General features: G+C 34.2%; 5 protein-coding genes and 1 pseudogene across 6 annotated transcripts; 5 read left to right on the plus strand and 1 right to left on the minus strand.

Moving 5' to 3' along the window:
- Positions 1-720: 720 nt before the first annotated feature.
- On the plus strand, positions 721-1,872 carry LOC114719290 (TMV resistance protein N-like). Its single transcript, XM_028904768.1, has one exon. It carries the CDS (start codon positions 721-723, stop codon positions 1,870-1,872), a length of 1,152 nt encoding a protein of 383 aa, XP_028760601.1.
- Positions 1,873-31,903: 30,031 nt separating this feature from the next.
- On the plus strand, positions 31,904-38,541 carry LOC114719291 (putative disease resistance protein At4g11170). The gene is made up of 7 exons (XM_028904770.1): positions 31,904-32,391; positions 32,834-33,944; positions 34,044-34,316; positions 34,400-35,242; positions 35,334-35,913; positions 37,517-38,005; positions 38,510-38,541. The coding sequence occupies exons 1-7, from the start codon at positions 31,904-31,906 to the stop codon at positions 38,539-38,541; spliced, it is 3,816 nt and encodes a 1,271-aa protein (XP_028760603.1).
- Positions 38,542-39,421: 880 nt separating this feature from the next.
- On the plus strand, positions 39,422-39,533 carry LOC114719315 (uncharacterized; annotated as a pseudogene).
- Positions 39,534-46,024: 6,491 nt separating this feature from the next.
- Positions 46,025-47,822, plus strand: LOC114719292 (putative disease resistance RPP13-like protein 1). The gene is made up of 2 exons (XM_028904771.1): positions 46,025-47,733; positions 47,817-47,822. Exons 1-2 carry the CDS (start codon positions 46,045-46,047, stop codon positions 47,820-47,822), a joined length of 1,695 nt encoding a protein of 564 aa, XP_028760604.1. The 5' UTR covers positions 46,025-46,044.
- On the plus strand, positions 47,803-50,890 carry LOC114719299 (putative disease resistance protein At3g14460). Of its 2 annotated transcripts, none has more exons than XM_028904781.1 (3): positions 47,803-49,499; positions 49,671-50,023; positions 50,510-50,890. In XM_028904781.1, exon 1 carries the CDS (start codon positions 47,848-47,850, stop codon positions 49,477-49,479), a length of 1,632 nt encoding a protein of 543 aa, XP_028760614.1. In that variant the 5' UTR covers positions 47,803-47,847; the 3' UTR covers positions 49,480-49,499; positions 49,671-50,023; positions 50,510-50,890. The 2 variants fall into 2 exon arrangements, with proteins under 2 accessions (XP_028760614.1, XP_028760615.1); XM_028904782.1 differs by having other exon boundaries at positions 49,671-49,763.
- Positions 50,891-54,345: 3,455 nt separating this feature from the next.
- LOC114719294 (DNA-directed RNA polymerase V subunit 5C-like) lies at positions 54,346-57,881 on the minus strand. Its single transcript, XM_028904772.1, has 4 exons — positions 57,585-57,881; positions 55,923-56,099; positions 55,117-55,230; positions 54,346-54,471 (listed from the first exon to the last, which is right to left on the minus strand). The coding sequence occupies exons 1-4, from the start codon at positions 57,879-57,881 to the stop codon at positions 54,346-54,348; spliced, it is 714 nt and encodes a 237-aa protein (XP_028760605.1).
- Positions 57,882-72,089: the final 14,208 nt, after the last annotated feature.

Here is a 72,089-nt window from a genome sequence, read left to right on the forward strand (position 1 = left end):
AGCCTTATATATATATATATATATATATATATATATATATATTTTGAATTAAAAAAACAAATATATTTAAGTATTTTATGTATATAATTTAACATGTTACTATATATTTTAATTTAATTTCCGTATTGTATTAAAATATTTTTATTCAAAAAATTAATAAAATAAAAGATATATTATATGATTTATTATTTATTTGTTTTCATAATATTTTTATTTTTTATGTAATATATTACTCAAAAATATATTTTAATTTTAACAAAAAGATACGGTGATATTGGGTACTCTTCTAGAGGATTTGAAAGAATTCGCTTTATTTCCATTCCATGGGATCTGCAGTTCTGCCGTGTTCACCAAGACCCATTGATGTCCGCAAAATGATTAGGGAGTTTCAATTTCTTTAAGCATCTACTTAGGAATTGCCAACTAACTCTCTAACAAGCTTTTTGGAGATCAATCTTGATTGTCACGAATCAAAACGTTTTAATTTGTATAATGAATATCAACAGAAAATATGGAATATGTATGTGTTTTTAAAATTGTTATTTATAACTCCTCTAAAAAAAATATTGTTATTTATAATTGTAAATTTGTGATTCCGAGGCATGCAGAGATATTTCTCATTTGGAAAATTGTTTGTCCATTTTATCTTCTTTCTCATTCCATTTCATTCTATAACTAGCCTATCAACATGTTTTTGGTTTGAATAAAGGCTAACCTTTTATGGGCAGAATTACAAAAGAACAGGAGCATATTAAGAAGATTACTCGCAAAGTCTCTGCCGAGATTAAACCCAATCATTTAAATGTTGCCGATTATCCAGTTGGTCTTGGGTTACGGGTGCAAGAAATAATCTCACTTTTAAATCTTTCATCCAATAAAGAATCGGAGATGGTTGGAATTTGTGGCATTGGTGGAATAGGTAAATCAACAATTGCAAGGGCTGTGTATAATTCAGTTGCTGATAATTTTGATGGTTTATGTTTTCTTCCTAATGTTAGAGAAATTTCTAACAAGCATGGCTTGCCCCAACTTCAAGAGTTGTTACTCTATAAATTGGTGGGGGAGAAGAAACTCAGATTGGGTGATTTCAATGAAGGAATTCCAATAATAAAAAATAGGCTCCAAAACAAGAAGATTCTTTTAATTCTTGATGACGTTGATGAAGTGGAGCAATTATGGGCATTAGCTGCAAGCTGTGAGTGGTTTGGCCTTGGAAGTAGAATTATTATCACGACAAGGGATAAACAATTACTAGCAAGTCTTGGAATTCAAAAAATTTATTATGTCGAGATACTAAATGCTGATGACTCTCTTCAGTTAATTGAAAGGCATGCCTTTAAAAACCTTACGGGGTATATAGATCATTACAAGGATGTTTTGAATCGTGCCACAAAATATTCAGGTGGCCTTCCATTAGCCTTGATAATGATTGGCTCTCACTTATGTGATAAAAAAGCTGATGATTGGACTTCTGCATTAAATGATTATGATGGAATACGTCATGAACGCGTTTTTGAAGTCCTTAAAGTAAGCTATGATGCTTTAAGCAGAGAACAGCACAAGGAAATTTTTCTTGACCTGGCCTGTTTTTTTAACGGTGAGAAGTTGGGAGACGTCATAAATATGTTGACGAGTTTTCGCGGTGTTGATCCAACACATGCTATTAATGTGTTGACGGATAAATCTCTAATAAAGATAGAAAAAGATTGTGTGACAATGCATGACTTGATTGAAGATATGGGTAAAGAAATTGTTCGCCGACAATCACCGAAAGAGCCCGGTAAACGTAACAGGTTATGGCGTTATGAAGACATTCTTCATGTCTTGCAAAATAACACGGTTAGAGCACAACATACATGCCTCTTTATTTAATTCTTACATTTATATGACTTTTTTATGCCTAAAATTTGGCATTTATAGTGTGCTTTTCATTTTAAAGGGCACGGATGAAATTGAAGTCATAATTCTTGACTTACCCAAAGATAAAGAAATCCAATGGAATGGCAAGGCATTTGCGAAGATGAAGAAGCTCAAAGTGCTTGTCATAAAGAATGCAAGATTTTCTAAAAGCATCAAATATCTTCCAAATAGTCTCTGCGTGTTGGAATGGAAGGGGTACCCTTTTAAGTCCTTGCCACCTAATTTTCATCCACCAGAACTCGTCCATCTTGATTTGTCCAATAGTTGTGTAGTGCTCCAACCTTTTAATAAGGTATGCTTATGTGAACTCTTAAAATTACGCCTTCCCCCCCCCCCCTTTATCTAACTTTTTCTATGTTTTGTTTTGTAGAAATTAGAGAGTTTAAGTCACATGAATTTCAGCAACTGTAAATCCCTGAGCCAAATACCAGACTTGTCGGGAGTTTCTAATTTAACAGAATTGCGGCTTGATGGTTGTACAAACTTAATTGATATCCATGATTCCCTTGGATTCTTGAATAATCTTAGAGTATTGAGTGCCATGCGATGCAAAAACTTGAGGACTTTGCCGCCTACTTTTAAGCTATCCTGCCTTGAACATCTGAATCTATTTGGCTGTTCAACTCTTCAGTGTTTTCCTGAAATATCAGACAAGATGAAGAAGTTGAAGACACTTGATTTGGAGAGTACGGCCATTGAAAGACTGCCATCTTCAATTTGCAACCTCATTGAGCTTGAAACCTTAAACATGGAGGCGTGCCCTAATCTTAAGCAGTTACCAGCTAGTATTTGTATGTTGCCAAAACTATTGGAACTATCAACAAATTTTTGTGAAGGGATGAAGCATTTCAGGAAATGTGAAGGTGAAAAAGAAGCAGGCTTAGACTGCATGACCATTTCGATCAAAGAAAAAGAAAAAGAAGACAATTCAGCCATGTCTTCAAAAAAAATTTTCCGTTTCTCAAATTGCAACTTAACAAATGACTCTCTTGCTCTCTGTGTCTCTTGTATTCCTGACGTTGTGCATTTAGATCTAAGGTTTAATAGTTTCATTACTCTTCCAGCATGCATAGAAGAATGTGAGAATTTAAGGTATCTTTTGCTGGATCATTGTGTGCAATTGCAAAAAATTGTGAGGATGCCACCAAAATTGGAAACATTCAGCGCCATAGGTTGCACGTCTTTGTCAAAGTCATCCAAAAAAAGAGTATTGGATCAGGTCTCTGCCCCCTCCCTAATCTTTTCTTAATCATCTTCCTTAGGTACTTACAATTTATTTATCATTTTATGGTATTATATGTAATTTGCAGGCATTCTACTTTGGAAATGGGAAAAGAAACTTTATTTTGCCTGGAAAAAGATTCCCTCAATGGCTTGACTATTATAGTCGAGGAAGCTCCATGTCTTTTTGGATTCGTGATAAGTTCCCAAAAATTGCTCTTTGGTTTCTTGTTCAAAATGACCAAGTTGATCCTTACAAATGTGCATTCTCAGTGCACATCAATGACACCAAGTTAGATATTTCTTTTGAATGGCTTTCACTATCAATTATACTGGCCAATCATATATACATATGTGATATGGAAAGCATAATTAAGAAGGTTGGACTCCCTCTTGCAAATAGATGGAATCATGTGAGGGTTTCAATCAAGAGCAATGCACGAGAAATAAAATTGGAAAAGGAAATTTCTATGGCAGTTCATGTATACAGGCAACAAAATGACTTGGAAGATATCCGATTCAGGGACCCGAGAACACATCTCGATTGCAACTCATGGCAAAAAGTACAACAACCACCTCAAGATTGGGAAGAGCTTGAAGATGAAATGAATGAGGATTCAAATTCAACCGAAGTAGTAGAGTCAGTCCAAAAAATCACACGTTATCAAGGTATGCCCCAGTTTTCTTGCATTTTGTGTCAGCATAATACTACCTACGGTCTTTAATATATGACTCATTTGACTAATTTGGAGAGAGATTAAGAAAATTATTAAATTACTTAATTATAATATATATTACGTGGTCTATCTAAAATACTTATGTATATTATTAGGTTATATATCAATTTATAAGTAAGTTAAATTAGTTTTGAAAAAAAAATAAATATAAATACTTTAAAAACTAATTTAGTAATTTTCTTAATCTCTCCAAATTAGTCAACTGGGTCTTTTATTAAGAACCAGGAGTAATATATTCTTTTTAGTATAAATACATAACTTATTTTCCATGACTTGTGTGCTCTGGCCAACTTTAGTTAAAGGCGTGGGTACATGAAGTCTCCAGAGACTTGAGAAGAGTATTCAACAAATTCACAGGACTCACTTACAAATAAATCTTTTATTCAGGACTTATATGTAATTTTTCATGAATTCTTTGGAGCTAAACAGGTGGTTTATAAAAAGCGTTAATGTTTGCCACTAGAACAGCCACTATTTTGACACTATCAACGAGTTGGTCCAGATTTTGAACTAGTTGTCCGCTATGGTAAAACAGTGATGAATCTGTGGCCAATGATTTCTTAATTTTCTCAAAATAATTTTTTTTTCACTTGTAAAAATATTTGAGCATTTTGCTGCCCCCCATGAATTTCCCCCCCCCCCCCCAAATTCTTGCTCCTTGCGTATCCAATCTTAAATTCGTCCGTGCTAGGAAACCATAAAAAATCAAATTTATATCAGTTTTTATAATAGCAGACTTTCTTGCCAAACGCACCTTGGATAGTGCACCAAGCTTTCGAGTGTTTGAACCTGACAATCTAAGCGGGGATCTTGACTTCGCTTGAGGATGTTAATCCTCAATCGTACAGTAATCTTGCCTTTCCTTTCCGTTGTATCCAAAATATGTGTGTGTGTGTCTAAGTGTATATGACCATATGTGTGTGTTTGGGTATCGGTCAACTTCTTCCTACTACTAACATTAATTGATTATAATTAATTAATTAATTAATTAATAGTCGGTTCTCTCTAGTTTCTCCTTACTTTTCCTCTGGTATGTTAGATTATATTCGAACAAAGAAATTTGAACAAAGAAAAAGCCATAAAAAATAACATGAAAATTATTAAATCTCAAATTAAGATTTTGACATGTGTTATTTACACTTAATTTGCAAATAACAATTTATTTTTGTAAGAATTCTTAATTTAGAATGTAATAATTTTTAGTTTTTTTTTGTAGGATTTTCTCTTTAAAACAATTTAGATTTAGCACTTTATAAAATAATGTTATTTTTTTTTACTTTTACTTACTTTCAATTTATTTCCTTTGGTTTCTAGCAGAAGCAGAACCCATGGCTACTAAGCTTATGGGTGGAACATTTGATTGGCTGGTGCAAGGAGCAAAAACCTCTTCTGTCGCCCGCATGTGGACTTTTGATGTGTATGTTAGCTTTCGAGGTGCAGATACTCGCTTGGTTTCATTGCTCATCTTTACGAATCTCTTCGTCAAAGCGGGATTCGTCCCTTCATTGATGACAAATACCTCCCCGCAAGTGAAGAAATCCAACCATCTCTTTCCAAAGCCATCAAGGAATCTAGGATGGCCATAATAGTTTTCTCCAAAACCTATGCAGCCTCAACCTTCTGTCTGGATGAACTTGCCCAGATTATTGAGTATTTCAAAGAAGAAAATCGGCGGGTATATTCAGTGTTTTATGATGTGGATCCATCAGAGGTGCGGCATCAGACACGGCGCTATGGACAAGATCTTGCTAATTTGCAAAACAGATTGGGAATAAATGATGAGAGGTTACAGAAATGGAGGAGGGCTTTGTCTCAAGCAGCTGACTTATCAGGCTGGCGTTATCAACCTGGGTACGTCTTCTCTTTTTCTTATTGTTATTTTCCATCTAATTTTTGGGTTTTTTTAAATAAGTAAAATACAGGCACTTTCTTTTGCTTTTATATTCATCCTTTATTATATGAATAATTTAATATACTCCCTTGGATCCCTGTCACAAAGAATAATGGGGCGGTCCTAAATATAAGCAGGAGATACTTTTGGTCTAAAATTTTAAACTGGTCTTTATATTTTCTCCCCTATTAAATATATGCCTCTATATTAGTTATCACAAGAATTATATATGAGAGAGAGTGTGAGTACTATTATTGCACTCTTTTTTTTTTTAAATTACTCTTATTTTTACTTATTATCTCTTTGTGATAAATTTTCACTCATGATCTTTTATTTATTGTTTTTATAAACAAAGGTATAATTTTGGGGGGAGGGGAAATACCGACAGCAACCTAACCTAATATGCCTTGGGCCTGAGAAACCCTAGTCCATTATTTTAATAACTCTGTTTAAATTGTAGAATTAAAACAAATTCTATTTGACAAAGGTATAATTTGGTAGGTAGGAGGATCAAATTCTGATTGTATTCTATTTGACTTTCAATTCTGTATCTCTTGATTTTTAAAATCACGGCCTGATTACTAGGATTTTGGCCATCAGGTCTCTTTAACTAATATTCTAAACTCCTTACCTTCATTGAACTACAAGAGTTTCAAGATAGATTTGTTTAACTACATACCTTAACTTTAACTAATATTCTGAAATGTGTGATTTTGGTACTTCTTTCTTATAAAAACATGAGGGAGTAATATTTTTTTAATAACTATGATCCAAGTTAAAATTATACTCACCACGAAATAAGCATATTTAATTATTTATAATAGAAATGAGCTTGTGTCTTACAAATACAAGAGAGGATGGCGAAAAACTTTTAATTTCTAGACAATATGGAATATGGGTTATATCTTTAAAATTGTTATTCATAATTGTAAATTTGTGATTTAGAGGTCTGCAAGATAAAATTGTTTGTTTATTTTGTTTGTCTTTCTCACTCCATTTCATTGTATAACTGGCCCATCAATATATTTTTGGTTTGGATAAAGGATAATTTTTTATGGGCAGGATTACAAAACAACAAGAGCATATTAAACGAATTACTTGTGAAGTCTCTGCCAAGATTAATCCCACTTGATAAAGCTTAATTTTTTTATATATTTTATCGTACGACATCAATTCTAATGAAAATGATAATTTTGTGTTTAAATGGGTTGTTTATGCATTATTAGATTAATTGATTGATTTTGAAAATTTTCATAAAAATTGAGATTTTTGGAGTGAAAATATAAATATTTTATAGTCTCTAAATTTCTGGTTTGTAGTTAATCTTTTCTATTTCTTCAAAATCAATTTTCATATTTCTGAAAAGTTGATCCTTGAAAAGTTTTGTAATTTTTTATCTTATTTTAATTTGGTGCATATATAATATTTAATTTTGATATGGATTATATTATATTAGAATATAATGAATATAATCTACATTAATAGATTTAATTCTTGTAGGTCAAGAAAGAGTACAATAGAAAATCCTATGCTGGAGAATTAATCCTGGGAGTTCAAAGACAATCCAATAATAGCCAAGGAAATTCTCTTCTTTCCGGACTTAAATCGGCAACTCCACAAGACCATTCACCATTCACCATTCACCTTCAATCATCTCGATTCTCCATCCACTCACGGGACCCACCATTCTCTCTTACAAGAGTATGCCAATATTTTGCATTCCTCTTCCTTGGACGTGACCATTATTTCTATTCATCATTCCAAGCGAGCCGTGAAGTGTTTAATGTTTGGAGGAGGAGGCGTTCTGATGGCTTGTTGAGTTAGTTTGAAAAACAACTTGAGAGGAGTGCAGCGGAGGTTGGAGTCTTGGGTAAGTAGTTGAAGACTATAAAAAACTGACGTACCACAGTTTAATTCTAGATTGTCATCATTTTTATTATTGGATTGAATTGGTATTTGAATTTATTTTGTGCTTGATATTTGTTGGAATTTATGTTTGAAACCCTTTTACTGTTAATTAAATTCATAGCTGAGTTCTCATTATGATTTAATTATCAATGTGACTTGAATTACAAATTTGGATTATCAATGTGACTTGAATTATAAATTTGGGTTTTTGTTTCTTGATTGTTTCATTGAGTTGACAAGTTGTCTAATTGTTTCATTAGATGACTCTAAGCATAATTTCAGAATTGATTTGAATTAATAGTAATTGGTTTTAATTGACTAACATTACATCATTATGACTTCTCTAATAGTTGAATAGTATAAGTGTTGTTGTGCTGGGCTTCTCTTATGTATCGACTAGTGAATTCCACTCTTTTCTCATTTCCCTTTGATGTAATTAATAGATTTGGGCCAAAAAAGTTAACTCCATATAAATCATGAGTTGTTCCCTTCCTCACACTTGAATAAAACCTTTTTTTTTTCTCTTTATTAATTTATTTTATTACCTAGTTAATTTCCTTTACTTAGCAATTTAATTTTTCTTTCTTAAAAAACCCCACAACTAACATTGTATTTGTGTATTGCATCTTAGTTTCACTCGTTTAAATCAACACAACTGTAGGAGCAGTTGCTAATAATTTCGATGGTTAATGTTTTTCTTAATTTCTAACAAGCACGGCTTGTCCCGTCTTCAATAGACATTACTTCGTAAATTGGTGAGGGAGAAGGAATACAAATTGGGTGATTTCCACCAAGCAATTTCAATATCAAAAAATGGGCTCCAAACAAAGAAGATTCTTTTAATTCTTAATGATGTTGAGAAAGTGGACCAATTATTGGCATTCACCGGAAGAAGTGGGTGGTTTGGCTTAGGAAGTACTGTTTTTGGTATTTAATATTATGTCATGTACTTAATATAAGAGTTAGTTGACTAATTTAAATAAATTAAGAATGCTTGTTAATTTAGTTATTTATAATAAATAAGTGTTGTTTTTACTAAAATATTTTTGTTAATAAAGTATATTACAAGAATTATCTTAAAAAAATAAATAAATATGAGAGACAAAGTAGATTAGGGCCTTATTACCAAAAAAAAATGGTAGATTAGGGTCTCATATTTAAAACCAAAATAAAAGTCAAACAAACTCTTATATAAGGACTGGAGGTAATAAGAGTTTGTTTGACGTTCAATTTGATCCTAAATATAAGATTTTAATTTACTTTGCCTCTCATATTAATATGTCTTTTTTAAAGTAGTCCTTATAATAATTGCATGTATTAATTGTTTCATCAAAATGGTAATTTTAGCTAATACACATTATTATCAAGGGTATTTTAGAAAAAAACAATACATATTTATTACAAATAACTAACTTAACTAATTTTTTTAATATACTAAAATTAGTTAAATATCTCTTATATTAAGAACCAGGGATAATAGAGTCATTATCATGACAAGGGATAAACATTTGTTGACAATTCATGGAGTTCTAAGAATCTATATATATACATAATAAATAAAGAATTTAATTACTTTAAATTCTATTAACAAGTAAAAAATAAACAATAACAAGTTTTAGAATAGGAAATGACAACAAGTTCAGGCTGGTCACTCATTACTGGGACTTTTTGGTAATTAAATTTTTTTTAGTCCTCTTAATAATTTTTCTGTTAAAGCCAAGCTTAGCCATGTTCTTATCATAATGGCTCTTCTCTGTTTTATTGTTCTTTGAACAATAACTGACCTATGAACAGTGCCAACTCCTATGGCGTTTCGTGCATTTATTTTTTATGTTGGTGATTGGTGATGGTGATGCAAGGCCTTTTATTTCTATCCATGGATTTTGAGTTTCACATTTTAAAAAGTTTGAGTTTCATTAATCTCCATCTATCTTAGAAGGGGTGGATCTTGATGAAGGTGGATAATAGCTTTTTTTGACCAGCAACGAGAAATTCATTGAATCAAAATAACAGGGAGATTCAACGCGGAAAAAGAGCAGATACATAACCAACAATAACAAGGGGACATAATTAAGCCAAAAAAGTTAGCCTATTCCCTCCCTTTCGGCCTCTAAAGTCTGCTGGTCAGGATTCACATCATCATTAACCTGTGCTTCACGAAGAATGATAGTAGCTAGAGAAGGTGGAGATTGAGTGATCAGACCGTTAGATCCCAGAAGGTGGATAATAGCTATAATGCTCTATTTTGACTTTTCAAATAGTATGATATCCAGTTTCTCATTAAAAAAAAAAAAAAGGGGTTTTGAACTTTGAAATTCCCTCCATCCCCATTCTTTTATCACCGTTCTCTCTCTCTCTCTCTTTCATTATGCAATTTTTTTTCCCCTGTATACCCTCTGTTGCTGGAATCTGCATGCCATGCTTAGCAAACCTCTGAGCACGGCGTGGTAATCCCCCAAAGGTTTGGGGATGAGATAAGATACCTTTTTTGTTAAAATAATTTCTATTAATTTTATTTATTTATTTAGGTTAATTTGTATTTAGTATTTTAAATTTTTTTTTAATAGTATTCAGTATTCTAAATTAATTAATTTTCAGGATACTAGGTGTTACTGAAAAAATATTTCAAACTACTGAATGCATTAAAATTAGTTAATTCAGAATATTGGGTATCAGTATTTTTATATTTGTTGTTTTCCTCTTCTTTTTTTTTTTTTAATTTACTGTTGCCAATGTTGTTTATAATCAGAAGTTTGCCTCTCATTAATTATACTCTCACTAATTTTAACCTACCTTCATTGAAGGTTAATATTGATATTATACGAGGAATCCTTTTTTTTTTTGGTGGGGGGCGGGAGTTTTTGTTGTTTGGTGTTTAATTCTTTTCGATGGTAAAAGACAAAACGCTAATAATCAGCAACCAGCTCTTATAAATTTCAATTTTGGCTCTATTCATAAAACATTGTTAGAGTTGAATCAAAATTTATGATTCTGAATAGTTCAGTTCGATATAGTCACTTCTATGATAATTTGGATATTACTAATTGTACATGAATTTTATGTATTTTTGTTTTGCTAGAATTGATTTAAATTTATTCAGAATTATGGATTTTGCCAGAGTTGCTTTAAATTTGCTTAGAATTATTGATTTTAGTAAAGTTAATGTATCCATGCGATGTGCGGGGTAAATGCCAGTTTATGTCATAAAGGAATTAAGTGCTGATGAATCTCTTCAGTGAATTAAAAAGAATGTCCTTTACCCTTACAAAGGTCAGTGGGGATTCAAAAATTATTATGAGGATGTTTTATTCCTTGCAGTACAATATTCAGGTGGCCTTCCATTGGCCATGGAAGTTATTGGCTCTAACTTGCATGATAAAAAACAGTTGGCGAATGGAGTTCCGCATTATATCGACATATCTTTTAATACTTTTCCACCGAAGCCACAGCTTAAATGGCTTTTTTTTTTCCCTGGCTTTAAACTCATTTTACTGTTCATAAGGGATATGTGGCTTCATAACAATTTTATTAGGCTTTGTGTCACGTGCCTCACACAGATCGAGTTGTGTGATGCAGATGCATTTTTTAAAGTTTGAATTTGAGTTTTGAATTGCATGTCATTTTTTAGTAGGTGTTTGGGAATTAGGAGAAGTGTTTTTTAAAAACACTTTTATGTAAATTAAGATAAACTTCTTTGCATATTTATTTCATATACCGCAAAATTATTTTTAAAACCATGATTTTGGTTTTTATCTAAATACCCCCTTAGTCCAAGGCACTCTTCTAATATTTCAGATTCAAATTTTAAATTAATTATTTATTACTCATTTTTTTACGTTAAAAAAAAATTCTTCTCCAGCTTTTTCAGCACTTTTATGCCGATCCCTTCTTTTCCCCTCCTCCCAAGACTGTCATGTTCCCCCTATATCTCAATCATCCTCATTTTTAAATTGAAAATTTAAAATCTCCCTCCCCCAAGCATCAGACAGTAGTATAAATCCTCATGTTCTTCCCATCATTCGCTGCTGGAGGTGAACGGTTGAGGTCATCGATGGTGGTTGTCGTGATGTGGGTGAGTGAAGTAGATGGAGATGGTAAAAGAAACAGGGGTAGACAATGATGTTGATAGAAGAATATGGTCTACCATTGCCTCTTCCTCTGTTGGCACATTTTCTTGTGAAATCTCTTTTTTCATTGTAGTGATTCGGTTCGATGTATATTGGTCATTAAGCTAATTAGACAAACACAGTATCAATCTTGGGAAGTTCATCTTCTCCTTTGAAATGGCTACCAATTTGGTTCAGTTAGGTGCAAATTCATAGTGATATGGCTTGTAATGCTAAAATACCCAATCTGCTGTTCTTGCTTAAGTTCTTTCTAGGCAAACAACAATTGATAATATTAGTATTTAAATGATTCCCCCATCCCAAAAATTACGAAGGCGAATAGTTTACCTTCTTTTTCTTTTTGTGAGAAGAAGATGCAGCCACAATCACAGAGCTTAGGTCTCGACCCCAAGGGTACACGAGAATGGAGAAGGATGAAGGTCTATGTAACAAAGTTAGACTACCTACAATGAAACGTTCACTTCGAGAAGACAGGAAACATAGAACGGCCATAGATGTTGTGCGTATCGACGAAGAAATCGTAGAAGCCATCACTTCTTCGAGCTTACCTCCCAAAGAGACCCTTAGAATTATTTTCCATACCAAGTTTGCTGTGTACATCTTTTTCTTTTAACCCTTTATGATTCATCGTTAATTTGTCCCCTATTGTCTCTCTAGCCATGCTATGACTAACAGATAATAACAATGGAAGGAGCAGGCTTGGAGGTGACGGGAATCTTGAGGGCAAGATTAGTGACGATGAGCCGCACCGTAGGGCAAGGATCCATGGAAAGGGAAGGGAGAAAGAAGAGATCCAGCGAAGAAAGTTGATGTATGCTTTTGCATGGAACTAAAATTTATAGTACCCAGTGTCCTTTAATGCATACTTTGTCATTAAAAATACATCTTAAAACTAACTTTGTGGGTTCAACTGACAATAAACTCATGGATGTTAATGGCATGGTGTTAGATGTTCTCTTTTGACAACTTTATATATATTTTTGCACCCAAGTAAGTTTTATAGTATGTACCCGGTGTCCCTTGGGATAAACTATGTTGTTAAAAACTTAAAATTGCACCTTAGTCCTTATTTAATTCTTACATTTGTATGACTTTTGCATATATAAAATTTAGCATTTATTGTGTGCTTTTCATTTTTAAAGGGTACTAATGAAATGAAATTATAGGGCCCATCGAGTTCAAAGAATTGATTGGAATGAAAAAGGAAAAGAAAATAATTGAAAGTAAGAGAACGAAAATTTTTGAATGAGAGCCTATTTGGCATGAACTGGAAGTAAAAATAGGCTGATGAAAAATATTATGTTTGGTTGAATGAAAATAAGCTGAAAAATAGAGCTATTTTACCATATTACTCTTAATGAAAGAATATAATATTGTTAAATAAAAAATGCCTTTTATTGACAAAAGACAAAATAATATAAATATAAAAAAAATGCTTTTTAAGCTTACAAAATAATAATATTATTAAAAAATTCAATAAATTATAATTTAAATAAATAAACAAATGAATATTCAATATTCTAAGGCTAGTTTGCACAATGCGAGTTTTAATACAAAGGCTCATTAACATGTTAGGGAGTTAGAGTTGGCACGTTCAATTAAAAAAAAAAAAAATTAATGAGCACCACAAATACTCACCTCTATTGAAGCACTTATTGTTTGCCCAACAAAATGATATACTCAAACCTCAGAATTTCCACTCACCCACAAAAAAGGCTGAATAATTTCCAATTTTTTGGATAGGAGAATAATCTCCATGAGTAAAAGAGTTGGATACACTTTCCTTGTATTTCCCAGTTTTGATATGAGAGTTCTATCATTGTAACTGAAAGCTTAGCTCTATCAATGATTGGACATTAATGAACAATTTCAAGTGATTGTTTAATTAAAAAAGACACTAATAGATTCACCTCCCCCCCCAAAAAAAAAGACACTAATACAACACTTCATACTGGAGAAAAAGAAATTTAGCAGCCAAAGAAAAGCAACTAATGTGGTGCTCAAAGCTTCATCTTGTGCTTGAGAAAGTCGTTGCTAACAAGCATCTCATAGTATTCTATATTCCTCTGCAGCCAGTCACCAGACACATTCCATAATCAAGTTTTTAAGGGTAACTAAGTCAAGTAGCCTCTAACGAGGGTGACTAAAAATCTGTCCCCACCGCTTTTGGTGGGAATCTATTCCATAATCAAGTTTTTAGGGACAAATAGGTCAATCAGCCTTTAACGAGGGTGACTAAAAATTAGTTGTGGGAACCCATTTTCATCTCTTTAGAGAAAAATGAGTGTCTTGTCAGAATTTCTTTTCTTACCTCTCTTTCAGACAAACAACCGCTGCCACTTGAAAACTGTCATTTTCCATGAGTACTTATATTTTCCTCCAACTAAACGGGCCCATAATTCTTGACTTGCCCAAAGATGAGGAAATCCAATGGAGTGACCAGGCATTCATGAAGATGAAGAAGCTTAGAGTAGTGCTTCTAAATAAAGAATGCAAGCTTTTCTAAAGGCATCACATATCTCCCAAGTGGTCTCTGTGTGTTGGAAAGGAAGGGGTACCTTTATGAGTTTTTGCCATCCAACTTTTATCCAACCCAACTTGTCCATCTTGATTTGTCCAATAGTTGTTAGAACTAAGCACTCTTTTCATTTTCTTGATCTAACTGCTTTTTCTTTTTTTTTTTTTTTTTTTTGCATATATTAGAGAGTTTTAGTGGCACAAATTTCAGCAACTGTATATTCCTAATGAAAATACCAAATTTATCGGAAGTTCCTAATTTAACAGAATTGTGGCTTGATGCTCATACCAACTTAATTGACATCCATGATTCACTTGGATTCCACTCAGAGAATTGAGTGCCATGCAAAAAAAACTTGAGGCAAAAACTTGAGGAATTTGCCGCCTGGCATTAGGCTAACATCCCTTGAATATCTGAATCTCTTTGGCAGTACAAGTTTTCAAAGTTTTCCTGAAATATTAGACAATAATATGGAAAAGTTGGAAAAGGGAACAGCCATTACAAGATTGTCATCTTCAATCTGCAATCTCATTAGGCTTGCTCGGTTTAACATTTGAAGCCTACTTTCTGCATTTGCTTTCCCTTCTTTATGGAAATTGGCCGTTACTGAAATGGTAGTGGGGCCAAGAAAGAAGAGAATGGACAAGAATGGACAAGAACTTTAGTATTATCTGATTATCTAGTAGACTTTTTGAGTTTCATCTAATAATGACAAATGCTCATAATGCTCATCTGTAATTTCACGTGCTTTCAGAAAGGCATTTTTTGTTTACTTGTTTAATTATGATGCTATCTCATTGAGCAAAAGCATTTTGTTTTGCTCCTTGGGCAGAAATGCTAAATCAAATCCCCACACCCGCTGTGATGTTGCTTTCAGTTCAATGGCTATCCTTATATGGATGCATCAGTGAGGTTCTCCTTTGGCTCTTGAAAACGAGAGGAATATAGAAAATTTGATCGTCAATGTCAAAAAGCTATATGCCGTATGTATTTCTTTTCACTTGTTACAATATAGAAAACGCGGAATGGTGTGATTTTAGATGGCATCCAAGGTGGCGTCCAACTTGGCATGCCACCTAGGATCACATAATTGAAAATGCGATACAGATCTTTATGACTAATTGTAAATATATGATAGTAGATGCTGCTACATGTTTTGGCAAGATCAGAACTTTTTCTGCCTCATTGAAGACTTTGATTCATGCTTGAAAATTGAATCATGATCCATCACCACAGAAAAACTTCCTCTCTGCCTCTATGCACTTTTTTCTGTTGGAAGTGGAAGTATTTTTCTGGACATATTAATTATAATTAATGCTTATTTTCTTCAATGCCCTTGCACGTGCTTTTGAAAATGTGTGAATTGATAAACTAATCGGCCTCAAGGTTTTGCTGGTTTGAGGCCCGCAGTTTATGATGCCCTTCCTGTCGCAGACTTTGGTTGGTTTTATTGAAGTGAGAACACAGGGCATTCATTCCATTTGAGGTCACCTTTTATGTGATGAGAATCAAGTGAATGATCAACTGCCTTCAAAATTTTCTCTTCTTTTAGCCTAAGGTTTCTTCCCTCGGGAAAAATTGGCAAACCTTCTGATTTTTTCCCCCATAAAAGGCATTAAACATCTGAAGCCTACTCTGTCCTGCGTCTACTTCTCCTTCTGTATCATATATTCACCTTTAAGATTGAGAAATGTCCTACAACATTGCAAAGAGAAACGGATAACTAATACACGACTATGGAGTTACTCTCAATAGGATTGCTTGGAAGTATGGAACTAAACTGGTTACACTTTTGGATTCATTCATATTCATTATGCCTGCATAATTTGTTGCCATAGTCTCGGCTCAGCAGGGGAAAATCGGATCTTTTGATGCCAAACATACAAATTAAATTCTCAATTCTGTTAATGTATGTTCACCACCATCGTGGATGGCTTTTATCTTGGTGTATTTAATTTTGAAGCATATACAGTTGAGCATGTTGATGTGCCAGAATAAGCGAAGTAGTGCCAATTTTCCAACCAGATTTTATTTTTCTGAAGATGCAGGAAAGCTGGAGTTCTTGTTAAAGCTATGAGAAAGGCTTTTATAGCGAAAATCCCAAAGTTCAACCTCATACAGGCATGGTGAGCTAGTAGATCTGAGCTTCATGCAATTCTTGATACTTACATCCAACAAGAAGTTTCGTGCCAGAATAAGCCTTTCTTGTTGACTGGATCCATGCAAGGATTGAGTGGCACACATGAAAAATCTCTAAATTCAAAGCTTGTAAATTGCTGTTTAATTTGCTTCGACTTTTATAGCACCAAATGGGACGCAAGGACCTACTTGGCGAGTGTATGTCACAGATTATGACACGTTTATATGTGAAATAGTCGTTTAGAAATTAGAACTTTTCATGTGGCAACAACATTCAATAGAATATTTCACCAAGAAAAAAGAAAAAAGAAAAAAAAAAGCAATATTACAGAGAACTTTTATGCATTCTCAAAAATTTTTGGAAGTGTAAAATACAGAGCTAAGGGTTGTTGAGGTTGCCACAACTAAGCAAATTGTTAGTTTTGATTTTAAACAACCATTCCATATGAATTTGATTTATCCTCTGATGATTCAAAGTTAACTGAATTTTATTCTCAAGGCTCGATGGCCTTCATCTTGAAGTCTACAATTTGGAAGATAGACGAGCATGTTGATAACCTTTATCAGGAAGCGATGGCGGAGTAGGCATCAGGGGAGGGGAGGGGAGGGGAGGAAGGGCAGGGCACAGTCACAATCAGCGAGGGTCATGAGCGAATATTTGAATAGAAACCAAATCATAATTTTTTTTTTTGATACTAAAAAGAAACCTCCTCAGCGTACTACATCTTTGTGTATATCAAGATTGCACTTCGAGCTTAGAATGTTAGCCAAATCTAAAGGCGGTGCAGAAACAAAATGATAACCTCTAACAGCCTCCAGACCTTTCTTGGCTAGGAAGTCAGCAGCCTTGTTGTACTCTCGACTCACATGGTTGATTCTGACATTCCAATCTCGGTTAATAAGAACGCGCACTTCCTTTAGAATATTATAATCAGCATGTCTTTCATCTGGTTCCGCGTTGAGCATCTCAATAGCATTGCTTGCATCAGACTCTAGAATAACTCGACGATGCCCGTTATCCCACGCTGTTTTGAGTCCTTGTAGGCAAGCCCACAACTCTGCAGTCAAAGCATCTCCATCGTCACCAAGTTTCTGTATGAAGCCTTGGAGAAATTCGCCAGCTTCATTTCTGATGAGTCCGCCACAAGCACTTGACGTCGTATATGGGGAATAAGCACCGTCAACGTTGAGCTTTACCCACCCATCATCTGGTGGGTGCCACTTGCCTTCATCATTGCAGCGACGAACCCCTTGGAGCTTAACCCCAGCAAGTTGTTGCTGCATTTTATCTATATTTGCTATTATTGCATTAGCATTAGCGATGATCGCTTCATTGCTCACCCGCTTACGCTCAAAGATGAAAAGATTTCTTCTCCTCCAAAGCCACCAGCAGATGACGGCAAAAAGAGCCTTCCACTTCTCTATGGAAGTATTCCACCAAAACCACTCATCAAAATTCAAGGAGCAGAAACGTCTCCAGGCATCAGACGGAACGAGCCTTTTCCAAAGACGCCTTGACTCATGACAGTCACGGAAGACATGAATTGTATCTTCTACTGCTTGGTTGCATATCGGACAGCAGTCTTCTTCACTTAGTCCTCTTCAGCGTCGTGTCGCATTAGTAAGGAGGCATTTTCTAGCCGCTAGCCACATCAGAGTCCTACATCTTTGTGGCACTTTCAATTTCCATATCTTCTCCCATGAAGAGTCACTTCCCGTATCAGCATGGGATAAGAGATTGTAAGCTGATTTTACTGAGAAGTTGCCACTCCGATCGTGCTTCCACTTGATACTAGAACCATCAGCAAGCTTGTCTATACCTGATTCAACTTCCCTCCACACCGCTTTGATGCCTGACCACACGTTTGATCCACTTCGTTTTGTATCAACCCGAGGCATGAGGTCATTTCCACAGCAGTACTTGTCTCTAACAATCCGGACCCAAAGATCATCCCGACAATTGACAAGTTTCCACCCCAGTTTCATGAGGTGGGCCCGATTTTGTAGCTTAGCATGTCTCAAACCAAGACCTCCTCTATTCTTTGGTTGACATACGAAGTCCCATGCAACTAGAGGTATCTTCTGGGTATCACTCGTGCTTCCCCACAGGAAGCTTCGGTTTAGTTTATCAAGCGTCTCACAAGTGTTGGTAGTAAGAAGAGAGGTTTGCATAGTGTAGCTCGGGATGGCTGAAGTAACTGAAGTAATAAGCGTAGATCTACCAACGAGTGAGAGAGAGTTTGTCTTCCATTTTGCCAATCGAGTTTTGACCTTACCAATGATTTCTTCGAAAGAGTCCTTCCTTACTCTCTTGTGGTGCAAAGGGACACCAAGATATTTACCCAAATCCGCTGTTTGAGTGAAGCCCAAGTGATTACTTATTTCTGAGCACCTGTTATGGTTCATATTTGGAGAGAAGAACACACGGGTCTTTGAAAAATTTACCTTTAATCCCGAGCAGAGGCAAAAAGTGTTCAAACAATTCTTGATTAACTCCGCTTGTTGTATTGAGGCTTCTGCAAACAAGATAATGTCATCCGCAAAGAAGAGGTGAGAGATAGGAGGGCCATTCTTTGTTAGTCGTATTGGTTTCCATTCTGCCGCTGCCATTTTTTCTTGGATAAGATGAGCCAGTTTTTCCATGCAAATCACAAACAGATAAGGAGAGATCGGGTCCCCTTGCCTCACTCCCCTAGAAGAATTAAAAGAATCAGCTTTGTTCCCGTTCCAGAGAAGTTGCAAACTGGCGGTGCTAATACAGCAGGAAATAATGTCAATAAAATGAGTAGGCAGAGCTAACTCTTTCAAGCACCGGATCAAGAATTGCCAATTGACTCTATCATAAGCCTTTTCAAGATCTATTTTGATAGCCATAAAGCCTTTCTTCCTTTTCATGTTGCGCATAGAATGAATAACTTCTTGGGCAATAATGATATTATCAGAGCTGTGTCGGCCAGGTACAAAACCGCACTGGTTTGGAGATATGATTTGCGGCATGAAGTTTTTCATCCTGCTTGCCACAATTTTAGTAACCACTTTGTACACCACATTGCATAGACTGATGGGCCTTAGATCTTTAAAGGTCTCTGGGGAGTCCTTCTTAGGAATTAGAACAAGCAAGGTATCATTGATCTTCCGTATCTCATGAGGATTGTCAAAGAGATGTTTAATGTAATTCACAAGCGACCTTCCAACTGTATGCCATTGATTTTGATAAAACAAAGCATTGAAGCCATCTGGACCTGGGGACTTTAAGGGACCCATGCTAAACACAGCATCTTTAATTTCCTGTTCATCAACAATATATATAAAGTGAAAACCAAATCATAATTTTAAAAGTGCTTTTAAAAGTAACTTTCTCACTATTTGCACATCAATGATTAATTCAATGAAAATTATAGATTCCACAGTCATATAATATTTCACACACACACATATATATAAAGTGAAGATTCAGAGACATATTAATTGATTCTTGAAGCTATGGGAGATTCATTACAAAAAAAATATGCTTTTAGCAATGAAATTTAATGACGGAATTAGCGACGGATTAGCGACACAATCGAATTAGCAATAGAATTTCAATTCTGTCACTAATTAGTCACGGATTAATAACGAAATTTTCCGTCGCTAACTATTGATAGAAATTTTCGGTCGCTAGTCTATCGCTAATTTTTGGCAAAAATTTTCATCGCAAATTAGCAACGAAACTTATGAGATAGCAAGCGAATAGCAAGGGCGCATTTGTGCTTCCTAGCGGGCAATTTAATTAAAACACACACAGGTAGATATAAATCATACCTGCTTCACTTCCATTCTGTACTACTCAAGCAATCTATCCTTCTCATCTGTAGTCAACACCTAATACTTAGGTTGTAATATATGCTTTGAGATATTCGCCGGCAAGTCATGGCTCTATAAAAAAATATCATTTCTTTAAAAGAATATAAATATTAGAATGAGGATAAACAATATTCGAGACAAAAAAAAACAAAAACAAAAGCAGAATAATAAAACAGAAGGCCTAGGACGTTAACTAAGTGCATGAATGCTGTTCAATCCATGTATATGAGAAATGAAAATTCCTTTGAGAAAATCAGACGAGCATTGAAGTGCAACCAAGTGGAGAATTCTCCAAGACTGAGGAGGATACTTCAATTTTCTCCAAAAACACCAAAATGCTTATTGCAGTGATCACTCATTGCTGGAAGAAATGAATGGGGCAAAATTTTTTGTCGGATCTGCACATTGGATCTCAGAAAGTAGTTTATTAATTGTCCTAAAAAAAAAAAATCTAAGTAAATGAAAGCGAGGGGAAAACCTATATGTAGCCAAAATAGCACATCACATTAAAACTTTGGAAATCTATTTAAATTTATTCTAGCCAGTAGCCATACTTCTCAAAGTCAAGTTAATCTTCATGCCTGAAATTTTCACACTCTTGCAACGTTAGAAAGCAAAGCATCCAACTCAAAACGTTCATTACTGAAATGCACAAAATGGACAAAGAGAATCTCCTTGCCTCTCTCACCTCGAAACCAACATTGAGATTCACCATTAAATTAGAATTCACATAAACCTTGACAACATTTGAATATTACAACACCCTCCAAGATAACTGGTTAGCATAATTTCGAATTGTGACTTACTTTAAAAATCTCAACCCCAAATGACCTTGCATATGTGGTTATTTTGCTTTCCAGTATCAGTATATGAGCCGATTCAATTAATCTTTCTTGATCCACAATCTTGCCATACAGAAGACGAATAGTTTCAACTTTGACATTAGTAGTTCCTAGAAAGATAATCAGCACCTGCACAAAAGGTATTAAGCCAAAGTACATTGATAACAAGGAGAATCTTAAAAGCATCACTATATATATTTAAAAAAAAACAGTTGATTAGCGACGGAATTTATAACGGAAACAAATTCTGTCACTAATTTCTAACAGAATTGCGATGGAAATTCCGTCGCTAATTTTTCCGACGGATTAGCGACGGAATTTTTCCATCACTAATATTAGCTTCGGAATTTCTATCCAAAGAAGTTCATCCGCAAAGGTATTTTATAATGCTGGAAAAATGCATAGTACAAATAATGAGGCATGGCAAAGTTTTCTTTATCCCTCAAAACAAGTACAATCATCTAATAAATATCTCTTTTTAAAATGTGCGATTCACCATAAATGTGTATAATACATATTGAAAATATTTCAGGACAACAGCTCAAATGCAGGATAGTTAAAGGTTAAATATACAGCAGCATAACCTGTAAGGGACATTTCTCTCTTTCGATATGTTAAACGAACAAATTACCGTTCTTGCTACATTTTCAGTAATGGATCCAAAGGATAACTCTTTTGTTTCTATAATTTTTTCCAGAAAAAAAGAACAAAATTTACAAATAAATCTGTATCATATGGGGGGGGGGGAGGCAACCCGGCATGCTCCCCTAGATCCGTCATGGTACATTTTCAGTTTGAATTTCCAGCACAAATTTACTTAAATCCCAACTTTCACAGCAATGTCGAAGCTGATTCTATATCCTGCTGTAAATATTTCTCCATCACTAAGTACAAAAGAAAGAAATATATTTAAGGTTAAAGAATATAAATTACAAAAAAAAAACTCTGCAAATTGCAGGCAACTCGTTTAAATATGGCGAAATGTTAGATTTCTTCGAAGATGCGAAAGGTTTTGCTGTAATCATTATATTAAAAACTCAGGATAACAAAAAGAAGCAATTTTATGAATGTGAACTTCCAGCAGGATGGCAGCGGAGAAAACGGATAAATACCCCTGATTCCCGACTTTACTTAATCAAGAAAATCAATTGCATAACATAAAAAGACAACCAACCAGAAGGATTAAAAGATTAACAAGTCCATCGTGTTCATTGCTGGTTCAAGAGGGATGACACAGTAATTGGCAGAATTTAGGGAAAATTACATACAGGTCTCACAGAAGAGATTTTATTCATCTAAGGTTCCACAAAATGTTAAAATTATTGACAGGTCCCAAAGGACCTCAGAGTAATATATTCTACTTGTAAACTAACATTACTGCCCCTCACATTCCAAATTCACATTTGCTCTGTCATTGCGATTTACAACCTCAGCAGCGACTATTAACAACCCAATGAGAAGGTGTTAACAACCTAAACAGTACCTGTTAACAATTTACTTTATAGAATCATATAACCTCTACATAAGAGTAAATTATAACCAAATAGTATAATATAACAACTTTAACACTAAAATGAGAAGCTTTTTAATATCATTGAGAATTTTAACTAAATCCAATAGGATTATAGCAAAATTTTAATGCGGAGATCCATTAACAACCTCAGCGATGAGTATTAATAATCCAAAGAGAGCTGTTGACAATCTAGGCAGTGTCTGTTAACAACTGACTTTATAGGATAATATAACTTCTAACAACTATATAAGATTAACTTTAATACTATTTAGTTATAATTTAGTTAGTTATAGTTAGAGGTTATATTATCTGATTAAGTCAGTTGTTAACAAACAATGCTAAGGTTATTAATAGTTTTCCTTAGGTTATTAATACTCACCGTTGAGGTTGTCAATAAATCTTCACATTAAAATTTTGCTATAATCCTATTGGGTTTAGTTAAAATTCTTAATGATATCAAAAAGCTTCCCATTTTAGTATTAAAGTTATTGTATTATACTATTTGGTTATAATTTACTCTTATGTGGAGGTTATATGATTCTATAAAGTAAGTTGTTAACGGATATTACTTAGGTTGCTAACACCCTCTCATTGGGTTGTTAATAGTCGCTGCTGAGGTTGTAAATCGCAATGACAGAGCAAATATGAATTTGGAATGTGAAGGGCAGTAATGTCATTTTACAAATAGAATATATTACTCTGAGGTCCTTTGGGACCTGTCAGTAATTTTAACATTTTGTGGGACCTTAGATGAATAAACTCTCTTCTGTAGGACCTGTACATAATTTTCCCCAGAATTTAATCGACACAAGAAGACACCAATTTCCCTTTTTTGTACGATTTTAGTAATATGACTCAAATCCCAAGACAGATTAGCAACGATTTATTATAATCTATGAATAAATCCAAGGTTATGCCTTCCACCTCTTCCATGAAGACGAGATCATGCGTCCCCCTGCTTCGGAAAATACATACAGAACAAAAACAGACGAGCGATTGAAAATACCTTTTTCGGCTAGTAGATATATACACACAAAATAAAACAGAAATATGCGATTACTTTGATTCATTTGCAAATTCCTTTCATTTAACAGATGGAAATAAAACAGACAAGCGATTGAAAAGACCATTTTCGGACATTAAAATATATACACACGAAATAAAATCGAAATATGCGATTACTTTGATTCATTTGCAAATTCCCTTCGTTCAATATATGGAAACAAAATGTACCTGGTCATCAGGTCCTCGACTATCAATTTTAACAAAATAAATTATTATATACAATTCCCATTAACTTCTTAAAGGAAGATTTCTTTTCAGACTCTTCGTCTTCTTCAATGTATAACTGGCATTGTGGTACCCCAGAAAAAGAAAGACGATGAAGTGTGATTTGAGGTTGAGAAGACAATAACAAAACGCCATTTCGGAACAGAGTTGTTGATAGACTCTGTCATAGGAGCTTATCAAAATTTCTAGTTTGCAGAAAATATGTAGTAATTATGCAAGTCCTAGGTGGATCTCTTGAGGAGCTAAGATTCCTTGAAAATCACTTAACAGAGTGTTCAACAAATTAAGTTGAAGAAAAATTATCCTATACAAATTGGTGATTCGGAAATTCTTTTAAAGAGTAGAATAAGAAGGAAAATGATTAGAAGCAGAGTATCAAAAGAACAGAATTGAAATCAACAAATTGGAAGAACTCCTTCGGAGAGTCACCTAGCCTTCACTGCCTATCAAGATTTAATTTGTTTAGAGTAGAAGAAAAATCTGAATATGCCTTCAAAGATTAAGAAGATGAAATGCATTCAGAGCTCCTAGATGAATACTAAACAGCATCCATTAAATTTTAATCAACTCAGTCACGAATCCGATTTGAACAAATCAAAAATCACCACTGAATCTACTTTGAAACAAAGAGCATTAGACACCTAAATACATAGCAAATTCGAAATCCTGATTAAACAATCATAAAAAATGCACAAACTCAGCTAATAAGAGTGGGAATCACAAATTCTGAACAGAGACAAGAGTTTCCAACTCTAGAAAAATAATCTGAGCAAACTCCCTTTCAAGCTCCATGACTCAGGCTTCGATTGAATCTCCAAAAGAAGAAGAAGATTCAGCTCCTCATGGCCGCAGGTGTGGCTTGGGTAGATCTTTGGATTTGCTTTGCCATTGCTGAACTGATGCGAACGGGAGGTGCAGCGGAGAAGGCGAGAGAATCCGAAGTCGAGAGAGAGAAAAAGGTGCAAAGTGAAAAAATGCATATTCCCCTCATGCGTCCCCCCTTTCTTTAATAATATGTATATTCTATTCCTAGATCATTTGGTCCCCACTTCATTCTTTAACTTGCGTCCAATTTCCATTCGGCCCCCACTTGATTCTTTAACTTCAATTCTTGGTCAAAGAAGAACTACCCACGTGTCCCTCAATGCAAGTTGAATTTGTGTATAGCTGGCTGGTACAATTGCTTTCAGACTTTCTTTAAAAGCTTCACATTTTGCTATTCTGAAGTTGGTTCTGTATTTTCCCAATTTGCCCCTAAAAAATTGCAAATCTGAAACAATAATAAGGCTATCAAAATATCATTTTTTTCCTATCATTTCCAGTTAAAATTTTTCTAAACTCCCATTTATTTTATACAAGCAAAATGTAATTAGGGAGTTTCATCAGTTGTTGATCCCCCCTCGAAGTTCAGAAAAAAGAGAGATGCATGCATTTCTTCATGAGGAAAAAATAAAGCCACATCCTTTTCTTTAGTAATCGAAACAAAGAAATGTTAATATTTTAATGTTAATATGTTATTCATTTGAGTACAGACCTTGCCCAATACAGAGGTAGGAATATAGATTGGCTCGACAGGACTGGCGGGCTTAAAAGGACTGGTCTTACAAGGCTAAAATTTTAAAAATACCCTAATTTGCTAAGCTCGGCTCTTAAGCCAACAGGCTTAAGGTTGACCCGCGGGTCTTCGGTCAGTTTAAGAAAAGAAAAATACTATTTTTCACATTTCTTACATTTTTATAAACAAAAATAAAAATAAATCAATAAAATTATTAATAAAAACATAAATATGAATAAAATTAAGTCATAAATATAAAATATTATTATATATAAAACATCAAAGAACATTTAAAATATTTATTAACAAAATAACAAAATCTGAAAGTTTTATCTATAGTGTAAATGTGTAATAAACAAACATTTTTATTAATCTTTTGAAACTTCATCATTACTATAATCAATTATTCTTTTTTATAATTATGTTTTTTTTTCATAACAAAAACATCATGTTTTTCTCCTTTATAAGAATTTTACTTTTAAATTTTACAGTTTAGTTATTATTTTACTTTAGTTTGAGAAATATTTATAGAATCACAAGTTATATAAGTATAAAAATACTATCTTATCAAGTATACACATTTAAAAAATATCAATACATATAATATAGATCAAATCATTATTAAAGTCCAAATTAACCCATTTTTTAAAAAATTTAATTGGATAAATTATTGTCTAAAACTAAATAAATCAAACCATCCTATAAAATTTAATTTTAAAATGATAATAATAAATAAATATTTAAAATATCATTAACAATGTAAAAAATTAATGATATTATAATTATATAACAAAATTTAAAAAAACAAAACAAGAATGTAAAATGGTTTAAACGGGCCGGCCCTTGACCCTGCAGGACCAACCCGTTTAAACTCTCAGGCCTATATGGCTAGTCTTTTAGGGCCTGTTTTTTACTTGAGAGGAAAATTTTTAAGTCCGTTCCTCGTAATTTGAGTCTAAACGGGCGGTGTGACGGGTTCTGTTTTTCGGCTCTAGCCCTATGGATTAGAACGGAGAGAGACGTAGATACGGAGGCTATCAACGTTTGGTTGTTGACCGAAAACACGACGAAAATCATTGAGAGAGCAGTGAGTTCCGAGCTGGCCACATCATAACCACGATCTTGAAGCATTTCACACTCCGTCCGGCGAGCATGGAAGTACCTAGAGCTCTCCACGCTCCCCTGGTCAACGAAATCAGTAATGCAGTAGTTTCTGTTTCCACTGCCGTCTTCTGTGGCGGCGGTGCCGTTTCCGTTTCCGTTTTTGTCACAGGTGAAGGTTGCCATTGTCATTTGCTGTGGTAACGTTTGCAAGAGCTCAGTGAGTGAGAGAGTGCACGAGCTTCAAGGCCGTACACGCGAAGATGCAACGGGAGGGGATAACATATGGAAAGGTACAGTAAGCGACGATACTGCAGCGTAGTGCCTTTCGCGTGTCTCTCTCCATGGCACGACATGTGTCTCAGTGTTTGTTTTTAATACTTTTTTCAAAAACAAAATAACCTAGATATAAAAACTACTTAGAAATTCATTTTGATTTAAATATAAGATCTCAATTTATTTTTTTATATTTATTTATTTATTTAAAGTAGTCCCCATGATAGTTATAGATGTTAAAAGGTTTTTATTTTAATGCATATAATTAATGAGAGCATTTTAGTAAATACAACATCTATTTATTACACATAATTAATTTAATTAATTTTCTTAATATTCGTAAATTATGGAGCAAGTATAATATGAATAATTTAGGAAAAATAACACAAAAATGATACTTAAACTTGAAAATGTCAAAATAACTATTTGAATTTGTAAAATTCCAATTTACTCATAAGTGACCAATTTGATATTTGTAAATTTGCTGAAATGACCATGTTGTGCTTTATTTTCTTTATTGTTTTTTTAAAAATCAAATGCACCCACTAGCTGGCCCGTCACCAGAGATCTGACAACCACTGCCACTAGCAACAATTTTTTTTGAAAATTTTTACAAATTCAATAAAACGATTAACAAGTTTTGTAACGCTATCAATAAGTTCAGTATAGCAATTAATAATAGGTTTTTTAGAAAATTCAAAAAGTAGTATTTTTATGACTTTAGTAATTCCATTAACAAGTTCTGTAACTCTATTAACAACTACGGTATCGCATTTAATAATAGATTTTCTGAAAAATTCAAAAAAAATTTGCATTTTTACAATTTTAGTAATTACTTTTTTTGAAAATTTGTACAATCTCAATAAAAAAGTTAACAAGTTTTATAACGTAATTAACAAGTAAGTATAACAGTTAACAACAAGTTATCTAGAAAATTCAAAAAGTAGCATTTTTACAACTTCAATATTGCCATTAACAAGTTTCGTAACTCTACTAACAAGTTCGATATAACATTTAATAACAGATTTTCTGAAAAATTCAGAAAGCGACATTTTTACAACTTTGATAACACGTTTAACTAGTCATGTAATGATATTAACAATTTTGGTAATACATTGTAAAAATAAGACTTTATATTCTTCTCATAGCCCCTTCTTTTTTTTTTTTTTTTTTGTGGCTCTTATATAACTCATATCCTTCAAATCATGATGGAGGGCCTTGTTTTTTTTTCGGGAGTCGGCCAAAAAGACATATGGACTGGGAATGGAATAAATGGGCCGAAAAGGATGTTAAAAGATTGGTTAGTTTTCCCTCTGTTCGTATCTCTTCAAGGCTTATCTGACATGCATATTCTAACAGCTTGAAGCACGGCTGAGGAATCTTGAAGGCAAAGAATTAGGTCGATTTACTGGCTCTGCTACAGGCAAGCCCAAGATTGAAGCATATGACAAGGATAGGAAAAAGGGAGCCGGAGCATTGCTGACACCAGCTAAGGTCTGATAACCTTATTCATTTGATGTTTGTGTAATGTTCTGCTCTATTTTCATTAAGTTCTGACTCTACTGTATTTTGCAGACATATAATCCTGCTGCCGACTCTACTCTTGGTTGAGCAGATGTGAACACTAAGCAGGAGCCAATGAAAATTGAAGATGGAACCCAGGAGCCTTCTGCTAGTAAGAAGAAAGAAAAGAAAAAAGGGAAGGAGAAGGATGAAGAGGATGCAGATGCAGTTCAGGATCATGATAATGGAGTCGAGGGAAAGGAAAAGAAGAAGAAAAGGAAGGAATCTAGTGAGAATGGTGAGTTGAATGGAGACAATGATGCGGATATGGGAGAAAAGAAGAAAAAGAGGAAAAAGCATGCTAAGCATGCTGAGCAAGAAGAATCAGCCGACATGCCCAAGAAAAAGAAAGACAAATAGGGATTGAATTTGCAGTTATCAACTGATTCATCTGCTGGTAACAATCAGTTTTGGATATCTCAGGCAACTCGGTGCTTAATTTTATATAAATATATCCTCATGTCTAATTGTTTGTTTTCTCTTCTAATGGGGTATGTTGTGTTCAGGAAATTTTGATGCTGTGATATTTGTGCATTAAAGATGCTCCTGGTTCTAAACTTTTTTCAATTCTCGTTCATACTCACGGCGCATTCTTTTGCTAACATGTTGAGCATGTAACTTTTCATTCATTTTGATGCAATATATTACTTAGGTGATCTGTCTTCTAATCTATGCCATGCGTGCTTCGGAATGTTCATGGAAAGTTGACGTTTTTGCCCAAGTTTACGTATGAATGGTGGTTTATTTTTTGGGGACAGTTCACATAAAAGTTCACATGAACGTGTGTGTAAATGACTTGTGTTAATACAAGCGGACAAATATACTCTATTGTTAATAAATGATACTGCAACATGTGCACATATGTATGCGTATAATTATGTTTAAGTCGTGTGCGAGTGTCTATATTTGTAGCTTTACTCGTTAGCGTTGGTCTACGTACCTCAAGAACACCCACGTAAATTTTAACTCAATGGAAACTTATTCATGAATAGCAATGTGATAGAAACAAGATTGGATTGGCTACTTGGACAGGTGATTTTTTATGAACTAGCAAATCGGTGACCAATCCGTTTTGGTTGACTGCAAAACTGAGAATGTAATTCAATTGGTAAAAAATGGTCAACATGGTCTTGATAAATTCCGATGGTCCAAAAACCAAAGCTGAAAATGGAGGAAGAGGGGGTGGCTACATGTGAAAGAAGGTGATGCTAGCGTTAAAAGCGCAAAGCGTAGAAGAAGATATGATAAGGGGAGAAAAAACAAGGGAAAAGGATGGGCCTAGAATGCCAAAAAGGAAGAAGAAAATGTACTTTGAATGTGGAAAGAAAAAAAATGGAAGACCACGGCGGAGACAGGAAGCAGAGTTGGAGAAAGGAGAGAAGAGGGTGAGATAGAATGGAAATTAAAAGATGAGTTCTGATATGATTCACAGCTTATTTCTGTTTTCTCTTCTTCTTGTTTCCATATCACCAAATTCCCCCTCCTTCCCTTGACGGGGTTCTCCCTGATGCCAATTTGAGTCCCGTTCCCCGTTGCTGGAAAGGAGTTTGCCAGACGGGGCGAGTTCTACTGGTCCGTTGAACCCATCAACGGGGACTGTTTTACGAAAACAAAAATGAAAATTTCATTGTCGATCTTATCTGATGATGTGATTTACCTTTGTCCCACCCCCTTCTTTTTGGGTTTACTTTTGACTATTGTGCACTTTGTTTTTATATATACGCGTTACAGAGGGCCAGGCCATCAAATGAAAATGCGACGAACGTTCGTGGAAGCCTGCTGTTGGAAACTACACAAGACTAACGGACAGTTACATTAATACAAACCCTACAAGTTGAACTTTCATTTCGGTCTTCACAAACTTGCGAGACTGCTGTATCATGGCGAAGAGATGGAGTTATGATGTGTTTCTTAGCTTTTAAACGGAACATACTCGCTTGAATTTTATCGGTCATCTCTACGAGTCTCTTCATCAAAGCGGGATTCGTGTCTTAGCGTTAAAAGTCTAAAGTGTAGAAGAAGAAAGATATAATAAGGAAAAAACAAGGAAAAGGATGGGGCTAAAGTACCAAAAAAGAAGAAGAAAATGTACTTTGAATGTGGAAGGAAGAAAATGGAAGGAACACGGTGGAGACAAGAAGCAGAGAGTTGGAGAAAGAAGAGAAGATGAAGGAGAGATAGGATGGATATTAAAATATGAGTTCATCACAAAACCTTTCTGATATTTGCATGCTTAGATAATTAATTTCCACACAAAGTACTACTGCTATGTATATATTAAAAAAATTAGTCAAGTTAATAATTTATAAAAAAATGTGTATTGATTTTTTTAAAATACCCACATAATTATTTGCATTGAAAAATACCTCTTAATGAATAATCCTTAATATGTGTAAGGAGAATTTGGAGGAAAAAATTATAAATTTAGAAGACAAACTAAATTAAAATATTATATTTAAGACTAAAAAAAATTTCTATACTAATTTTAATTTTTATATTTAAGATTGGAGGTAATATGCAACTATTTATGTCCATGCAGTGTTCATCCCCATCTAAATTTTTTATGGTGAAATACAAATATAATGAGAGGGAGGGAGTAAAAAGATGTTAGGAAGCAAGTCCTACAAGAAAATAAGCAAATGAGTCAGGGAGGATTGCAACGAAATCCCAAGTAAAAATCATGATTCCTAAGTGTTAATCACAGTAAAATAAGTTGCAATGACAAATTTTATAAGAGTAAATGATAATTTAGTGATAATTATTTTTAAAAAAATTCATCGTACAAATGAATTATTAGCAGCCTGTAATCCACCTGTGACCTTTTTGACCCGCTAGTAACAAAATGAAGCTACCAATTAATTAATAAAAAGAAAATTTGAAATAATTGTACTGATTCTTCCCCCCTCCCCCGCCGCCGGCGGGGTGGGCCAACGAAATAATTGTACAGATATTTGTTCTTTTCTGCTTTGTTTCCTAAAGGAACTGCCGTTTGGACCGCGCTTGACTGATCAGCACCGAAAGCATAAAGAGTTGTCGTCGACCAAATCAAATAATTTCACTACTTAGCTCAACCAGTTGTATCAAGGAAGCTCTGATGTGATTCAGCTTATTTTTATTTTCTTTTTTGTGTTTGCATCTCAGCAAGTTCCCTCTCCTTCCCTTCATGGTGTTCTCCCTGATTTCAATTCGACTCCCATTCCCCGTTGCTGGAAAAGAGGTTTGCCAATGAGGGCCGAGTTCCGTTGGTCCGTTGAAATTCATAGTCGATTTTATCTGATGAGATGAATTTACCTTTCCCCTTTTTGGTTTTGCTTTTGACCATTGAGCACTCGTCTTTATATTATTTTCAGAGCGCCACCAAATGAAAAGGAAATGTGACGATCCTTCGGGGAAGCCTGCTGTTGGCAACTTACATTAATATAAACCTGCAAGTTCTCAGATCTGTGAGATTACTGTATCATGGCGCAAGGAGCAGGATCTTCTTCCGTCACCCGCAGATGGAGCTATGATGTGTTTCTTAGCTTTCGGGGGAAAGATACTCGCTTGAATTTCGTCAGTCATCTCTACGAGTCTCTTCGACAAAGCGGCATCCGTACCTTCATTGATGATGAATCCCTCGATGCAGGGAAAGAAATCCGACCGTCTCTTTTTGAAGCCATCAAGGAATCCAGGATAGCCATCATAATTTTCTCCCAAAACTATGCAACTTCAACCTTCTGTCTGGATGAACTTGTCCAGATCATTGAGTGTTTCAAAGAAGAAAGTCGTTTGGTGTGTCCAGTGTTTTATCATGTGGATCCCTCATATGTGCGACATCAGACAGGGAGCTACGGACATGCTTTGGCTGATCTGCAGAGCAGACCGGGAATAAAGGATGAGACGTTGCGGAAGTGGAGGTGGGCTTTGTCTCAGGCAGCTGACTTGTCAGGCTGGCATTTTCAACTTGGGTATCCCCTCTTTTTCTTATTGTTATTTTCCATCCAATTTTTTAGACTTTTTCTTGTAAGTAAAATACATTCACTTTCTTTTTATCTTATACTCATTATATATTATACGAATATAATATATTTTCTTATAATTGTGACCCAAGGTAAAATTATGCTCCTTACAGAATAAGCATATTTTAAATTATTTATATTAGAAATGAGCTTGTGTTTCACAACTACGAGAGGAAGGTGAAAACATTTTAATTTCTAGACAATATGGAATATCTGTTATATTTTTAAAATTCTTGTTTATAATTGTAAATTTATGATTTAGAGGCATAGACGATATTTCTCATCTTGAAAATTGTTTATTTTATCCGCATTCTCATTCCGTTTCGTTCTATAATTGGCCCATCAATATACATATCTTTGGTTTGAATAAGGGATAAACTTTTATGAGCAGGATTACAAAAGAACAAGAGCATATTAAAACGATTACTCGTGAAGTCTCTGCCAAGATTAATCGCACTCTTTTAGAAGTTGCAGATTATCCAGTTGGCCTGGAGTTTCGAGGGAAAGAAGTAATTTCACTTCTAGATCTTGGATCTAACAAAAACCCACTGATGGTTGGAATTTGTGGCATTGGTGGGATAGGTAAATCAACAATTGCAAGAGCTGTGTATAACTCAGTTGCTGATAATTTTGATGGTTTGTGTTTTCTTGCTAATGTTAGAGAAATTTCTTACAAGCATGGCTTGTCACATCTTCAAGAGACATTACTTCATAAATTGGTGAGGGAGAAGGAACTCAAATTGGGTGATTTCTATGAAGGAATTTCAATAATAAAGAATAGGCTCCAAAACAAGAAGATTCTTTTAATTCTTGATGATGTTGACAAAGCGGAGCAATTACGAGCATTAGCTGGAAGCTGTGAATGGTTTGGCCTAGGAAGTAGAATCATTATCACAACAAGGGATAAACAATTGTTAGCAAGTCGCGGAATTCAAAGAATTTATGTTGTCAAGGGATTAAGTGCTGATGAATCTCTTCAGTTAATCAAATGGCATGGCTTTAAAGAGCTTACAAGGGATTTAGATCATTACAAGGATGTTCTGAATCGTGCTGTAAAATATTCATGTGGCCTTCCATTAGCCTTGGAAGTGATTGGCTCTAATTTATGTGATAAAGAAGTTGATGTATGGAGTTCTGCATTAAATGATTATGAAGCTATACTTGATAGAGATGTTTTTGAAGTCCTTAAATTAAGCTATAATGCTTTAAGCAGAGAAGAACATAAGGAAATTTTTCTTGACTTGGCCTGTTTTTTTAATGGTGAGAAGTTGGGAGGCATCATAAATATGATGATGAGTTTTCGGGGTGTTGAACCAACACATGCCATTAATGTGTTGACAGATAAATCTCTAATAAAGATTAAAGAAGATCGTGTGATAATGCATGACTTGATTGAAGATATGGGTAAAGAAATTGTTCGGCAACAATCACGAAAAGAGCCCGGGAAACGCAACAGGTTATGGTGTTATGAAGACATTCTTGATGTCTTCCAAAATAACACGGTGCGAGCACAACAAAAATGACTCTGTTTAATTCTTACATTTATATGACTTTTGAATTACCTAAACTTTGGCATTTATTGTGTGCTTTTCATTTTAAAGGGCACTGATGAAATTGAAGTCATAATTCTTGACTTACCCAAAGATAAAGAAATCCAATGGAATGGCAAGGCATTTATGAAGACGAAGAAGCTTAAAGTGCTTGTCATAAAGAATGCAAGCTTTTCTGAAGGCATCAAATATCTCCCAAATAGTCTCTGCGTGTTAGAATGGAAGGGGTACCCTTTTAAGTTTTTGCCATCTAATTTTCATCCAAAAAAACTCATCCATCTTGATTTGTCCAATAGTTGTGTGGTGCTCCAACCTTTTAATAAGGTATGCTTATATACGTACTTGTAAAACTAAGCCCTTTTTTCATTTTCTTTATCTAACTTCTTTTCCCATTTTCAATTTTGCAGAAATTGGAGAGTTTAGGTTGCATGAATTTTAGCAACTGTAAATCCTTGAGCCAATTACCAAACCTGTCGGGAGTTCCTAATTTAACAGAATTGTGGCTTGATGGTTGTACAAACTTAATTGAAATCCATGATTCCCTTGGATTCTTGGATAAACTTAGAGTATTGAGTGCCATGCGATGCAAAAACTTGAGGACTTTGCCACCTACTTTTAAGCTATCATCCCTTGAACATCTTAGTCTATTTGGATGTTCAACTCTTCAATGTTTTCCTGAAATATTAGAAAAGATGGAGAAGTTGAAGACACTTGATTTGGAGAGTACGGCCATTGCAAAACTGCCATCTTCAATTTGCAACCTTGTTGAGCTTGAAACCTTAAACATGGAGGCATGCCCTAATCTTAAGCAATTACCAGCTAGTATTTGTATGTTGCCAAAACTATTGGAACTATCAACAAATTTTTGTGAAGGGATGAAGCATTTCAGGAAATGCGAAGGTGAAAAAGAAGCAAGCTTAGACTGCATAACCATTTCGACCAACGAAAAAGAAGGCAACTCAGCCATGTCTTCAAGAAAACATTTCCGTTTCTCAAATTGCAACTTAACAAATGACTCTCTTGCTCTATGTGTCTTCTGTATTCCTGATGTTGTACATTTAGATCTAAGGTTTAATAGTTTCACAACTCTTCCAGCATGCATAGAAGAATGTGAGAATTTAAGGTATCTTTTGCTGGATCATTGTGTGCCATTGCAAAAAATTGTGAGGATGCCACCAAAATTGGAAACATTCAGCGCCATAGGTTGCACTTCTTTGTCTAAGTCATCCAAAAAAAGAGTATTGGATCAGGTCTCTGCCCCCTCCCTAATCTTTTCTTAATCATCTTCCTTAGGTACTTACAGTTTATTTATCATTTTATGGTATTATATGTAATTTGCAGGCATTCTACTTTGGAAATGGGAAAAGAAACTTTATCTTGCCGGGAAAAAGAATCCCTCAATGGCTTGACTATTATAGTCGAGGAAGCTCCGTGTCTTTTTGGATTCGTGATAAGGTCCCAAAATTTGCTCTTTGGTTTCTTGTTGAAAATGACCAAGTTGGTCCTTACAAATGTGTATTCTCAATGCACATCAATGATACCAAGTTAGATATTTCTTCTGGATGGCTTTCAAAATCAGTTATACTGGCCAATCATATATACATATGTGATATGGAAATCATAATTGAGAAGGTTAGACCCCGTCTTGCAAATAGATGGAATCATGTGAGGGTTTCAATCAAGAGCAAAGCACGAAAGATAAAAGTGGAAAAAGAAATTTCTATAGCAGTTCATGTATACAGGCAACAAAATGACTCGGAAAATATTCGATTCAAGGACCCTAGAACACACCTTGATTGCAACTCGTGGCAAAAGAAACAACCACCACCTCAAGATTGGGAAGAGCTCGAAGATGAAATCAATGAGGATTCAAATTCAACAAAATTTGCAGAGTCAATCCAAAAAATCACGCCTTATCAAGGTATGCCCCATTTTTCTTGCATTTTGTGTTAGTGCAATACTACCTCTAGTCCTTAATAGAAGACCTAGTTGACTAATAGAGAGAGAGATTAAGGAAATTATTAAATTACCTAATTATAACATATATTACATTATCTCTCTAAAATATTTATGTATATCATTAAATTATATATCAATTTATAAGTAAGTTACATTATTTTGGAAAAGAACAATAAACATAAAAATCTCAAAGTAATTTAGTGATTTTCTTAATCTCTTCAAATTAATTAACTATATCTTATATTAAGGATCGGAGGTAATATATTCTTTTCAATATAAATGCTTAAGTTATTTTCCATGACTGGTGTACTCTGGCCAACTTTAGCTAAAGGCGCCGGGCATATGAAGTCTCCGCAGACTTGAAAAGAGTATTCAACGAATTCACCGAACTCACTTATGAATATATCTTTTATTTGGGACTTATATGTAATTTTTCATGAATTATTTGAAGCAAAACAAGAGGTTTATATAATGCATTAATGTTTGCCACTAGAACAGCTACTATTTTGATACTATCAACAAGTTGGTCTAGATTTTGAACTAGTTGTCGGTTATGTTAAAACATTGACGAATCTGTGACCAACAATTTCTTGATTTTCTCGAAGTAGTTTTTTTTTTTTTTTAACTTGTAAAAATATTTTGAGCACTTTACAGCCCCCCATGCATTTTCTTTTTCCAAATTCTTGCTCCTTACGTATCCCATCCTAAATTCGTCCGTGTTAGGAAAACCATAAAAATTCAACTTTGCGTCAATTTTTTATAATATATAGCAGACTTTCTTGCCAAACGTGCCCTGGAGAGTGCACCAAGCTTTCGAGTGTCTGAACCTGAGGATCTTGACTTCGCTTGAGGATGTAAATCCTCAATCGTATAGTAGTGTGTGCGTGTGTGTGTGTGTATGCGTCGGTCAACTTCTCCCGGCCGCCAACATTAAGTGATTATAATTAATTAATTGATGGTCGAATTCTCTCTAGTTCCTCCTCACTTTTCCTCTGGTCTGTTCATTAAATTTGAACAAAGAAAAATCCCATAAGAAATAATCTGGAAATTATTAAATCTCAAATTAAAATTTTTACATTTTGATATGTTCCCTGTGATTGATTTGCAAATAACAATTTACTACCTCCGGTCCTAATTATAAGAGTTAGTTGATTAATTTAAAGAAAATAAGCTAAGTTAGTTAGTTGTAATAAATAAGTGTTGTCTTTCCTAAAATATCCTTACTAATTAAGTGTGTTCGCTAAAACTATAATTATTAAAAGGATTATCTTGAAAAAAAATTGAGTAAATATGAGATATAAAATGGATTGGAGTCTTATATTTATGCCTGATATAAAAATCAAACAGGGTCTTATATTAAGGACTGGAGGTAGTATTTATGTAAAAATTCTTGATTTAGGATTTAATAATTTTCAGTTTTGTTTTGTAGGATTTTCTTTTCAAACAATTTTAGATTTAGCACTTTATAAAATAATGTGTTATATTTTGTGTTTTGTAGTTTTATATTGTTCAAATCAAATTTAACTTGCTTTCAATTTATTTCATTTGGTTTCTTGCAAAAGCAGAACCCATGAGTGCTGAGCTTGTGAGTGGAGCGTTTGATTGGCTGGCGCAAGGAGCAGGAACTTCTTCTATCGCCTGCATGCAAGGAGCAAGAGCCGTATTCAGGGGTGATCCCTGCGCATTTCTCAGCGGAGGCATGAGTCGTCTCTTCATTCATGACTTGCTCAACTCAAACGGAGAAACCCAACTGTTCCTTTCCAGACGCATCAAGGAAACCATGATGGCCATCATAGTTTTCTCCAAAATCTATGCAACCTCAACCATCTGTGTGGATGAAATTGTCCAGATTATGAAGTATTTTGAAAAAGAAAGTCGGCGGCTATATTCAATGTTTTATTATGTGGATCCATCAGAGTTGCCACCTCAGACAGCTCGTCACGGACGAGCTCTTCCTAATTTGCACAAAATATCGAATAAGAGTTATCATCGTTGGCTTTGGTTGCGTGAAGAAGTCAGGCGGTCGCGCGGGCTTCGACTCGTGCGTCGCTTGGGTACGTCCTCTTTTTTCTTATTGTTATTTTCCATGCAGTGTTTTGGATTTTTAATGACTGGAATGCATGCACTTTGTAACATTATATTTTTAAAAAAATAAAAAAATTGTTATTCTAAAAGATAAAATAAAATAATATTTTGTTATTATTAATTTTTTTAAAAAAACCCTAGTTTTTTTCATTGGTGAAAAAGCCGACGGTAATTAAGAGGAAGAAGAAAAAGGGATAGGGTTATTTGGATGCCTGTTTTGTCTTTTTTATTTTCACGTAGTATTTTATTGTCATTTTTCTCATGATATTTCACCACCCAAAAAACAAAATCCATATTATAGAGAACTTTTGCGCATTCTCAAAATTAATTTTTTGCAATTGTAAAATGTAGAACTTAGGGTCGTTGAGGTTGCCACGACTAAGCAAATTGTTGGTTTTGATTTTAAACAAACATTCCATTTGAATTTTATTTATACTCTAATGATTCAAAATTAACTGAATTTTATTCTCAAGCCTCGGTGCCCCCCGACTTGGAAGACATATGAGCCTGTTCATGGCTTTCATCTGGAAGCGATAGCGGAGTAGGCATCGAGGGAGGAGAGGAGAGAAAGGGCAGGGCAGTCGGAATCAGCGAGGGTCATGAGAGAATCAACGGAAAAAGGAGGCAGGATGGAGGCGAGGCCATGGATGCGAGAGCGAAACTTCGAAACGGATTCCCACCGTGAGTGCACGACCAGTGGTACGGAAATGGACTTGGAGGATTCATTACGTCCGCCATCAGACATTGATTGTGTAGGAACAGGGCAAGAGGTTGAGTTCCAGCCGGATGAAGAAAACAAGAAATCGGTTGAAGTGGAATCGTTAGGAATTTCTGTAAAGAGGTTTTTGGAATGGGTAGTGTTAGTGTCGCCTTTCTTCTTTTCGGGAATGACTACGGTGGCCATGAAGGAGGTGATTCCCAAATCTGGACCTTTCTTTATGTCTGCATTTCTTCTAATTCCTGCTGGCTTTCGTTGCTTCCCAAGGTCGACCTTTCCCATCTGGTTTTTACACTTGCCTGTCCGTTTCTCTCGTTGCTACCGTTGATGCTACTTGTTTTCAGGTGTGTGCCGTCTTGCGTGTTCCTTCGTATATTCAGTGATGTTATATCACTTGGTGCTTGCTTTTTCACTTTTCAGTGAACTTATAACTGGTATTAAGATAGTAATGGTTTGCTGTAGGGCTTTCTCACCACATCCGTGCATGATGATGTAGTTGAAGGGTGTTAAATGCGATTCTGAAGGTACCAACACTGCAGAAATCAGGTTAGAAAATTTGAATCTGAGTGGGACAATTGACGCAAAATCATTGTGTAGGCTTAAGAAGCTGTGGGTTTTGAGCTTAGCTGAGGTTGAAGGAGACATGAAAAAGCTGAAGAAATTAGAAGTCCCTTCAGGGACATCGATAAAATTGGAACAATCCACAGAGTATTAGCATGGCCCCTGCGCAAGGATGACACGCACAAATCGAGAAAACGCTGAAGAAAAAAGAGAGATTTGGTTTGAACGAAGGAGGAGTTCCGGGAAAAGATATTATTCTGCCATATCTCCGTTTACTTCAGTATTTCTAATCAAAATGTTCTTTCTAACGGTCGGCACAGTGACATTTTTGGGCCATTTTTGAATGCATTTTATTATGGTGTTCCTTTTAAGTATTAATAGGTAGAGTTACTCCTTCACCCTTAATTTTAACGTGTAAAGAATAGAGATGTTTGACAATTTATGGGATAGCTATCGTTTTGGATAGGGGTGTCCACAGGACGGGTGCAAGACACCCCATCCTGATATTTCTTCACAAAGAAAAATAATGAAGTTGGGTTGGGATGATCATAATAATTGTGATTTGCTCAACAAATAGGGCATATTTACGCAAAAACTAGATCCCAATTGACATCATCCTGCAGGGCTTTACTCAGTGTACTTGTTGGTGAAATTTTTGTACAAGCGAGCACAATTGATATTGGTGATACTGATAAAGAGGAGATTTTCTTTAGCAGGAAAGTTTACAAAATTTGGGATAATTAATAACTTAGTGGAAGGTCTCATATGCATTGGCTGTTAGCTATATGGTTTGATATACAGGCTTTTCATGATAAAAATTTATTCATATTCCTTCTTACTCTAATTGTCACTGCTAAGATAGCATTTAGGATTATTTTATGCGCTGCAAGCTCTTAAAATTTCGGATTCTTAAAACTATATTCTTATTTGCTTATTTTTCATGTTTTGCGGTCAAGAAACCACATAATGTTATACATGTGGTTGTAAAAATTTCTTTTATTTTCCGTGTTAGCCATATCGACTTGTCTAATAGGTATACTTTTCGGTATCTATATTTGTGGGATGAATCAGATTATACGCCGATCATTCAGACCAGAGCCGCAGAAATCTTGTTCGGGAACATCAAGGCTGAAAAAGTCTCTTCAAGTTATAGATGGCAAATGCTTAAATTAAATGTACCTGATGAGTGATGAGGGACGGAATTTAAGGAGTGAAGAACACCAACATGAAAAAAATAAATAAATATGTTGGAAAAAAAAAACGCAAATAAATAAATACAAGAGGCAAGTTATGGGACAGGGATAGGACACCACAAGTCCTGTTTGTTATGTAATACTTCCTCCGTTCCTTATTATAAGAGACAAATAACCACATAACGTTGATTAAAAAAACAGTTAAAATTAGTTGAGGACAATTAATATGTAAAGAGTATAATGTTTTTTCCAACAATGCCCCCATTAATAAGGAGAGAGAGTATGAGAGAGAACAATTAAATTATTAAAAAGAAGAGAAGTAGGAGGAAGAGAGAGTATGAGTTGGAGACAAAATAAATAGGGGTAAAATAGGAAATCAATACAAAAAAATAGAGACAACTTTTAAGTGTCTCTTATATATGGGAACATGCCATAAGCATCAAATGTCTCTTATAATAAGGAACGGAGGGAGTATTGAAAATTAGGGGTAAAAATTGAGATTGAGATTGAAAAAATCAACTAAAAGAGTTTTTAACATAAGTAATTGCTTACTACATAGAATTGGATAAACCCATATATGTGGGATTAAAAAATATCATGAGGGGAGGTGGTATTCCCTAATCTCACCTCTATGAGTTCATCCAATCCCATGGGACAAGTACTTGTTCATACTAAATTTTTTTTAAAATAATTTTTTTCAATTACAATTACAGTCCTTATCCCTCCTTTTCAATGCTTCATACTAAACCAAAACAAAGGTCATCTACAGTCCTGTCCCACCTGACCTCTTTCTCACTTGGTCTCTTTCTTGTCCCGACCTTAGGACTATCTCGTCCAAGTCCTACTTGAGACGGGTTCATCTAGTTCTAAAATGATTGGGACCAAGATAGGCCAGCTGGGATGCATAATTTTGAATTCACAAGTGATTTTGGCATTCATATAGGTGTTTGGTTTTTGATTCATAACTGATTTTAATGTGCACGAGGTAATCTGATCAAGAAATCCATGGATTTCACACTTAAAATTACATAGTACTTCTATCTATTAATTTCTATTCTTTTAGGATGCATTCTTTAAATTGCGGATATGCAAATTGCAAGGTGACAAGCAAAGGATCATTCCGTAAGATGATGATTGTATTTTGAAACCCAGAACTTAGCAGTACCTATTTTGTTTTGATTTCTCCTAAATCAGATTCTCATGGTTGCATAAGACATCATATGCAATGGAAATATTAAACTACACAATGATAGGTTTCAAAGGACTCAAGGCGCCCAACAGTATGGCATAACCTGTAAGGGACATTTCTCTCTTTCGATATGTTAAGCGACCGAATTACCGTTCTTGCTGTATTTTCAGCAATGGATACAGAGGATAGCTCATTTTTTCCTATTGGATGAGGGTGGCAAAATTAGTTTTATCATTTTTTTTCCAGGAAAAAAGAACAAAAATTACAAATAAATCTGTAACATGGGAGACAGGCCACCCTGCATGCTCCCCTGGATCCGCACTGTACATTTTCAGTCTTAATCTATGCATTTCATATTTTTCCAAAACAGTTTGAATTTCCAGCACAAATTTACTTAAATCCCATCTTTCACAGGAATGTCGGAGCTGATTCTATATCCTGCTATAAATATTTTTCCATCACTAAATACAAAAGAAAGAAATATATTTGAAGTTGAAGAATATAAACCTCAAAAAAATACTCTGTAAATTGTAGGCAAATCGTTTAAATATGGCGAAATTTTAGGTTTCTTCGAAGTTGCGAAAGGTTTTGCTATAATCAATGTGTTAAAAACTCAGGATGACAAAAAGAATCAATTTTATAAATGTAAACTTCCAGCGGGATGGCAGCGGAGAAAACGAATAAACACCCATGATTCCCTACTCTACTTAATCAAGAAAATCAATTGCATAACATAAAAAGACAACCAACCAGAAGGGTTAAAAGATTAACAAGTCCATCGTGTTCATTGCTGGTTCAAGAGGGATGACACAGTAATTGGCAGAATTTAATAGGCACAAAAAGACACCAAGGTCCCTTTTTTATGCGATTTTAGTAATATGACTCAAATCCCAAGACAGATTGGCAACGATTTATTATAATCTATGAATAAATCCAATGTTATGCCTTCCACCACTTCCATGAAGACGAGATCATGCGTTCCCCTGCTTCAGAAAATACATACAGAGCAAAAACGGACAAGCGATTGAAAAGACCTTTTTCGGCTAGTAAAAATATACACACACAAAATGAAACAGAAATATGCTATTACTTTGATTAATTTGCAAATTCCTTTCATTTAACATATGTAAATAAAAATTTTCCTGGTCATCAGGTCCTCGATCATCACTTTTAACAATATAAACCATTATATACGATTCCCGTTAGTTTCTTAAAGGAAGATTTCTTTTCAGGCTTTTCATCGTCTTCAATGTGTAACTGGCATGGCTGCAGCCAAAAAAAGAAAGACAATGAAGTGTGATTTGAAGTTGAGAAAACGATAACAAAACGTCATTTCGAAGCAGAGTAGTTGATTTTTTTTTAATTTTTTTTATTTTTTGCTTTTCGAAGTTCAGAAAAAGGAAAGATGCATGCGTTTCTTCATAAGGAAAAAATAAGGCCACATCCTTTTCTTCAGTGATCGAAACAAAGAAATGTTAAGATGTTATTCATTTGAGTACAGACCTTGCTCGATGGATTAGAGCGGAGAGACACGCAGACACGGAGGCTATCGACGTTCGGTTGTTGACCGAAAACACGACGGAAATCATCATGAGAGCGGGTGAGTTCCGAGCCGGGCACATCATAACCACGATTCGAAGCATTTCACACACCGTCCGGCGAGCATAGAAGTACCTAGAGCTCTCCACGCTCCCTTGGTCAACGAAATCAGTAATGCAGTAGTTTCTGTTTCCACTGCCGCCTTCTGCGGCAGCGGTGCCGCTTCCGTTTCCGTTTAGGTGAAGGTCGCCATTGTCGCTCGCTGCGGTAACGTCTGCGAGAGCTGAGCGAGTCGGTGCGCGAGCTTCCGGTTCGTACATGCAAAGGGAGGGAATAATATGTGGAAAAGCCTTTTTTGATTATGAGGTCCAACATGCGGGTTCAATCCCGCATGATGAAATTTCTGATGTTCTTATTTCTCAGTTAATTAGTTGGAATATTCTTTGTGAAGAATTTTCACTTTTTAATCTCATTATAGTCTTTGGTGGGGATTCTCACAATAGTTTACTTGTGGTTTATTAGTACTACTCGCAAGCAGTTTTGAACTTAAGGTCCACATCCTTGCATGTTAGGTCATAATAATTTGTCCAGTTATGTTCAGAAATATTTCATATATATTCCTATTTACATAGATATCTTTATATCTTAGTTCAAGATTTGAGATTGAGATTAAGCTAATATAATTTTTGATCTCTCAAGTATATCTTTATTTTGATTTTCGTTCCTTAAATTTCAAATAATAAATTTTGGTTTTTTAAGAGGTATAATGATCTAAGGTTTTGTTGGAGTATAAGAACTAATATTTTAAATAAAAAAAACTTGACAAATCAAAACCTATAGTTTATAATTTGAAAAACCAAAATCAAAATGAGAGTAAACTTGAAAGAATATAATTTGTATTAATCTTGAGATTTCATCTTTACTACATGATTTTTCTCTATATATCAGTAGTGTCATCATTGTATTTTTATTTTAAGCTCTTTTGAAATTCTATTCATATTTGAACTACTTAACTTTGAGTATATGTTATTGGCAGCTTTTACATAGATATTAACTATATTTTATTAACTATTAATAATTTTTATTTAGCAAAACGGCACTCTTTCATTTTATTTACAATTTTTGCATGGGTGTTAACTGCGTTTCGTTAGTTGTTAACAATTTTTATTTAGGCCCCGTTTGGGTGACACCCCAAACCATGGTTTGGGTGATAAGTCACCCAAACACCCATTGGTTTTGGGCAAACCGTGATTTTGGGCAAACCGTGATTTTGGGTCAAAACCATGGTTTTGACTCCAAAACCATGGTTTTGGAAAAAGCAGAAATTTTTTGTTTTTGGAGAAAAAAGGGAGAGTGTAAGAGCCTATATGATATGTATCTTATTATTTTTTTTATAAACATATTTTTTTATAAACATATTTAATCTTATATTTTATAAATATATATACATATTAATTATTTATTAATTATATTATCTTATGTATTATTAATTATGTTGGTAAAAAATATATTATTAACAATTTTATTCCTTCAAATTAAAATATATCATAAAATCTATTTTTTCTGTAATTATCATATTAACTTATGTCTTTTTTTAGTAATTTGTATATATAAAAAGTGCTTCTGATAACAACTATCCAAACACTCTCACTTCTCAGAATCACTTTTTTACAAAATCTATTTTTCACAGAATCTATTCTCCCCAGAATCTATTTTCCAGAATCACTTTTCCAAACCACGGTTTGGTTTCATCCAAACACACCCCTAGGTTACTCTTCCATTTAGTAACTTTTGTTTAGAACAACTTGTTACTTGTTAAACGAAAGTTATTAATATCTAATGAAATACAGTCAATACTTATATATATATATATATATATATTTTGACCAACCAGTTAATACTCATATAAAAGTTATGAATAAGTTGAAAGAGTAATCTTGTTACTTACTAAATAAAAATTATTAATAATTAATAAAATGCACTCAATACCTATACAAAATTTATGAATTATATGAATTCAAATTAGTTAACATATATGTTATTTTGCATCCTTTTGATAACAACTTTAATGGCTGAATCTTAATTTTAATAACAACTGCTGCCCGCTTGCCGATGGAGCTATGGACGACAGTTTCTGGGATTTAGTACTGGTCATTTTCCCGAAATTGAGAGCTTGTTTGGTTTCTTGTTTTGGAAACAATTTTTAGTTTTTTAAAACAGAAAAATCAAAAAACTTGTTTGGTAAGTTGTTTTTAGTCTATTGTTTTAAAAGACAAAAAACAGTAACAAGTTTTTAAAAACCAAAAAACCAAAACAATTTTTATATGTTTTTCTGTTTTTGTTTTGAAAAATTTTGAGAAATTTTATTTTCTTCTCATCTACTATTCATCACTTATTATCAATCACAACTATCATCTAACAAGTATGGTTTTTTATGAGTTTTTTTTTTCAAACATGATTTTTTTAAAATTATTATCCAAACAAATTCTTTTATTTTTTTGTTTTCAAAACTTGTTCTAAAAACAATTTTATAAAATTGTTTTGAAAACAATAAAACAAAGAATAAAAACAAACAAGCCCTTAATTTTGTAATTTTTTTTTTTTGCCATCTTAAATGACTGAAATATTTAGGTCAGTCTTTGAAATTTATTTGTGTACTTAATTGTTTTGAAAGCTTATGCCAACCCATCAACATCGTCCCAACCAAATCAATAAATTTTTGTTGACTTCGCTGTGCACTCGTTATTACAAGAAATGAGAATTTGTCTCTCACTCCACATCCTCTCCTCTGATCGTATACAAGAAACCATGGCTGCTGAGCTTGTGGGTGGAGCATTTCTCTCTGCTGCTCTTCAAGTTGCTTTTCAAAGGCTGGCTTCTTCTGACATCACCCACTACTTCCGATCAAGAAACCTCAAAGATAGCTTGCTTAAGAAGCTTCACATCACCCTCATTTCTGTGAATCAAGTGCTTGGTGATGCAGAAGCAAGGCAGTACACAAGCCCAAATGTGAACACGTGGCTTCACGAGCTCAAACATGTGGTGTATGTCGCGGATGACCTCTTAGATGAGATTGCTACGGAGGCAACCAGGCTGAAGATCGAAACTGAGAATCAATCTGCTACCAGTAAGGTACGAGGCATCTTTACTTCTTTCGTTAATCAATTTGAAAAACACATCGAAGAAAGAATCCAGGAAGTGCTTGATGAACTGGAGTTCCTTGCAAAACAAAAGGATGCTCTGGGATTGAAGAAAGGCTCTGGCAGTGGTAGTGAAGCTGGAGTTGGTGTTAAACTATCCACCAGACTGCCAACTACATCTTTGGTGGTTGGTGAGTCCAGTGTATATGGTAGAGATAGTGACAGAGAAAAAATAATTGAGCGTTTACTTGATCAGGATCTGAGTATGAACCCACTATCCGTGATTTCTGTAGTGGGTATGGGTGGACTGGGTAAGACCACTCTTACTCAGCTAGTGTACAACGATGTAAGGATAGAGGATCAGTTTCAACTCAAAGCTTGGGTATGTATTTCAGAAGAATTTGATGTTGTTAGAATCACAAAAACAATACTTTCCGCATTTGAATGTTTCGTAACTGGATATGAAGACCTAAATCAGCTTCAGCTGAAATTGAAGGAGAAATTGGTGGGGAGGAAATTTTTGCTAGTTCTTGATGATATTTGGAATGAGCGCCAATCTGATTGGGAAGCTTTGCAAGTTCCTTTTTTCTATGGGACATCAGGAAGTAAGATCATTGTTACAACACGTAGTGAAAAAGTAGCACTAGTTGTCTGCTCTAGTAGAGTATACCGCTTGGCCTTATTAAATGAAGAAGATGGTTGGAAATTATTTGCAGAATATGCATTTAGAAATGAGAATGACAGCAAGAGGACAGATCTTGAGTCAATAGGTAAAAAGATTGTCCACAAGTGCAAAGGGTTGCCTTTAGCTATAAAAACATTGGGTGGCCTCTTGCACACGAAATCATCAGAGAAACAATGGCATGAAATCCTTAATTGTGAGATATGGCAGTTGTCAGATGGTGAGAGTGATATAACGCGAGCTTTAAGATTAAGCTACCATTACCTTCCTTCTTATTTAAAGCGGTGTTTTGCATTTTGTTCTATATTTCCAAAAGACTATCAAATTGAGAAGGACTCTCTAATCCTCATGTGGATGGCCGAAGATTTGTTGCATTGCCATCAAGGAAATAAAAATGTGGAAGAAATGGGAAGTCAAATCTTGGCTGAACTAGAATCAAGGTCATTTCTCCAAAAGTCAACAACGCATAATAGGTATATCATGCATGATCTCGTAAATGATCTTGCTAAATCAATATCTGGAGAGTTTTGTTTAAGGATTGAGGATGGTAACGTGCAAAACATTCATAAGAATGTTCGCTACTGTTCATACTCAGCTTCATGTGATAGCAGTGAAATATTACTAGAGCCTTTTCATGAGTGTAAACAATTACGATGTTTCGTGTCATTAAAACGAGTACCATTCTCCGTTAAGGAGGGTAAGGATGAAGGTGAAATATTATCCAAATTTAAGCACTTGAGAATTTTGAGTTTGAGAAGCATTAAAACTATTACTAAATTAAGTGTTGGCATGAACAACTCAAAGCACCTCCGTTATTTAGACCTTTCTGACACCAGATTTGATCAAGTACCAGATTCAATTTGTAAAATGTACAATTTGCAAACTTTGAAATTGTGTGGGTGCACTCAGCTTGTTGAGTTACCTCCGGAATTGGACAAGTTGGTGAATCTGCATTATCTAGACCTTTCTAAAACTATGATCAGCAAGTTACCCGATTCACTCTGTAAACTGCCTAATTTGCAAACATTGAAATTGCAGGCGTGTCAATCTTTGGTTGAGTTGCCACCGGATTTGCACAACCTTATCAATCTTTGTCACCTTGATATAAGTTGGAGTAGTATAAGGGAGATGCCAAACAACATGGGAAGGTTAAAACATCTTCAAATATTGACTGGTTTTTATGTGGGAAGACACAATTGGTCTAATTTGAAGGAGTTAGGGAAACTCATTTATCTTCGAGGCAGTCTTGAGGTCTCAAAATTAGAAAATGTCAATGATCCAATAGTTGCTAGGGAGGCCTGTATGAAGGATAAGAAGTACTTATATAAACTGGGACTGCAATGGAGTGGAAACAATGAGGATTCACAGAATGAAAGGTTCACCTTGGAAGGTCTCCAGCCTCATGTGAACTTGAAAGAGCTCACTATTAGAAACTATGGTGGCACAAGATTTCCAGATTGGTTTGATGCTCCTTATTTGCCTAATTTAGTATCTCTTGTGTTGCGGGCATGTAAATATTGTTTTTGTTTGCCATCACTTGGGCAACTACCCTCTCTCAAGTCGGTTCATATTTCTAAATTAGAGGGAATAAAGAAGATTGGGTTAGAGTTTTATGGGAATAATAATTTGTCATGGGCTCCATTCCCATCTCTTGTAAATTTGTTTATTGCTGAAATGATGGAATGGGAAGAATGGATGCATTTTGAAGGTGAATGCTTCCCCTGCCTTAAAGAGATTGTTATAAGATATTGTCCCAGGTTAAGAAGGTCACTTCCTCCAGACCTGCCATGTTTAGAAAAGCTAGAGATTGAACAATGTGGAGATTTGGAGCTTGAATCATTCCCTACCAAAGCATTCTCTACTCCTAAACTTGAATCCATCCATCTTTCTGGCTTGACCCATCTGAAGTCACTTCATGAAGACATGCGTACACTCCTTCCTTATGTCCATTCTCTATCACTGTTTTGCTGCCCACAGCTGCACTTGGTTCCTCAGAAAGGATTGCCTCTGAGCATTGTCCAAATTTCAATCCATAATTGTCCCAAACTTTTTGCTTCTCGCATGAACTGGGGCTTGAGTAGACTTCATTCTCTCCAAAAGTTCTCTATTGGTGGAAGTTTTGAAAATGTGGAGTCTTTCCCAGAAGAGGGATTGCTGCCACCCAATCTCAAAGTTCTTAGATTTGAAGGGTGTTCAGATTTGGTCAAACTAAATAGCAGTGGCTTTCTCCCTCTCACATCTCTTCAATGCTTACAACTCTATAATTGCCCAAATCTCCAATGCTTGCCAGAGGAAAGTTTATCGAGGTCCCTTTCCCATTTATTTATTAATGGGAATTGTCCATTTTTGAGACAACGGTACCAAAAGAATGGACAAGAGTGGCATAAAATTTCGCACATCCCTTGGCTCTGTATTAGCTAAAACTTCGTTCCAGGAGTTCTGTATGCTTCTAAAGCCCTTATAGATACTTCTTTTACATTATACTATTATCCAGTTTCATTTATTAAGTTTTCACTTTTTTTCATGTAAAGGCATCCTTTTTTTTTCCCCCTAGTTTTTTTACATGATTAATTATGATGCGATCTCATTCTTTTATTTTTCTCCTTGTGCAGAAATGCTAAGCCAAATATAATGGATCTGATCTCATCCTCACCTAAAATCTTGTGCGCAGAACCACATGCTTGAAGCTTCCACCATCCACTCACGTATAATATTCTCTCTTAGCCCTCTGCAGCACCTTGTGTTGTTAATCTTAGTCATTGTCTTCGTCTTCCTCAGCATCTGATGGCATTTCTGTAGAAAAGTTGTCAAAAGTACAGATGAACAATATTGCTCTTACTTGGTGGTTATCTACTTCAGTTTGGTCCTTCTTCAGCTCTTCAACATGAGAGCAAGAAAGGAGGACCCATCATTTTCCATCAGAGGGGTGCGATTGCTCCTCTGTGCTCTTTCTCATTATTGTTATGTAAGAGTATTCCTTTCTTGAAAATGAAATTTTTCTCCGTTTGGTTTACTTTTCTTGAGTTCTGATTTCTGAGATAAAATTATTTCTAGTTTGAAGAATTTGATAGTAAATACTGGAAACCTATGGTTTTTGTTTTCATTTATCAGAGAATAAAAAGCTTCCAATCTGTGATAAGGATATTGTGACTATTGCAAGTATATGAATTTGCTAAATGAGAATTAAAACCTGACTAACACAGTACAGGGCTAAAATGAATAGGGAATAAACACAGTTGCCTAACATATTGAAATTTCACCTTCAATCATGCCTGCGGATTGAATCATGATCAATCACCATAGAAAATTTTCCTCTTTGATTTTTCTTTTTGTTTGGTAATCTGTTGGAGGGTGTGGAAAATTTTGCATATTTTCTTTCATTCCTTGCACTGGCTTTTGAAAACGTGTGAAAGTGATTAATCAATTGACCTTGATGTTTTGCTTATTGCAGGTAGCTTATGGTCCCCATCCTGTTTAGAATTTGGTTGGTCATATTGCACTCTGGCATTCATTCTATCTGTGAAGGAAGATGATATCATATGGCACAAATCAAGGTTTTTGTGATATCAATTAAATAAATGATCAATTACCTTCAAAAGTTTCTCTTCTTCTAGCCTCCAGTCTGTTTCTTCAAATGAAGCTTAGCTGATAAACCTTTTAGTTTAATTATAGCTGCGATTAAACCCTACTTCTTTTATATCATACGTTTGCTTCTATTTTATTTTATCTTATTTTTGTGTTTGAATCTGAGGTAAAACCACATAGCTGGTCAATCAATGTTGGAACAGGTGAAAAACTGGCTCATGGCACTCAAAATATTGAAATTTGTGAATTAGTTGCTCGTGATCGGAGGTCCTATGGTGCTTTTTGTCTCCTGTGGCTTGGTTTCTTTAACAGTGGTATATATTCCACAACATTGCGAAAAGAAATGGATAACCAATGTATGCCAATAAAGTAATTCCCAGTAGTATGGCCCAAAAGCGTGAAACTAAAATGATTATATTGTTCTATATGAATCTTTCCTGAAAAAAGTTCTATTGCTTTCCGTAATTTCTTCATGAAATGTCGTCCTGCTAAAACTGATATCTGGGCTTTTAGGATTCGTTCATTTTTCATGAGGTCTGCATTTACGGAAAAAGTCACAGTTCAATGGTGAAGACCCTGTATTTGTCTGCCAACATACAAAATTTTTTAACTTGATTCTTGAGCTTGGGTGGCTTTTATCTTAATGTCTCCAAATCCATTACAAATAAATTTTGTAGAAATTAAAAACCCAATATTTAACCGATATGTGCCTATGAAGTTTTTCCCAACCAAGCTAAATTACATTAGTCTATATGACTCATTCCTGTAAAGAATTTCGTCACTTGTCACTACTCCTCATGCTGGGCTATTGGGATTCATTCATTTTCATCATGTCTTCATTTGTTTTATTAGTCTCGGTTCAGCGGGGAAAATCAAAATTTCCATGGTTTGATACTCAATTCTGGATGGCCTTCATCATGATGTCTTCTATTTGGAAGATAGAACCTTTGTCTGGAAGCAAAAATTTTCATGTAATTCTTGACACCATATATTGTCAAACAAGAAGCTTAATTATGTAATTTATTGAACTGAAAATTCTCATTTCTGGCTTTCAAGTTCTACGCTGCGGTACTAAATCATCTCTTCATCTGCTAATCTAGCAGTTGGAAATGTTGAAGAACAATGCTACTTGTAATCAAAGCAGGATTATGTTCCATGCTGCAACGGCCAACAAATGCAGTAGTCCTGCCTTTCGTTTTAGTCCTACTTGTACTGATGCTGAGAAATTGGGCATTGTGATGTCAGATAACAGGCCCTGAAGGATTAAGAATCATGCATGGAAAACTGTGAGTAATAAATTGAAGAACTTGCAAATTTTTGCTAGAACTCCATAGTGCTTTTATCTTGCAGTTTTGTAGCATACGAACTATGTGATTCAGAGTGTGCCTTTTGTCCAATCTGAATTGAATTTTCAATGTGAGACTTATGGGAAGATTTTAGTAATGCAAAAACAGCAACACATGTTCTCTACTTCTCTCTTGCTCCTCCATTCCCTGCTCTGCTTTGCATCAACTTCCCCTATAAAGCTCACTAAGTTTGGCACACATTGAAAATTCCTGTGGTAGAAACATCAAGAGATTGTAAATTGTTGTACTCTGTCCTCTAAAAGTATCAGAATTGATTCTGCTCCTTCAGAACCAGCTGGGATTTATAATTGTTGGTCAGTTTGAAACAAGAACCAAACAACTGGTGAATTAATTGAGAATAAATGGTCTTTTGCGGCCTGCTCTGTTACGAATTCGTTAACCATTTGTTATGTTTACCGAAAAATGTAATCCAAGGCAAAGCTTATTCCTTCCTTAGCTTCTCCTATACTAAGGTGGCTTTTAATTTTGTATGCCTCTTTAAAAAATTATTTTGATTTAAATAATTGTTTACACATTTTTTAATAATTACGTTTGTATTATCGGTGATTACAAATTTTGTTTAAAAAATTATTATTTTATCAAATAATTTTTTAAGATGTTTTTATATTTTTTCCTTGTACCTTTTTTTTTAATTTGTAAATAAAGTTAATTGTTTGTTGGTATTCAAAATGGATTATTTTATTATTTTATTTTCTATCTGATAATTATAAATTATTTGTTCAGTTTGCTCGAAAGTAGTTATATTTGAATCAAGGACCTCCAAAATAAATTTTCATGACCAAAATGAAGTGACCTGTTTATTATTAATTATTATTAATTAAATTGGTCGTTTTGCTTGTTACAGTCATTTAATAAATTTTTATTTTTCCCCATTAGCTCGTTCAACTAAGAAAAAACTTTTGTCACATCAATTATATTTTTTCGATGAATCACATAAATTATAATTTTAAACTATAAAGTTTCAGGTGCTCTCATCTCTTTTTTATTTTTATCAATGTGCTCTCAATCATAAAAAACATGACTTAAACTGTTACATTGAAAAACCAGCTAACTATATGCATGAATTTGAAAATTATGTTTGCTTGATATCTAAACACCCGCAACATGAAGTTGATAATGTGAGTTGGTTAGTGTGCTTTACCACCTCTACTCATATGTAACAAAATATTTATTAACTCAAAACCAAAAAGTTCGAATATTTACTGAGAGAAATGTTCATATTTAGTATTCAATAGTATCTTAAATAGAATTCTCTCAAGTAGAAAAATACTTGCACTTCCCCAAAAAAAAAAAACACCAGATCTCAGTTGACACCATCCTGCAACTCTATCGTACTCAGTGTATTTATGGGTGAAATTTTTCTACAAGCTAGCACAGTGGATCTTGGTAATACTAAGAAAGAGAAGATTCGCCTTAGCAGGAGAGCCTATAAAACAGGGGATATATAATAACTTAGTGGAGGATCTGCAGTATGTTCAATATACAGGCTTTTAATGATAAAAATTTATTCATATTCCTTCTTGCTCTAATTGTCACTACTAAGATAGCGTTGAGGATATTATTTTATGAAACCATATTCTCGTTTGCTTATTTTTTCATGTTTTGGAGTCAAGAAACCACATAATGTCATATATCTATTTGTAAAATTTTTGTTATTTTCCTTTTAGTCATATCAACTTATCTAATAGGTATAATTTTCGGCATCTATATTTGTGTGATGAATCAGATTACTCATGCCCATCATCAAGAATAGAGCCGCAGAAATCTTGTTTGGGAACATCAAGGCTAAGAAATCTATTCAAGTTATAGATAGCAAATGCTCAAATTAAATAGGGACCTGATGAGTGATAAGTAACCTAAAGAGTGGAAAAGACCAACATGAAAAAAATAAATAAAAGGGGAAAGTTACAAGACCAAGATGAAATGTCCACAAAATAGTCTCGAGTTCTATCCCATCTTAGTCGAGCTGAATCTGTCTCACATTCAAATAATTGGGTTCGAAACAGATACTAAACTATACACTCCTGATTTTAAATTCATAATTGACTTTGGAATATATAAGGTGTTTGGTTTTGGAGTCATAAATGATTTTAAAATGTATAACTGTATTTGAATATCTTTTCAAGAAATCCATGGTTTTCACACTTATAATTATAGGGCACTTCTATCTATTAACATCTATTCTTTTAGGAGCGTTCTTAAAATCATGGACAACTATGCAAATTGCCAGGTGACAAGATAAGGATCATTTCATAGCAGTACCTAATTTGTTCAGATTTGTCCTGATGAATCTGGTTCTTATAGTAGCATAAGACATCGTAGTGCAATAGAGATATTAAACTACGCAACGATAAGTTTCAAAGGACTCAAGGCGCCCAACAGTGTGACTGATCCTGACTACTTGTCCTTTCTCCAGCCCATAGTAACGTGCCATCCCATCAGTTTCTAGCAAGCATGGGAGCTGATATACACAACCAAAATTGTAAGTTAAATGAGGTCATAAAATGACTCCACTTGTACAGGGATATCAGAAAAAATAAAAATCCCGAACAATATACTAATATAAAATCTGTTAAGAGTCACATTGTTCACGTTATGAACAAAATGTCTCATTCTTTAGATTTCATACAATGCACAAGTCTCACTTAGTTCTTAAAGTAGAAGAAGATCTATGTTCCATGCAATGCAGAACTGTATTGCCTTTGTCCATCAGCCAAGCAATATATTTAATTAAACTATATTGTCTTTGTCCATCAGAGGGGCAATTATTTATATATTTTTTCATTAAACTAGCTGTTAAGTCTGCTTATCCTTGTATTACTTTATCCTGTGCATCAAGATGATGTAACATGGGATTTATTGAATTATCAAACAGAGGACCCCTCGTTCAATGAACCAATATTACTGAAGTGCATGCCAGTTCAATGTTTTCATTAAATATATACTCCCTTAAAAATTTCAACCTTACTGCTACTTTATATTTCTACATTTTGCAGTTTATTATAGTAGTGGAACTTACAATAGAGCAAGCAAATAACAAGGGCGCACTTGTGCTTCCTAAACAGGCAATTCAATTAGTACAAACGCAGGTAGACATAGATTATACCTGCTTCGCTTCCATTTTGTACTTCTCGAGCAATTTTTCCTTCTCATCTGTAGTCAATACCTCATACTTAGGTTGTAATGTATGCTTTGAGATATTCACCAGCAAGTCATGGATCTATAAATAATGTCATTTGTTTAAAAGAATAATATGTTGAAGTGTCAAGGGTACAAAATATTCGAGACAAAAAACTTTCAAACAAAAGCAGAATAATGAAACAGAAGGCATGGGATGTTAATTAATTAAGCGTGTGAATGCTGTTCAATCCATGCATATAAAAAATGCAACCATATATGTGGAGAATTCTCCAAGACTGAGTAAATGAATGGGGCACACAATTTCTTATCGGATCTGCTCATCGGGTCTCAGAAATCAGTTTGTTAATTGCCCTCAAAAGGAACGTCTAAGTAAATGAAAGTCAGTGCCGGTCAAAAAAAGTAAATGAAAGTCAAGGTAAAACCTATAGCTAGCCAAAATAGCAGAGCACAGAAGGACTTTGGCAACCTGTAATTATTCTAGCGAGTAACCGCACTTCTCGAAGTCAAGTTAGTATCGTCAGGCCCGAAATAACCTCAAAAAAATTTGGCTATCATGCCATCACATTCTTGCAGCCCTAGAAAGCATCCAACTCAAAATATTCATCACTGAAGTGGGCAAAATGGACAAAGAGAATCTCCTTGCTTTTCTCGCCTCGAAACCAACATTAAGATTCACCACTAAATTAGAATTCACAGAAATCTTGACAACATGTAAATATTACACCACCCTTCAGAATGATTGGTTAACATAATTTGGAATCTGTAACTTACTTTAAAAATCTCAACCCTAAATGGCCATTTTTGCAGTTCTTTTCCTGCATAGGTAGTCATTTTGCTTTGCAGAACCAGTATGAGCCGACTTAATCTTTCTTGATTCATAATCTTACCATACAGAAGACGAACGGTTTCAACTTTGACATCAGCAGTTCCCAGAAAGATAACCAGCACCTGCACAAAAAGTATTAAGCTAAGGTACATCGATAACAAGGAGAATCTTAAAGGCATGTCAATTGTATACTAGTAGATAGTTAAATAAAGTTCTCACCAAAAAATTATCAAAGTTTATCCACAAAGGTATATATTATAATACTGGAAAAAAATATATGGTACAACTAATGAGGCATGGCAAAATTTTCTTTATCCCTTAAAACAAGTACAATCATCTAATAAATATCTCTTTTTCAGATGTGCGATTCACCATAAATGTGTATTGTTATCCATATTGAAAATGTTTCAGGAACACGGCTCAAATGCAGGATAGCTAAAGATCAAATATATAGCAGCAAAACCTGCAAGTGACATTTCTCTCTTTCGATACGTTAAGCGACCAAATTACTGTTCTTGCTACATTTTCGGTTATAGATCCAGAGGATAACTCTTTTTTTTTTTTTAAATAAAAATGTGGTGGTGGGGGGGGGGGAGAGTCGAAGCTGATTCTATGTACTACTATAAATATTTTTCCATCACTAAATACAAAACAGAGAAATATATTTAAGGTTAAAAGAATATAAATCACACTGCAAATTATGGGAAACTCGTTTAAATATGGCGGAATGTTAGGTTTCTTTGAAGATGCGAAACGTTTTGCTATAACCACCCAGGATGGCGGCGGAGAAAACGGATAAATACCCTGGATTCACTATTTTACTTAATCAAGAAAATCAATTGCATAACATAAAAAGACAACCAACCAGAAGAGTTAAAAGATTAACAAGTCCATCGTGTTCAATGCTGGTTCAAGAGGGATGACACAGTAATTGGCAGAATTTAACAGGCACAAGAAGACACCAAGGTCCCTTTTTTATGCAATTTCAGTAATATGACTCCTAAGACAGATTAGCAACGATTTATTATAATCTATGAATAAATCCAATGTTATGCCTTCCACCTCTTCCATGGAGACGAGATCATGCGTTGCCCTGCTTCAGAAAATACACACAGAGCAAAAACAAACAAGCGATTGAAAAGACCTTTTTGGGCTAGTAAATATATACACGCAAAATAAAACAGAAATATGCTGTTACTTTGATTTATTTGCAAATTCCTTTCATTTAACATATGGAAATAAAAATTTTCCTGGTCATCAGGTCCTCGACTATCATTTTTAACAATATAAACCATTATATACAATTCCCGTTAGCTTCTTAAAGGAAGATTTCTTTTCAGACTCTTCAACGTCTTCAATGTACAACTGGCATTGTGGTAACCCAAGAAAGGAAAGACGACGAAGTGTGATTTGAAGTTGAGAAGACAATAACAAAACATCATTTCGAAACAGAGTAGTTGATGGTTTTTTTTTTCCTTTTTTGTTTTTCGAAGTTCAGAAAAAAGAGCGATGCATGCATTTCTTCATAAGGAAAAAATAAAGCCACATCCTTTTCTTCAGTAATCGAAACAAAGAATTGTTAATATGTTAGTCATTTGAGTACAGACCTTGCTCGATGGATTAGAGCGGAGAGAAACGCAGATACGGAGGCTATCGACGTTCGGCTGTTGACCGAAAACACGACGGAAATCATCGAGAGAGCGGGTGAGTTCCGAACCGGGCACATCATAACCACGATCTCGAAGCATTTCACACACCGTCCGGCGAGCGTAGAAGTACCTAGAGCTCTCCACGCTCCCTTGGTCAACGAAATCAATAATGCAGTAGTTCCTGTTTCCACTGCCGCCTTCTGCGGCGGCCTTGCCGCTTCCGTTTCCGTTTTTGTCACAGGTGAAGGTCGCCATTCTCGCTCGCTGTGGTAACGTTTGCGAGAGCTCAGTGAGTGAGGCGGTGAGCGAGTGCGCGAGCTTCAGGTTCGTACATCCAAAGGGAGGGAATATGGAATGGTACAGTAAGCGACGATACTGCAGCGTAGTGCCTTTCGCGTGAGTCTCTCTCCACGGCACGACACGTGTCTCAGCATTTGTTTTTAACACCTCTTGCAAAAACAAAATAACCTAAATATAACAACTAGAAATTCATTTTTTTAAAGTAGTCTACATGATTATTATAGATATTAAAAGTCTTTTATTTTAATGTATATAATTAATAAGAGTATTTAAGAAAAAATAATATCTATTTATTATAGATAACTCTACTAATTTTTTTTAATGTTTATAAATTATGGGAGCTAGTAAAATATAGTCTACCTATCAAGGAGATAATGGCGTTTTATACTGGGATTCCTTTTTTATTTTTTAAGAGAATTATTTTTAAGTAATGTATAAATCCGAAAATTTTGTGATTATGGTAATTGATACTCCCTCCGTTCCTTATTATAAGAGACATTTGGTGCTTATGGCATGTTCCTATATATAAGAGACACTTAAAAGTTGTCTCTACTTTTTTGTGTTGATTTCTTATTTTACCCATATTTATTGTCTCCAATTCACACGCTTTCTCCCTCTCACTTCTTTTTCTTTCAATAATTTAATTGTTCTTTCTCATACTCTATCTCCTTATTAATGAGGGTATTTTTGAGAAAAAAATTATATTTTTTACACATTGATTATTCTTAACTAATTTTAACTACTTTTTTTATCAACGTAATTCGGTTATTCGTCTCTTATAATAAGAAACGGAGGGAGTACTTGTTAAATTAAAGTTTGTCGATACTTTTCACAGTATTCAAGAAGAATCTTAAAGTGATTATCATATTAATTAAAGCTTGTTAAAAATTAAAGATAACATATTCAGAAATTTCTAAAAATTATGGGCTGAATTCAGAAATTTATCATTTATGACTTTAATAAATATTGATGTGTCATTTCATATTAGAATCATCATGATTCATTATTTAAGAATGTTTCAGCAGTAAATAAAAACGATAATGATAAAAAAAGTAAAAAAAAATAAGGTGCTAAAAATCATTGTCTGGTCTAAAGTTTAAAGATAAAATCGTAGTGAATTATTACAAGTGAATTAAAAATTAAAAGATTGATTTTTTAAAAAAAAAATTAAAATTATTGTACTGTTCTGTGTTCTTTGATTGTGAGGTCCAGCATGCGAGTTTGATCCCGCATGATGAAATTTCCTTGTTCTTATTTCTCAGCTAATTAGTTGGAAGATTCCTTGTGAAAATTTTCACTTCTTAATCTTATTATAATCTTTGGTGGGGATTCCCATACTAGTTTACTTGTGGTTTATTAGTACTATTAGCAAGCGGCTTTAAACTTAAGGTCTACATCCTCACATTTTAGGTCATAATAATTTATCCAATTGTGTTCAGAAATATTTAATCTATATTCCTATTTACATAGATAACTTTATATTTTGTATTTTGGTTTGAGATTGAGATTGGGCTAATATAATTTTTAGTCCCTCAAATATGTTTTTATTTTGATTTTCGTTCCTCAATTTTCAAATAATAGGTTTTGATCTTGAAAAGGTATAATGATCTAAATTTTTATTGGATTATAAGAACTAATATTTTAAATGAAAAGAAATTTGAAGAATCAAAAATTATAGTGTGTAACTTAAAAAATCAAATTAAAATGAAAATAAAATTGAAGGAACATAATTTATATTAACCTTTTGAGATTTCATATTGTAAAACTGAGACTTCATATCCTTCTCATAGCCCCTTGCTCTGCTTATATAACTTATTTTTTTTTGTTTTCACCAGGTATTCATTGGAGCGAGCCAAATGACTAATTCATCGGATACTGTCGGGCCCAAGATGAGGACAACCCTCCCAGGCACACTTGCTCCATTCTCATCCCTCCAGGAATCGAACCCAAGGGGAGATGGTTAAGGGACACAACTCCCTTACTAGTTGTGCTAGCACTCGCTGGTTGCTTATATAACTTTCATTCTTCAAATTATGATAGAGGTTTTTTTTTCCCAGAGTGGGCCAAAAAAGGCATGGACTGGGAACGGAATAAATGGGCCCAAAAGGACCACCCACTTAGTTTTCTTTGTTTTCGGCGTTTTTTGCCCTCTTCTGTAACCCAAAAAAAAAAAAGTTATATGAGCCGAAAAAAGAAATTTGCACCGGCTATAAGAAGATGGTGGGTGGATTTTACGAAGTTTCTTCTTCTTCCTTTTGGTCATCATTTCAGACTCATTGTGACCGAGGATCTTCTCTTCTACTGCTCTCTTGTTCTGTGTTTTCTTATGCGTATTACGTATAGCTTGGAGCTCTTTTTGGGCAAAATGATATACACAGTAAACAACATTACCAACATATTACATAATAAAACTTATTTACTCAAATACTACAGTCAAAATCGTTCTTACCTTTTTGGCAACCGTGAGTTTGAGATATTCTGAATTATTTTTTTAAAAAAAATTTAAATTAAAAAGTGGCAGAATACTCCTGCCACCTATTTCATAAGTTAAAAATCCTCCCCATTCCCTGAAAATTGGGGGCAGGTTTAGGGAGGGGGTGAGGATTTCTAGCCTATAAAATAGATGGCATGCCACCTTTTTTATTAAAAAAATTTCAAAAAATAATAATGCAGAACCCATTGTAGCAAATAACAAGTTTCATGTCATTTCAAAATCGTAATTGTCAAGAACAATTTACGATTTTGACTATAATATTTGGGTAACTAATTTTTTTCGTACTACTACCTCCGATCCTAATTATAAGACCAGTTGACTAATTTGAGGAGATTAAGGAAGTAAGTTGAGTTAATTATTTGTCCTCAATAGGTGCTGTCTTTCTTAAAATATCCTTGCTCATCAAATGCATTGACTAGAACTATCATTGTTAGAAGGGCTACTTGGAAAAATATATATATAAATATGAGAAACAATGTGGATTGGGATTTTATATTTAGGACCAAAATAAAAATCAAACAGGATCTTATATTAAAGGCCGGAGGTAGTATGTTGATAATATTGTTTATTGTGTATGGCATTTTGCTCGCAAAGACTTAGCTTGTCTTTTACTATGTTTAGACCTATCAAATGTAAATAAGGTTGGAAATTTTCATTAGAAATGACTCAATATTATTACATGGTGTTGAAGGTGTTCTACTATCTAGCAATATTTTGTAGAACTCATGACAAATGCTGCTTCCATTGAAAGATATGGCTTTTATGAAACAACATCAATTATCCTATAATTCCTTCTTCTTCTTTTTTGGCCAACGATCCTATGATTCTTCTCACCATAATCGAAATGAGGTTGCCATTATTGCAGTGAAGAATTATTCTTGTCTTGACCGTATTAAGGCTAAAATTGATGTTATTAATTGTCAATTAGGGTTAAGTAATAAGCCTTCGTTTTCAAATACTTCAAGCTAAGTCATTCATCCACCATCTTCTCATTGTCGCCTCTACTTATATAACTTCAAACTATTTAACATCAAAAGAAAATTTATTAGTAGCAATAAAAATTTTAAAATTACCTTTATTAATAATGTTAAATGTATTGGGCCGTGGGTATTAGACATCTGCCCATTTATTTGTGTGGCTCTGTACGGTTCAATATTATGTCAAGTGTGGTTGTATTTTGAGTAGCTTATAAATAGAAGATTTACTAGTCAATATGGGTTGACTAAGTTTAATATTTCATCTCTTAGTCTCTAGTTTTCATGATATCAGAGTCAGATTGCAATACTGGGACTTGTGATTTATGGGGTCGTACTTGGAAAATAGTTGACTCTCCAAGAGTAAGCATGATTCCAATGATAATATTGATAGATACAAAGCAAGACTTGTGGCAAAGGATTATAATCAGAAGAAGGGAGAGATTACTTTGAAACCCTTTTCCCCGTTGTTAAAATGGCAACTATGCGGACTTTCTGAGACTTGCAATGACATATGGTGGGCATCTCTTTCAAATGGTTATCAACAATGTATTTCTACAAGGTGACTTGCATGAGGAAGTATTTATAAAAGTCCCACAAAGATTTGATTTTTTGAAGAAAAGAAAACAAAGTTTGCAGACTTAATAAATCCTTACATGGACTCAAACAAGCATCTCGTCAATGGAATGCTAAACTTACGACACTTTAATTCGATGGGGTTGAGATAAAGTAAATATGACTATTCCTTATTTATTAAACAAAACAATGGTGAGATAACCTTGTCTTGGCTTATGTAGATGATTTAGTTATTGCTAGGAATAATATGCAGTAAATAAATGAAGTAAAGGCACATTTGCATCATAGATTCAAAATCAAAGATCTAGGACAACTTAAATACTTCTTAGGTCTTGAGTTGGCCAGGTTGTAAAACCCTTTACTTTAAAAACGTCAGAACTCATCACAAAGTCACTACTATGGTAGAAAAGGAAAGTTGTTAATACGAGCTACCATAGTAGAAGGAAAATTTCATATTTTTAGAAATTGACTTTCAAACTCGAGTCAACCCGATAGACGTTGCATGCAACTAAAATAATCCATTCATATTTACTACTGGGCCTCCGAGCCTCCGGCCCGGGTAACAAAACACATCCACAACAGCCCATATAAACGATTCCCAACCAAATAATCCAAAGTTCATAAAACACTAGCAATGGCCTCCGGCCAACCAAAATAAGGAGATACATTCTCTCCAGTTTACAACAAGGCCGGGTAATCAAATATATTAAAAAGCAGTCCTAAATGTGGCAATATATACTAGCCATACATATACAAATGCTAGAGGCCTAAAGCTAACCAAGCTCAAGCCTCCGCGTCTCTTCCCGAAGGCGCACGCCTAGAACCTTCACCTGAAAACATTGTAAACCACAGGGTGAGACTAAGTCCCAGTAACCAACCTTTCCAATACTAGGTACTACTAAATAGGTGCTCGTGAGGTGTCAAGTGGGGCAGTTCACAAATAATATAATGATAGCCACAATAATTCATGCAAGCGCAATGATGCAATCCCATCAACCAAATCCCTCACTTTGGGGGATGTTCAGGAGCCGAAGCCGGCCTATCCCTCACTATGGGGGACGTAAGGAGCCATAAAGGGCCTATCCCTCACTCTGGGGGACGTAGGGAGCCAAAAGGCCTATCCCTCACTATGGGGGACGTATTGAGCCAACCATCATGCATTAATGGAGGCCTTACCATGTGGTAGTAACAGACAAAACTCTCACCAATTTCCCAATTAATGCATCATGCTCAAATCATAATCAAGAGTAATAATTATTTCACAATTAACCTCATTCAGTGGCATATCTTTCACAATTCCACAAATTCATTCATCATAAATCCAAACCCCACAAAACGGTTTTCCATTTTTATATACAACATATAGTTCGAACACAATTACTATTTGGAGCACAAAACACAAATCTACTCACAATACCACAGAAGCAAGTACTAAGGATTGGAAAGTGGTTACCTCTCGCCTGAGCAAGGAATAACAAACCAATGATGTGGCCCCGTGCACCACCAAGACTCACAACCGGTCTACACAAGCACACAAACACGCAACCAACATATATTAGCTTTCAAACTAATAATATGGCCAAAACAACACTTGGGGACACAAAATTCCTATCTCCCATCAAAACTCTTCCCAACTCAAAGGGTATAACTATCAAAACAACACTCCAAAGTCCTCAAAGTCTATTAAAACATCAAGTCTCTCTCCAAGCATCAATTAGAGTTCAAACCTCAAGGACCCACTATAGGAATTCAACCTCCAACATCCCATTTGAGCAATTAAGGTTCTAACAACAATTCTAAACCGATTAAACATCCAATTTAACCCTCCTTAACATAACCCAATTCACAAAACTCAAAATCAATCTCTACATTATCATCCTCAATCCTAAATCATCCAATTCCATAAACCCTAACTCCAAAAACTCAAGATTCTTTAAATCCAAGAAAACTACACCGATTAAATACTTAAACTAACCCAATGCAATCAATTAAACTCAAAACAATCGGTCAAAAACCTCAGTTCCATCATAACTTAGAAAAACCTAGAGTTCCACTAAAAATCCTCAGAAATTCCAAGTAATTCTAAGAAAGAAAGAAGATTAGAGGTTAAAATCACTTACTTGAGGTAATAGATCCTTAGAAATGTCTTTCCCAAGCCTCAAAACCGAAACCCTAGCAGAGCTCCTCTCTCCTCCTTCAAATTTTCTAATTTTCGTACAACTGAACCCTCCAGCGACTATATAGAATCGCGACCTTTCGCCGCGGCGAACTCCATCTTCGCTGCGGCGAACTAATCCCGAGAGGGATTACTCGCCTGAAAACCTGACTTCGCCGCGGCGAAAGCTTCCCGAGAGGAAACTCTCGCTCGCCCAGAAGAACTTCGCCGCGGCGTGCCCTTACCTTCGCCGCGGTGAAACCTTCCCGAAAGGGAAGCCTCGCTCACCAGAACAACTTCGCCGCGGCGTCCCCTAGACTTCGCCGCGGCCAAACCTTCCCGAGAAAACACTCCCCTCTGAAACTCTCGGTGCGCCGCGGCGAACATACCCTGAGAGGGGTACGTTCACCTATTCCTCCAACAAACCTCAAATCCAACCCAAACACCAAGATCAAGATTAAATCACTAATCTATCCTCAAAATCAACCCAAAAGAGGCTATTAAGACCCGATAAAATTCAGGATGTTACACAGGTCATCCTAAAGAATCATTCTTGGTCAAAGCAAATACACTCTGGACTTGATTTCTGATATGGGATAGAGTAGTACAAGGCCCTTAAAGGTGCCTATGGAACATAGTACCAGGTTGAGCCTTACAGGACTGGCAACAAGCAAGAATGTGCAAAGCCAAAATAAGAAGAAGTCATTCAAACAAGAGGATCCTCTCATTCAAGAGTCGAGCATGTACAAGAGACTTATAGGTAAGTTGTGTTATCATACGATTACAAGACCTGACATTCGTTTTACTGTGCAGGCTTTAAGTCAATATATAAGTGCTCCTAGAAAGTCCCACATGGCAGCAGCTATTAGAGTAGTGAGATATCTTAAAGAAAATCTTGGCCTAGGTGTTCTTTTGGGAAATTCCAAGCAAAATAGATTGGAATGCTATGTTGACTCGGATCGAGCTGCATGCCATGACACAAGGAGGTCTATTACTGGCTACATAATTAAATATGATGGGTCCTTATGTGCTAGAAATATAAGAAACAGCACACAATGTCAAAGTTTTCTGTAGAGGCTGAGTACAAAGCATTGAGCACAGCAACTTTAGAGCTTGTTTGTTGACTAGGATGCTTAAAGACCTTAATATGGGAGATCCGGGACATGTTAAAGTGTTTTTTTGTCATAGCAAAGGAACTATCCACATAGCAAGCAACCCAATCTTTCATAAAAGAACAAAGCACAGTGAGATAGACGGCCACTTCGTTAAAGAAAAGTTACAATAGTGTTATAAAGCTACATCACTTGTCCTCTAAAGAGCAAATGGCATATTTGCCTACAAAACCTCTTGGCAGAGAAGATTATGAAATATTACTCAGTAAGTTGGGTACCACAAATCTATATGGCATTCCACTTGAAGAGACTGTCAAGTGTATTGGGCTGTGGGTATTGGGCCACTGCCCATGTACTCCTGTGAATATGTACAGTAAGTATCATGTTAAATGTGGTTGTGTTTTGAATAGCTTATAAATAGAAGATTTACCAGTCAACACTGGTTGAATGTGTTTTTGTCCCTTAGCCTCTGATTTTCAAGTAGCAATAGAAATTATTTTAAAATTTATACAAACTACTGTCATATTGAAATTTTGGCCCCATAAAAAAAAAAAAAGTAGGTAATGTGGCAGTTGACCAACTGTTATCGAATTCATGAGATCACGATGATATTTATGTGGTTGGTTTGAAAAAAAATTATTGAAGTTGACGGAGGGTGTGATAACTGATAAGCAATCTCAATTATTCATGTGCTATTGATTTGGCCAAAAAAAAAAGTGCTATTGAGACAATCCTAAAATAACTTATGCGTTATCAAATGACCAATAATCTGGAAAAAAAAATTGCAGCTAATTAGTCTAATCATTTTACTATTAAAAGATCAAAAAAAAAATCCAACAATCAGTTTTGCTTTTTTTTTAAACAGCTTATAATAAAGAGTCTTATGCTTTTCACAATACACATTTTTTTAAGCTACTTATAATAAGGGTAGGCACTGGAGGATCAGGTGACATCCAACTTAGACGAGAGCATTTTATGTCATTAAGTTACAATGAAATAAGCATTTTTCATGGTATGCCTTTGATTTTGATGAGAGAGAATAACCAAATTCTAGTTTTTTCCTTCTATTTTAATTTTTAATGTATCTTTTTTCTGTAAATTTTGCATATAATATATGCATCGAATGGTCTTGATGTAATTTGTTGACAAATGAGTGGAATTTAAGGTATTTTTCCTTGCCCACATTGGCCTTCCAATTTTGAAAGATTTCCCTAAATATTGAATATTTATGAAAAGCTCCAATCCTAAATATGAGAACTAATTTTGTAGTTTATTTTAGTTCCAAATATAATACTACTTCTACTTATTATATCTTATTATAAGATTCAATTTTTTGAAATGGTTTGTCTTTATTTATAAGATTCCTGTTAGATCTGTCTAAATAATAAATGTATTTTTACCTACTTTATCTTCAATTAATATACTCTGTCTCATTATCTTTTTTCCCCCCATACATTCTCTCCCATTTTTTCTCACTTATACCTACCCACTTATAAATAAGGGTATAATTGAGAAAAAAAAGTACATTTCTAATATATTTATTATTTTTAATTAATTTTAACAGTTTTTTTAAACCATATAATGTAGTTAATTGGATCTTATAATGATGGACGGAGAGATTACTTCTTAATATCAAATTTAGTTTGTAGTTCAAATTCAAATTGAATTATAAATTACATCTTATATTAATGACCAAAGTTAATAATTAATACTTAATTCATTTCGTCTTTTAAATTTATACTCCTCTCGTCCTATTTATAATGCATTTTCAACATATTTCACACAGACGAAGAAAAACCTTAATAACTCTCTATTAAAATATAGCAATTTTTCAACTCTATCCCTATTTAATATATACATCTTAAAAAAATATCTACACTATAATAAATAAAACATAATTTAATGAAATGATTTATATACGGAACCAACAAAAAATTTCTTTCTCTATCCTGTAAATAGAATCAGAAAAGTGCTTTTTCTCAAACTATCCCTGTGTAAATGGTAAAAAAGTTTTTATCAAGAGATGGTTTCAATATAAATGATAATTAAAGAGGGTATTTAAAAAAAAAATACTAGCATACAACTTTGCCATATATATAACTAACTAAAACTTATTTTTTGATTTGCTTGCCCACTTCGGCCAAATATGAAATAAGGAAGTTCTATCACCTGATCTTTGAGAATCAGCTAGAAGCCATGGCTCCTCGATGTTTTGAATAGTTTGAAATTTTAATTATATTTTATTTTCTCGAAAAATATAAAAAAAAAACTCATCTAAGTGTCCAAAATTTGAAAAGCCGTCCTTATCTTAGTGTATTTTTCATGCACCATACCTTTGTCTGTTTTTTTTAAGGAAAATTTGTGAATCATTACGTTGGAGCAAAAGAAGCCGTTTGAAATGAAAAGTGAAATGTTGCTTTCAGTGGTTCCAAATCGACATAAATAAGGGACATGTAAGAGCATTGTCCTATTTAAGAGAGGCAACAATTTAAAATACAAAGTCACTTTCTAAATAATTAAATATTAAAACTCCGAGAGAAGATGATAACCCGTGACTTCCATTATTAACGGCGTCCCCAGCCTATGGGCTTTCGTCCCCACGCTACTTACTTATTAATTTCTTATATATTCAAAATTAAATTACATGACCAATAAGAATTCGATCTAGTAGAAAAAATTAATTATTTTATAATATGATGGACTAAAGTTTGAATTCATGTTGAGAGAAGTGCTCCCATTTAGTTTTAATAATACCTCAAATAGAAATACTTTCGATAAATTTCTATGATATGAATATTTGTTGATAAAACATAATTTTTTAAATAAAATACCACCTCCACTTTTTAATATAAGATATACTACCTCTTGTCATAATTATAAGATTTTGTTTATAATCTATAAATAAAGTCTTATAATTAATAACATAGGTAGTACTTAACAAATTTAAACAGATTAAGAAAACTAGTTGAATTAGTTATTTCGTCAAAAATATGCGTTACATTCTTTAAAATAGCATCTTAAATTATTTGCACTGAAATTGTCTCTTAATATAAACTCTCTTGACATGTGCATTAATATGAACAATATGGAAAAAATATATAAGTATGAGAAACAACATAGATTAAAATTCTATATGTAAAACTAAATTTTACTTTTAACTAGTTTTTATATTAAGAATCAGAAGTAATAAAATATAAACATCTTAATTTAAATTGAAATTATCATCATTCATGGCATGTTACTTCATTAGGTTCTTAATATAATAGCTACTTAATTAATTTGGATAAATTAAATAAGTCAAATAAATAAGCTAATTATAACAAATGCAACATGATTTATATAAAATGATTTATATGTTAGCTTATAAGTTAAGAAAATTAGTTTGAAAAAAGATAATAAATATAAGAGATAAAATTAATTAATATATATTATATTTAAAACCAAATCCAACCTATTAACTAGTTTTTATGTTAGAAAATAAAGGGAATACTGTACTACCTCATATTCACAATATAAGTCGTTTTTAAAAGAGTGGATCAGCTCAAAATAAAAGTCATTTGAAGAATAATTGATACTTATTTGTCAATGCTGTCCCTGAAATTAATATTTAATGCGACTCCTTATATTTTTCCTTTTTCACATCCTCATCAGGTCATTTAATATAGGTAAAATTGAAAAAATATTTTAATTTGAGACAGATTTAATGAGTTAATTATTATTTATTGTTTCTAATGAATTTGTTAAAGTGAGTTATATTATTCACTAAAAAAAGTCACTTACAGTATAAAAGAGACTAACTAAAATTATAGTACCAATATAAAAACATACACTGTTTAGTGGGTCTTTGCATATACTCTCTCTGTCACTTTTTATAAATAACTTTAGACTCTATTACGTAGATAAAAAAATTAGTTAAAGATAATAAATAGATAAAAATCAGGATTTTTTCCCCAAAATACTCTTATTTATAAGAGGAAAGAGCATAAGAAAGATGATAAAAAAATTATTATAATAAAAATATTATGAAAGAGAGAGAATATATGATGGAGATAGATGATAATTTAGGAAATAAGATAATAAATATACTAGGTATTAAAATCAATAATTAATTGGGATAAAATAGAAAATTTGCTACAAAAAATTTGCAAATGTTACTTATATTTAGAGATAAGAGGAGGATGGTAGTTATTGATTATAAAAAAAGATGGAGGGAGTAACTTCTAACTAAGAAATGCATTTACCATAAACCTCATTTGCCCAAATCACCGTTTAGTTATAAAGGACCATTTTCAAAGGTTGTTAAACGGACCTATAAGTCTAGGGGTTACTCTTGGACTTTTTTTTTTCGGGGTGGGGGGAAGAGAGTTACTCTTGAGTTTCTTTTAATAAAGAGACATATTATATATATATATTTTTAAAAAAAAGGTCATACGACTAAAGTAGGTATTCTGAATATAGACGATTGGGGAATGAATAAAACATCAATTTTGTGGATGAATGAGTGGAAAAAGGTTTAAGCAGAAAGTTGACATCCTTTCCTAGATGCTATTATAATTAGAATGGATAAGAAGGCTATAAAGCAAAATATTCTTGCACATAACGATATTGATGTAGTTCAGGGGTGCAGAGAATGTTAGAGCAACTTGAGTAATCTAGAACAGGATCAATCTCAAACAAGAGATGCATAGAGTATGAGAATTAGAAGGTCGTTTCATCCATATGAGTGTCTGAATTTTATCATGATCAAAGAAAATTGTAACAACACAAGATGTATGCCTTCGGATTTTAACATTTCTCATGTAAATAGTCAAGCCTTGTTCTGACGTAAGAATGTTGTGAATATCACATCTTGATTATATAGAGGTATAGATTGTATTTATTGAATTAGAATTGAAAGAAAACCTTTGCCATTGACAAATCTTTGCGAGGTACTCCTCCGATCCTTAATATAGGACCCAATTGTTGAGTTGGTTTTGGTTTTAAATATAAGACCTATTTCTCATATTTATCAATTTTCTCTAAATTACCCCTATAGATATTCTCTAAACTATAATCAAGTAGAAAAGGGAGAAAGGTATTAAAAAAGATGATCATGGTGTTTTAGGAAAAACATGTCACATTTCTTATAATTAACTAACTTACCTAACTTCCTTAATCTAATCAAATTAGTCAAATGGGTCTTATATTAAGGACCGAAGGAGTATTTGTTTTGGTTTGTTGATGAATCTTGTGTGAAGAGCCTCATTTCGCTTAGTCCATGTGAGATTTAGTAAGATGATGATACCTTTTAATTTTTTTAAGTTGCCATTAGAACATGAATCCCATTGCAATAATTAATTCTTTTATCACATTTCATTTTGACAAATATACTTTCAATAAACAAACTTTTAACAAATTCAAAACTTAATACATTAGTTAGGGGTGCTGATGACATAAGATGAAATTGAGATAGGTCAGTCTTGGTCATGTCAGAGACGGGTGTGTCCCATCCTATTTTTATTTCGAGGGCGTCTTGATCCTGAACAAGATAAGATAAGACCGGTGTAGAATATTTTTTAAGAAAAAATTGGACATGAAAACTTATTTGGATAGATAGTCACCGTATTCTCAATAATAAAATAAACCCATGCTAAACATACAATTAAAAAACGAATTTTCAACAAAATCAATTGTTGAAGGCAAATTGATAAGTTTCAAAATAAGATAATGCACAGATTTTAGCCACCATGTGAAGCACAAAAGTAAACTCACACATCCAAAGCTTTGCCTCTTTTTTTAATGCGAAACGAAACCAAAAACCCATAAAGGAAAAGAAATAGCGAGAAGCTTTGCTTTTTGCGAAATGCGAAAGAGGTAAAGATGAGAAGAGAAGAAAGAAATTAAGGAGAGTAATTAGAGTGAGGAGAGAAAGGTGTGAGGCAAAAAATGATTAATCAATCACCAGGAGACATTAAAGCCACCCATGGAGAGAGTCGCCTCTGCCTTTCGTTGAGGTGCCATATCATAAGCATAGAGGACTGAGACAGGAGCAAGATTGTGGGCATCCAGGAGGAAGAGTGATTAGCCTAAAAGAGGCAACTGCGAGCAGGGGATAATGCATTTCTGAGTTATTTTTGTGGTGGGACAATGTGTTTAAAAATAAATTAATACTCCTCCAGTCCTTAATATAAGACCTATTTAACTAATTTGATTAGATTAAGGAAGTTAGGTAAGTTAGTTAATTATAAGAAAAGTGACATGTTTTTCCTAAAACACCATAATCATCTTTCTTAATACCCCATCTCCCTCTTCTACTTGATTATGGTTGAGGGAGTATCTATAAGGGTAATTTAGAGAAAATTGATAAATATGAGAAATGAGTCTTATATTTAGGACCAAAACCAACTCAAGAATTGGGTCCTATATTAAGGACCGGAGGAGTAATTATATTTAAAAATAATCATATTTAAGACAAGACTGGGACGTATCGCTAGCCCCCCATCTGCTTCTTTTATGATAATTTCAAGTATTCTTTGACTTTTTTTTTCAAAGTCCTTTTTATTTTTTTCTCGTGGTATTTTTTTGCTATCGGTCTCTCACCAGCATTGAGCTTTGGATGAAATTTACCGGATTGAAACTGCATTACCAAATAACCTAACTTGAACAGCATTGAGCTATCGGTCTCTTTTTCATCTCATCTCAACAAATTTTGAGATGACCTCATCCCGGTAGGACGGATCGGAGCGGGACCCACTAGAACAGTCCAAACATTAGTGACCAGCATACAACACTGGCAACAAAAATAGTAGTGTGGGCTCGTTTTATTGGGTTTTTAATAATGGCTCTTGAATTTTTTTCCATTTCCCTTTTTTT

The sequence above is a fragment of the Neltuma alba genome, unplaced genomic scaffold (genome assembly GCF_004799145.2).
Source record: "Neltuma alba isolate B1F8T4 unplaced genomic scaffold, ASM479914v2 tig00011902_pilon, whole genome shotgun sequence".
Taxonomy (NCBI): domain Eukaryota; kingdom Viridiplantae; phylum Streptophyta; class Magnoliopsida; order Fabales; family Fabaceae; genus Neltuma; species Neltuma alba.

Bases quoted from the DNA above. Each gene is read 5' to 3' on its own strand.
- LOC114719291 (XM_028904770.1), top strand. From the start codon at position 31,904: ATGGCGCAAGGAGCAGGATCTTCTTCCGTCACCCGCAGATGGAGCTAT. The intron at 32,392-32,833 runs GTATCCCCTCTT...TTTTATGAGCAG, and splicing joins GGCTGGCATTTTCAACTTGG to GATTACAAAAGAACAAGAGC. The intron at 35,914-37,516 runs GTATGCCCCATT...TTGCAAAAGCAG, and splicing joins AAAAATCACGCCTTATCAAG to AACCCATGAGTGCTGAGCTT.
- LOC114719292 (XM_028904771.1), top strand. From the start codon at position 46,045: ATGGCTGCTGAGCTTGTGGGTGGAGCATTTCTCTCTGCTGCTCTTCAA.
- LOC114719290 (XM_028904768.1), top strand. From the start codon at position 721: ATGGGCAGAATTACAAAAGAACAGGAGCATATTAAGAAGATTACTCGC.
- LOC114719299 (XM_028904781.1), top strand. From the start codon at position 47,848: ATGAACAACTCAAAGCACCTCCGTTATTTAGACCTTTCTGACACCAGA.
- LOC114719294 (XM_028904772.1), bottom strand. From the start codon at position 57,881: ATGGCGACCTTCACCTGTGACAAAAACGGAAACGGAAGCGGCAAGGCC. The intron at 55,231-55,922 runs GTAAGTTACAGA...CATTATTTATAG, and splicing joins TTAGGGTTGAGATTTTTAAA to ATCCATGACTTGCTGGTGAA. The intron at 54,472-55,116 runs GTATAATCTATG...TGTGTATATCAG, and splicing joins ACAAAATGGAAGCGAAGCAG to CTCCCATGCTTGCTAGAAAC.